Genomic DNA, 72,089 nt, shown 5'->3' on the forward strand with positions numbered 1-72,089 from the left:
GATCAGTTGGACTGGGGAAGGGGAGGCCAGTCAGCTTCTACAGAACAGCTTTCCCTAACTTTTCTGTGAAATAGAAATTGATCTCACTTACACAAGCACTGGGGGAGGTGGGAAAGGCTGATCCTAGCATGCAGCTCAGCCACTCCAGGCATTACTGGCCCTAGAGCAAACCTAGTGGGTCAAGGCAGGGTCAGGTCATGTCCCTCTCTGTGCACAAGAGAAGTCAGGGGAGAGTGATAAGTCCTTCTTCACAAGCAAGGCCCGTTCTCCTGATCTGAAGTTTCCCTCTGCTGCAGGGACTCCTGGTCCTGTCTGCAGAGGTCCCAGAGGTCTCCTTCCTCCAATGCTCCCACCTTCCTTTGTATGGGCAATGTGGGCAGGCAGGTGACTATGTGTCTGAGACTGAGGTTGTCCCCAAAGGTATTAACTAAGAGACCAGGATTCCAATCCTAGCCACTCAGGAGAAATCAACTGAAACTGGCAAAGTTTTACAAAGTCATGGACTCTGTGGAGCCAACCTGTCCTTGTTCAGTCCAAATGTTCCTGCAATGGGTGACTCTGGTCTAATATGACATGCTGACCAAGCCCGTTTCCTTCATGTGGCCCTCCAAGTACAGCCTGTGCCTCCCAAGGAAGGCCTGTGGGTTTTCAGCAGACTTTCCTCCTCATTCAATAGTTTGGGGTCTATGATGGTATCTGGGAGCACCCTCGTCACTCTGGGAGGGGTAGGAACAGCCTCCCCTTCCAGGAGGGTGTGCTATATATGTAAGTCCTGGGTGAGGGAGCACACTCAATTTGTCAACCTAGTAATGGATGGAGGACCCTCCAAAGCCTAACTCAAGACACAGTCACTCACACAGCTTCCCAGGAGATTAACCTTTGATGGTTAGGCAAGGGTTCTGCTGGGGTTTTATGTGAATGGATGACAGAGCATGGGGATTTAGTGTCCTATTTATTATGTTATGAACCTGAGGACTGGGTGGAGTTTGGCTTTGAAAATCATGTCTGGAAGCATTTCACTGGATTTCTCCTGAAGGACTTGTGGTTGAACAGTCTGATCTATGCCTAGGAGACTGCCTTCCTGCAGTCTCCAATTCCACAAATAACCTTCCTTCAGGCATTAAGCCTCCATTCCCTCAGAAAGTTAGCTGATAGAACTCGGCATCAACTTTGCTCAGGAGGGAAAAACTGCCTTCTCTTTCTAACATATGTTTTACAAATCTAACAGATGGGGAAAGAGCTGCCTTATTGTCTCACCCCATTTAGAGGGCCCAGTGGTCGCAGACCAGGGAGACACTTTATTTCAGGTGACAGACTCTGTGTCAGGCCTGAAATGAGATATATAAGAGGGGCAGGGAACAGAAGTTCCCATTAGCTTCATGTTTTTGTTTGTTTGTTTTTGTTCTTGTTTTTTTTGTTTGTTTGTTTGTTTGTTTTTACAAAAAGCAAGCTCTTTATTGATAAGGAAATTTCTTTTTAAATCAATTAGCCAAGATATAATAAATCATTCATTTCAGGTATAGAGTTCAGTTATTTGTCAATTGCTTATAACACTCAGGGCTCATCACATCAGGTGCTCTTCTTGATGCCCATCACCCATTTCCCATCCCTCCATCCACATCCTTTCCAATAACCTTCAATTTGTATCCTAAGTTAGGAGTCTCTCGTGATTTTTCTTTTTTTCTGATTTATTTCCTTTCAGTTTACCCCCCCCTTCTCTTATGACCCTTTGCATTGTTTCTTATATTCCAAATTTGACTGAAACCATATAACAATTGTTTTTCTCTGATTGAACTATCTTGCTCAGCATAATGCCTTCCAGGTCCATCCACAATTATGTAAATGTATAATTTCATTCTCATATGTATGTGTGTATATATATATATATATATATATGTATGTATATGTATATATATATCTTTTTCCATTCATCTGTAGATGGACATCTGGGCTCTTTCCACAGTTTGGTTATTGTGGACATTGCTGCCATAAACATTGCTGCCATAGACATCTCAGGTGTTCCTTCAGATACACAAATACACTATATTTGTATCTTTGGGGTAAATTCCCAGTAGTGTAATTGCTAGGTTGTAGGGTAGCTCTATTTTCAACTTCTTGAGGAACCCCAATACTGTTTTCCAGACTGGCTGTACCAGCTTGCATTCCCACCAGCAGTGTACGAGTGGTTCCTGTTTGCCCACAACCTGACCAACATTTGTTGTTTCCTGACTTATTAATTTTAGCTATTCTGACTGGTGTAAGGTAGTATCTCATTGTGGTTTTGATTTGTATTTCCCAGATGCCAAAGGATATGGAGTATTGTCTCATGTGTCTGTTGGTCAATTGTATGCCTTTGAAAAAATGTCTGTTCATGTCTTCTGCCCGTTTCTCAATAGGATTATTTGGGGTTTTTTGGGTGTTGAGTTTGATAAGTTCTCTATAGAACTTGGAAATAGCCCTTGACCTGATAGGTCATTTGCAAATTTCCCCTCCCATTGTGTAGGGTGATTTTTAGCTTTGCTGAACATTTCCGTTGCTGTGCAAAGGCTTTTTATTTTGAGGAAATCCAAATAGTTAATTTTGCTTTTGTTTCCCTTGCTTTTGCAGATGTGTTTAGCAAGAAGTTGCTGAGGCACAGGTTAAAGAGGTTGCCTTCTGTGTCCTCCTGGATTTTGATGGATTCGTCTCACATTTAGGTCTTTCATCCATTTTGAGAAACTGGGCCAGTGTCATTCTATTACATGAGGCTGCCCAATTTTCCCAACATCATTTGTTGAAGAGACTGTCTTTTTTTCCCCCATTGAATATTCTCTCCTGCTTTGTTGAATATTAGTTGGCCATGGAGTTGAGGGTCCATTTCTGGGTCCTCTATTCTGCTCCACTGGTGTACATGTCTGTTTTTATGCCTATACCACTCTGTCTTAAATATCACACCTTTGTAATAGAGCCTGAAGTCTGAAATTGTGATGTCCCCAGCTTTGGTTTTCTTTTTCAACATTCCTCTGGCTATTTGGGGTCTTTTCTCATTCCATACAAATTTTAGGATTATTTGTTCCAGTTCTGTGAGAAAAGTCGATGGTATTTTGATAAGGATTGTATTGAATGTGTACATTGCTCTAGGTAGCATAGACATTTTAACAATATTTATTCTTCCAACCCATGAGCACGGAATACTTTTCCATTTCCTTGTGTCTTCCTCAATTTGTTTCATAAGTGTTCTGTAGTTTTTATGAGTACAGATCCTTTGCCTCTTTAGTTAGGTTTATTCCTAGGTATCTTATAGTATTTCATGCAATTATAAATAGGGTCAACTCTTTAATTTCTCTTTCTTCTGTCTCATTGTTATTATATAGTAATGAAACTGATTTCTGTGCATTAATTTTATGTCCTGCCATGTTGCTGAACTCCTGTATGAATTCTAGCAATTTTGGAGTATAGTCTCAGGTTTTCCACATAAAGTATCATGTCATCTGTAAAGAGTGGGAGCTTGACTTCTTTGCTGATTCAGATGCCATTTATTTCTTTTTCTTGTCTGATTGCTGAGGCTAGGACTTCTAGTATAATGGTGACAGCAGTGATGAGAGTGGACATCCCTGCCCTGTTTCTGACCTTAAGGGAAATGCTCTCACTTCTTCCCCATTGAGAATGATATTTTCTGTGAGCTTTTTGTATATAGCTTTTATGATATTGAAGTATTTTCCCTCTATCCTTAAACTATAAGACTTTTTCTATGAAAGGGTGCTCTGTTTTGTCAAATGTTTTTTTTTTTTTTTTTTTTTTCTGCATCTATTGAGGGGATCTTATGGTTCTTGTCCCTTATTTATGTAGTGTATCACATGATTTACTTGCAGGTGTTGAACCACACTTGCAAATGAGGAATAAATCCCACTTGGTGTGGTGAATAATCCTTTTAATGTACTGTTAGATTCTATTATCTAGTATTTTGGTGAGAATTTTGGCATCCATGTTCATCAGGGATATTGCTCTGTAATTATCCTTTTTGGTTGGGCCTTTGTCTGGTTTTGGGATCAAGGTAAGGTTGGCCTCATAGGAAGAGTATATATGCATCCAAGAATACTTTATTCAGCGAGGCTGTCATTCAAAATAGAAGGTGTGCTAAAAAGCTTTTAGGACAAACAGAAACAAAAAGAATTTGTGATCACCAAACCAACCCTAAAGAAATAAGAAAAGGGTTAATTTAAGCAAAGAGAGAGCCCAAAAGTAACACAGACCAGAAAGGAACATGGATGATATAAAGTAAGAGTCACTGGGTACTTGGGTGTCTCAGTTGTTTAAGCATCTGCTTTCAGCTCAGCTTATGATCCCAGGGTCATGTTTTCAAGCCCCACACTGAGCTCCCTGCTCAGGGAGAAGCCTGCTCTGTCCCATTCCCCTTGCTTGTGTTCCCTCTCTCCATCTCCTTCTCTCTCTGTCAAATAAGTAAAATATATTTTTTAGATAAACTAATAGTCACTTTCCAGGTAACAGAATGGAACCAAATTCATATCTTTCAGTTAATCTGAATGTAAATGGGCTAACTTCCACAATCAGAAGACACAGAGTATCAGATTGGATAAACAGACCCATCCATACGCTCTCTTCAAGACACTCATTTTAGACTCCAAGACACTTCCAGATTTAAAGTGAGAGGATGACAGAAAATCGTGTCAAAAAAATGGGCAGAAGACGTGAACAGACACTTCTCCAAAGAGGGCATACAAAGGGGTAACAGACACATGAAAAAATGTTCATCATCATTACCTTCAGGGAGATTTAAATCAAAACCACATTATAGCCAATAGAATGGCCAAAATTAACAAATCAGTAAACAACATGTGTTGGAGAGGATGTGGACAAAGGGGAACCCTCTTACACTGTTGGTGGGAATGCAAGTTGGTGCACCCATTTTGGAAAACAGTGTGGAGATTCCTTAAGGAGTTAAAAAGAGAGCTACCCTATGGCCCTGCAATTGCACTACTGGGTATTCACCCCCAAAATACTGATATAGTGAAAAGAAGGGTCATCTCTCCCCAATGTTCATAGCAGCAATGGCCATAGTCACCAAACTGTGGAAAGAACCAAGATGTCCCTCAAAGGATGAATGGATAAAGAAGACGTGGTCCATATACATAATGGAGTATTATGCTTCCATCAGAAAGGATGAATACCCAACTTTTGTATCAATGTGGATGGGACTGGAAGAGATTATGCTGAGTGAAATAAGTCAAGCAGAGAGAATCAAGTATCATATGGTTTGACTTATTTGTGGAGCATAAGAAATAACAAAGAAGACATGGAGAGATGGAGAGGAGAAGCAATTTGGAGGAAAACTGGAGGGGGAGTCAAACCATGAGAGACTGTGGACTCTGAGAAACAAACTAAGGGTTTTGGAGGAGAGGGAGCTGAGGGGTTGGGTAAGCCTGGTGGTGGGTATTATGGAGGGCACATATTGTATGGAGCACTGGGTGTGGTGCATAAACAATGAATGCTTGAACACTGAAAAGATATAAAATAAAGTAAAATTAAAAAAAAAAGAAAAATAAAGTGAGGGTATGGAGAACAATTTATCATACTAATAGACATCAAAAGAAAGCTGGGGTGGCAATCTGTATGTCAGACAAATTATATTTTAATCCAAATCTGTAATAAGAGATGAGGAAGGATGCTATGTCATAATGAAAGGATCTATCCAGCATGAAGATCTAACAACTGTAAGTATTTATGCCCCTAACATGGGAGCAGCCAATTACATAAGCCAGTTAATAACAAAATTAAAGAAGAACATCAATGATAATGCAATAATAGTAGGGGACTTTAACACCCCACTCACTGCAATGGACAGATAATCTAGGCAGAAAATCAAAAAGGAAACAAGAGGTTTGAATGATGTACTGGACCACATGGACTTCGCAGATATATTCAGAACATTCCATCCTAAACCAACAGAATACACATTATTCAGGGTGCCTCGGAGACTCAGTTAAGTGTCTGCCTTTAGTTCAGGTACTGATCCCAGTTCCTGGGATCAAACCCCACATCAGGCTCTCTGCTCAATGGGGAGCCTGCTTTTCCCTCCCCCTCTGCCTGCCACTCCCTCTGCTTGTCTTCTTTCTCTGTCTCTCCAATAAATAAATAAAATCTTTAAAAATGCACATTCTTCTTGAGCATACATGGAACATTCTCCAGAATAGATCACATACTGGGTCACAAGTCAGGTCTGAATTGGTACCAAAATTTTGAGAACATTTCCTGCATATTTTTGGACCATGATGCTTTGAAACTGGAACTGAACCATAAAAGGAATTTTGAAAGAACCAGAAATACATGGAGACTGATGGTATCCTAAAAAGAACAAATTAATCAATAGGGAAATTAAAGGAGAATTAAAAAAAATTCATAGAAACAAATGAAAATGAAAACACAACCATTCAAAACCTTTGGGATGCAACAAAGGCTATCCTAAGAGGAAAGTATATAGCAATACAAGTCTTTCTCAAGACACAAGAGAGATCTCAAATATACAACTTAACCTTGCACCTAAAGGAGCTGAAGAAAGAACAGCAAATAAAGCTTACACTCAGCAGGTGAAGAAAACAAAGATTAGCACAGAAATCAATGAAATAGAAATTAAACTAACAGTAGAACAAATCAATGAAATTAGGAGCTACTTCTTTGAAAGAATTAATAAGACTGATAAACTCCTGGCCCTATCATAAAGAAAAAAGAAAGGACCTAAATGAATAAAATCATCAATGAAAGAGGAGAGATCACAGCCAACACTGGAGAAATAAAAACAAGTATAAGAACATTTTATGAGCAACTTCATGCCAATAATTTAGACAATCTGGCAGAAATGGCTGCATTCCTAGAGATGAATAAACTACCAAAATGGAAACAGGAAGACATAGAAAATCTGAACAGACCCATAACCAGCAAGGAAATTGAAACAGTAATTAAATATCAACCAATAAAAAAGAGTCTAGGCCTGGATTGCATTCCAGGAGAATTCTTCCAAACATTTAAGAATTAATACCTATTTGTTTTAGCTGTTTTAAAAATAAAATGGAAGTAAAACTTCCCAACATCATTTCTTGAAGACACTTTCTTGTTTTCACTGTTTATCACTTTTTTTCTTGCATATTCTTTCCTGCTTTTTGGAAGATTAGTTGGCCAGATAGTTGTGGGTTCATTTCTGTGTTTTCTATTCTGTTCCAATGATGTTTGTGTCTCTTTTTGTCCTAGTAGCATACTGTCTTGATCACTACAGTTTTGCAGTATAATTTGAAGCCCAGAATTGTGATGCCTCCAGCTTTGCTTTTCTTTTTCAAGGTTGCTTAGGCCATTTGGGATTTTTTTGTGATTCCATACAAACTTTAGGACTGCTTGTTCTAGCTCCTTGGAAAATGCTGGTGGTATTTTGATAGGGATTGCATTAAATGTGTAGATTGGTTTGAGTAGTATAGACATTTTAACAATTTCTTCTTCCAATCCATGAACATGGAATGTCTTTCCATCTCTTTGTGTCATCTCCAACTTCTTTCATCAGTGTTCTTTTGTTTTCAGAGTACATATTTTTACCTTTTTGGTTTGGTTTATTCCTAAGTATCCTATGGTTTTTGGTGCAATTGTAAATGGATTTGATTCCTTGATTTCCCTTTCTGCTGCGCTGTTACTAGTGTATAGAAATGAAACAGATTTCTGTATTTGATTTTGTATCCTGTGAATTTTTTGAATTTGTGTGTACTTCCAGAAAATTTTTGATGAAGTATTTTGGGTTTTCAATATATAGTTTGATGCCATCTGCAAGTGGTGAAAGTTTGACTTTTCCTTGACAATCTCAGTGCTGTTTATTTCTTTTTGTTGTCTAATTGCTGAAAGGCAGACTTCTAGTACTGTGTTAAATAATAGTGGTGAGAGTAGACATCCCTGTCTGGTTCCTGATCTTACAGTGAAAGCTCTCAGTTTTTCCCCATTGAGCATGATATTGGCTTCATGCTTTTTCTTCTATGGCCTTTATTATGTTGAGGTATATTCTCTTTACCCTTAGTTTTTGAGATTTTTTATCATGAATGTATGCTGCACTTTGTCAAATGCTTTTCTACATCTATTGAGGGGATCATATGGTTCTTATTCTTACTTGTACTAATGTGGTGTATATCAAAAATTGACTGATTTATGAATATTGAATCACCCTTGCAGCCAAGGAAATAAATCCCCCTTAATCATTTTGAATGATTTTTTTTTTTTTAAGGCACTGTTGGATTTGATTTCCTAGTAGTTTGTTGTGAATTTTTGCATTCATGTTCATCAGGCATGTTGGTTTGTAGTTCTCTTTTTCAGTGGAGTCTTTGTCTGGTTTTGAAATTAGGGTAGTGATGGCTTTGTAGAATGAGTTTGGGAGTTTTCTTTTTCTTTTTCTTTCTTTTTTTTTTTAATAGATTGAGAAGAATAGGTATTAACCGTTCTTTAAACATTTAGTAGAATTCTGACCCTGGGTTTTTGTTTGTTGGGAGATTTTGATTACTGATTCAATTTCTTTACTGGTTATTTTTCTGTTCAAATTTTCTGTTTCTTCTTGTTTCAGCTCTGATGGTTTATACATTTCTAGAATTTATACATTTCTTCCAGACTGGGATTTGGTGACATACAGTTTTTCATATTCTTTTATAATTGCTTGCATTTCTGTAGTGTTGTTTGCTATTTCCTCTCTCTCATTTATTATTTTATTTTCTCTTTTCTTTTTGATAAGTCTAGCTAGAGGGTTAACAATTTTATTAATTCTTTCAAAGAACTAGCTCCTGGTTTCATTGATCTGCTACCATTTCGTTTTTAGTGCCTATATCATTTATTTCTCTTCTTCTGCTGGCTTTCAGCTTTGTTTGCTGTTCTTTCTCTAGCTCTTTAGGCATAAGGTTAGGTTGCATATTTTAGATTTTTTCTTGCTTCTTGAAGTAGGCCTGTATTGCTATAAACTTCCCTCTTAGAACTACTTTTACTGTATCCAAAAAATTTTGGAGCATCGTGTTTTCATATTCATTTGTTTCCATGTGTGTTTTTTTTTATAGTTTTTTTTTAATTAATTTTTTATTTTTTATAAACATATATTTTTATCCCCAGGGGTACAGGTCTGTGAATCACCAGGTTTACACACTTCACAGCACTCACCAAAGCACATACCCTCCCCAATGTCCATAATCCCACCCCCTTCTCCCAAACCCCCTCCCCCCGGCAACCCTCAGTTTGTTTTGTGAGATTAAGAGTCACTTATGGTTTGTCTCCCTCCCAATCCCATCTTGTTTCATTGATTCTTCTCCTACCCACTTAAGCCCCCATGTTGCATCACCACTTCCTCATATCAGGGAGATCATATGATAGTTGTCTTTCTCTGCTTGACTTATTTCGCTAAGCATGATACGCTCTAGTTCCATCCATGTTGTCGCAAATGGCAAGATTTCATTTCTTTTGATGGCTGCATAGTATTCCATTGTGTATATATACCACATCTTCTTGATCCATTCATCTGTTGATGGACATCTAGGTTCTTTCCATACTTTGGCTATTGTGGACATTGCTGCTATAAACATTCGGGTGCATGTGCCCCTTTGGATCACTACATTTGTATCTTTAGGGTAAATACCCAGTAGTGAAATTGCTGGGTCATAGGGCAGTTCTATTTTCAACATTTTGAGGAACCTCCATGCTGTTTTCCAGAGTGGCTGCACCAGCTTGCATTCCCACCAACAGTGTAGGAGGGTTCCCCTTTCTCCGCATCCACGCCAGCATCTGTCATTTCCTGACTTGTTGATTTTAGCCATTCTGACTGGTGTGAGGTTATATCTCATTGTGCTTTTGATTTGTATTTCCCTGATGCCGAGTGATATGGGGCACTTTTTCATGTGTCTGTTGGCCATCTGGATGTCTTCTTTGCAGAAATGTCTGTTCATGTCCTCTGCCCATTACTTGATTGGATTATTTGTTCTTTGGGTGTTGAGTTTGCTAAGTTCTTTATAGATTCTGGACACTAGTCCTTTATCTGATATGTCGTTTGCAAATATCTTCTCCCATTCTGTCAGTTGTCTTTTGATTTTGTTAACTGTTTCCTTCAATATCATCAAAGCCATCTATGAAAAACCCACCGCAAATATTATTCTCAATGGAGAAAAACTGAAAGCTTTTCCACTAAGGTCAGGAACACGGCAGGGATGTCCATTATCACCACTGCTATTCAACATAGTACTAGAGGTCCTAGCCTCAGCAATCAGACAACAAAAGGAAATTAAAGGCATCCAAATCGGCAAAGAAGAAGTCAAATTATCACTCTTCGCAGATGATATGATACTATATGTGGAAAACCCAAAAGACTCCACTCCAAAACTGCTAGAACTTATACAGGAATTCAGTAAAGTGTCAGGATATAAAATCAATGCACAGAAATCAGTTGCATTTCTCTACACCAACAACAAGACAGAAGAAAGAGAAATTAAGGAGTCAATCCCATTTACAATTGCACCCAAAACCATAAGATACCTAGGAATAAACCTAACCAAAGAGACACAGAATCTATACTCAGACAACTATAAAGTACTCATGAAAGAAATTGAGGAAGACACAAAGAAATGGAAAAATGTTCCATGCTCCTGGATTGGAAGAATAAATATTGTGAAAATGTCTATGCTACCTAAAGCAATCTACACATTTAATGCAATTCCTATCAAAGTGCCATCCATCTTTTTCAAAGAAATGGAACAAATAATGCTAAAATTTATATGGAACCAGAAAAGACCTCGAATAGCCAAAGGGATATTGAAAAAGAAAGCCAACGTTGGTGGCATCACAATTCCGGACTTCAAGCTCTATTACAAAGCTGTCATCATCAAGACAGCATGGTACTGGCACAAAAACAGACACATAGATCAATGGAACAGAATAGAGAGCCCAGAAATAGACCCTCAACTCTATGGTCAACTAATCTTCGACAAAGCAGGAAAGAATGTCCAATGGAAAAAAGACAGCCTCTTCAATAAATGGTGCTGGGAAAATTGGACAGCCACATGCAGAAAAATGAAATTGGACCATTTCCTTACACCACACACAAAAATAGACTCAAAATGGATGAAGGACCTCAATGTGCGAAAGGAATCCATCAAAATCCTTGAGGAGAACACAGGCAGCAACCTCTTCGACCTCTGCTGCAGCAACATCTTCCTAGGAACAACGCAAAAGGCAAGGGAAGCAAGGGAAAAAATGAACTATTGGGATTTCATCAAGATCAAAAGCTTTTGCACGGCAAAGGAAACAGTTAACAAAATCAAAAGACAACTGTTTTTTTTTTTTTTTTAAATTTCTTCTTTAATATCGTGGCTGACCCATTCACTCTTTAGTAGCAAGAGGAATGTGTATTCTGTTGCTTTGGGATGAAAAGTTCTGAATATGTGTGTTAAGTCCATCTGGTCCAGTGTGTCATTCAAAGCCTTAGTTTTCTCGTTGATTTTCTGTTTAGATGATCTGTCCATTGCTTTATGTAGGGTGCTAAAGTCCTTTACTATTATTGTATTATTATCCATGAGTTCCTTTATGTTTGTTATCACTTGTTTTACATATTTGGGTGCTCCCAATTTGGGAGTCATAGATGTATAACATTGTTAATCTTCTTGTTGACTAGTTCTCTTTATTTGATATAGTGCCCTTCTTCATCTCTTGTTATAGTCTTTGGTTTAAAAATCTAGTTTGTCTGTTATAACTAATGTTATTATGACTTCTTTTGATATCCATTAACATGATAGATGTTTCTCCCCATCCCCTCACTTTCAATCTGCAAGTGTCTATGTCTTAAATGAGTCTCTTGTAGGCAGCATTCTCTTATATATAAATGGGTCTTATTTATTTAATCCATTCTGACACCCTATTTCTTTTGATCAGAATGCTTAGTCCATTTACCTTCAGAGTAATTATTGATACATTTGTATTTTGTGCCATTGTTTTTTTTTTTTTTTTTTTTTGGTGTTTCTGGAGATTTTCTCTGTTCCTTTCTAATCTTTGTGACTTTTGGTCTTTCTTTCCATTCAGAGTTCCCTTTAATATTTTTTGAGGTCTGGTTAATGGTCATGAACTTTAGCTTTTGTTTGTCTATGAAATTCTGTCTCTCCTAGTCTGAATGACAACCTTGCTGGATAGAGTATTATTGGCTACATATTTTTCCTATTCAGCACATTGAATATATCATACCACTTTCTTCTGGCTTGCCAAGTTTCGATGGAGGTATCTGCAACTAGCCTTATGTCTTATAGTCTTCCCTTATAATTTAAAAGTTAACAGACTTACTATTGCTTTTTTTTCACTTGCTGATTTTAGAGACTTTTTCTCTTGCTGATTTTAGGACTTTTTTCTTTATTATTATATTTTGCAAATTTAAATCAAAATGTCTTGGTGTTAGCCTGCTTTTGCTGATTTTGATGGGTGTTCTCTGAGCATCCTGGATTTGAATGGCAGTTTCCTTCTCCAGATTAGGGAAGTTTTCAGGTAGCATTTTCTCAAATAAAACTTCTGTCCCTTTTCTCTCTCTTCTTCCTTTGGGACTGCTATGATATGAATGTTACTATATTTGATAGAGTCTCCAAGTTCCCTAAGTCTACTCTCATAATCCATAGTTTTTCTTTCTCTCTTTTATTCAGCTTCATTATTTTCCATAATCCTATATTCTATATCACTTATTCATTCCTCTGGTTCTTTCATCCTTGTGGCCACTATATCCAGTGGGTTTCAGATTTCAGTTACTATATTTTTCATTTCTGCTTAATTGTTTTTTAGCTCTTCTTTCTCTATGGTAATGGTCTCTCTAATGTTGTCCATACTTTTCTCAGGCCCATTGAGTATCCTTCTGATTGTTGTTTTAAATTTTCCACCAGGCTTATTACTTATGTATGTTTCAATTAAATCTCTGGTTGTGACCTTTTCTTGTTCTTTCTTTTAGTTTTAAATCTTCCATCCTGAAATTTGTCTAAGTGTCTGTCTTCTCTGTGTAAGAAAAGCCTATTATGTAACCTGTTCCTAAGAGTGATGCCTTTATGAAGAAGAGGCCATATAGTGTTCAGGGTTTGATGCCTCATGGAATATCTCTGATGTGTATTGCATACACTCAGCTATTGTGTTTTGGTTGCTCTATCCCTAAGGTCAGTCATCTGCACAGGTTCTCCTCACCAGCAGTGGACAGTGTTTGGACCTTGACAAGAGTGTGGCAAATTTTATCTAGGTGTGCTCTGGTCTGCTTGTTAAATGAGACCAATGCTAGTCCTACAAGAACTAAAGCTTTAATTATTGTCAGAAAGTGTGGTGTATGCTCGGCTTTCTGCTGGTCTTCCAGTGAACCTTTCCACTGTTCTGGTCCCTAGACACACTTGCTGGAGCACCAGCAGAGTACAGGGTGTGGAGCTTGGTGTAGGCAGGTTAGACATCTAGTGTTGGTCCTGTGCAATATCACAATAATAACTGAAGTTGCTTTATGCTGAGGTGTGGGGGAGGGAAATGGTGCCAGCCAGCTCCTTTACCCCTCTGTGCTTGCTGCTTTCATGGAAGCCCTCCCAGAAGAGGGAACTATTTCCTCTCATGCCTTCTAGGCATTTTTCAGATCACTGTTTTCATGCTGTCTCTGGGTTGCTTGCCTCCCTGGAGCAGCAGAGTGCACTTTAGGATCTATCCCAGACAAGTCTGTTGACTTTTAAAACTCTAAACTTTAGAGAGGTGGTGTGGCAAGGACCTGTTCTGGTCTTCTGGAGGAGGGTCTCATTGCACTGGAACAGGTGCTGGTTTGACCAAAAAGGGCAATTATGCCAGAGTGCATGGGCATAGGATTTGGAGCAAGCAGGCTAAACTGCCAGTGTCTGGGTTAGAGGCCCCCAGCAGGTTTCTCTGTGTCTATGCTGAGCTGTGGAGGAGGAAAACAGTGACTGCTTAGACTCTTTTGTTCCTGGAGAGGCATCTCTGGGAATGCCCCTCTCACAGATGTGTTCCAAGATAAGGAAAATGTCTCTCCCTGTGTGCTTTAGGCACTCCTCAGAATATGGCATCAAGCATCCCAGGGTTGTATGCCTGCTTTCCCTCCAGGAGCAGGGTGGTACTGTCAGGTCTCTATCACAGCCACACTTGCTGATCTCTAAAACTTCAGACTTTGAGCTTTACTGGTTGCAAAAATTCACAAAAATTAGGCCATATCATTTTGCCAGCCAATGACCTTAGGGAAGTAATCTCCTTGTACACTCTACCCTCTCTTGCCTTTTTTCACAACCAGGGCTCCTTCTCCTTTATGACACCTGTGATCCATTTCTTTTTCATTGTTGTAATCTTACATTTATAATGTGGATCTTCTAAGAAGCAAACACAAATATCTTTAAGAGGTACAACAGATTTATTAAAATTCATTGGAAAAGTGTCTGTGAAAGATATAGCATACAGAATGTAGGAATAGGAAGGGAAAGACTTCTGATTGCAACAAGATCTGATCTGTGAAAGAAGGGTATGAACGAATGGAGGTTGACTAAGAGCCCAGACAGTGGATATGTTTTAGAAAATCCTGGCTAACTTAACAGGAATCTTCAATGCTAAGATGTCTTTCAAACAGTTCCATGTGGTCTGAAATGTTGAACCCCTGTATCATCATGATGCTCAGTCATTGGATGGGGTACAGAAATTCTGTCACATGCCATGGCACAAATGCTGAAGCAGATCCTGAAAGCCCCTGCAGCTAGAAACTGTCAGCTAATTTCCCTTCTACCGGGTTTCCTCTTGAATAGAGTTCAGAAGGCACACAATAGAATAGCTGCCCTGTAAAATTTTTTAATGTTAAGAAACACAATTTTTATAGAAAAAGCAAAATTACATTTCCTTAACAAAGAGATTTGGGGCACCTGGGTGGCTCAGTGGGTTAAGCTGCTGCCTTCGGCTCAGGTCATGATCTCAGGGTCTGGGATCGAGTCCCACATTGGACTCTTTGCTCAGCGGGGAGCCTGCTTCCCTCTCCCTCTCTCTGCCTGCCTCTCTGCCTACTTGTGATCTCTGCCTGTCAAATAAATAAAGAAAACCTTTAAAAAACAAAACAAAAAGACTCAAAAATATTTTTCAAAGAATGTCACATTAAATATTGTGCCATGGATAAATGAGAACATGGGTTAACACTGATAGAATACATAAATATTCCATTAGTCCTAGTATTACTAAAAATAGCAATTGACATTTATTATTCCTTGAATCCTATTTATCATCCTCAGTTTTCTTTAAAAGGAAAATGTTTGAGACTATATTTTAATGCATATATTATGAACAACATATTTTGTGATTGTTCACTTTATTTAACTAAAATTGACAACGAACTAATTATCAGGTCCTAAACATTTTGTTACAGTATACACTAAGATAATTTTACCTTTGTACTCATGAAAATAACTCCGTAATACCAAATAAAGAATAATGTAGTTTCAATAACACCAAAAATGCTATATATTACATAGCAGTGTTAGCAAATGAAAATTATTTTGGGTTAAACACATAGGGTTAAGAGGACAAAAAAGTTAAGATTTTCTAATTTCCTGTTAAGTTAGCCAGGATTTTCTAAGATTTTCTAATTTTCTAAGATTTTTTTTTTTTAATTTATTTACTTGAGACAGAGTGAGAGAGAGAAAGTAGGGGGAGGAGCAGAGGAAGAGGGACAAGCTGACTCTGTGCTGAGCATGGAGCCTGACACAGGGCTTTATCTCACCACCCTGAGATCATCACCTGAGCCAAAAGCAAGAGGGGATGCTTGAACAGACTGAACCACCCAGGTGGCCCACGAATGAGGTTTTTGAATAAGAAGTAACCCTTAACATTTACCAAAAGTTTTATATTTGAAAATTAAAGACTTACTATTCATAGTAAAACTATTATATATATACATGTATGTATATATATAAACACATATGTATACATACGTATGTATTCACATGTGTGGATACATATGAATATTCAGTTACAAATTATGCATTCATAATCCATCCTTGGAAGGCAAGCTGACTTCAAGATGGTTGGCTCACGTAACTAAACAACTGCTAAAGTAAACTGCTAAAGTATTACTAAAGATTAAAACAACTGCTAAGGTATTTTATTAAGTTTGTGTTTTCAACAAGGGGAGAAACTATATGTAAATTAGATTTTAAAAATCATACATCTATTCTCATATTGGCCTAGTTTTGAAGATGGTTTACTTTCTTTTGTAATTGTTCTTTAATTTTTGATGTCTCTTTATATTTTGATTAAAGTTTCTCAGATCCCTAGCTGCTAATTAATGGACTCTTGAACAGAAATGCAAAATGAGTTTTCTTTTATCCCTGGTTTCTGTCAAGTAGTAACTAATCTTTAAATAAAAAATGAAGTGCACTGGTGTGATGATAGTGGATGTGTTTGGAAAGCTTCTTAACTGATATTTAAGCTTTGTTTTTCTATATTATTCTTTTTCTTAACTGTTACATTCTGAATAATGTATTTTTAAGATTTAAAAAGAAAAAAACTAACAGTTTTTTGGGGGCACCTGGTTGGCTCAGTGGGTTAAAGCCTCTGCCTTCAGCTCAGGTCATGGTCCCGGGGTCCTTGGATAGAGCTCTGCATCAGGCTCTCTGCTCTGTGGGAAGCCAACTTTTCCCTCTCTCTCTGCCTGCCTCTGCCTACTTGTGATCTCTGTCATATAAATAAATAAAATCTTAAAAAATAAAAAAAAAGAATGTAACCTACATGATAGAGGGATATTTGGCAGTAATATTCACTATGCTGTTTTTAGCACCAGAAGGATCTATGGCAAAACAATTAATAAAAATGTGTTTAATTCATACTTTATTCAAGTTTTTCACAATCTTAGAGTGTTTAAGAAATGTTTCAAATAATAAATAGCAGTCTAAAATCATTATTTTTATGTTTAAACATTTAAAATATTATAAATTAAAATTAAATGTGAGAGTAGTATCCAATATCATGGACTTCTGATATCTCTGCTTTTGTACTCGTTCTTGCATATAGTATGTATATGAATTTGCATGTATGTGTGTAATGACATTGATTGATACTAAGCCAATTTTTATAAAATATAGAAACTTTGTTCCAATGCAGTTTAATTTCTATATTGTATTTGGACTTATGATTTTCAAATATATTAAATCCATATATAGAGTCAACAATTTGGTGTTATAATATTTATTTTGTATGATCTAATAACTTTGTAAGAAACTAAGAGAAAAAATACTTATACATTATTTTATGTTTACCAAATTTTTTATTATTTTTATTTCTTTTTGAGAGTTTGAATTAATTCTGGTTTAATTTTCTTTCAGTTTGAAGAACTTCCTAAAGAATGTCTTACAAGACATGTATATTAGTTACAAACAATATCAATTTTCATGTTTCTGGGAATGCTTTCCTATTAATTTTTTGAAGAATGGTTTTGCTGGAAATAGAATTCTGGTTTGTAGGTTTGTTTTTTGTTTTTTTTTTCATTCAGTGCTTTGAATATATGCTTATTTCACTGTAATCTGGTTTTCATTTTTTCATATGAGAAGTCAGTATTAATTGAATAGCTCTCCTTTGTGCACAAAGAATGATTTTTTTTTCTAACTGCCTTGAATATTATCTTACCATTTTTCTTTTCAGAAGTCTGACCATAATATGTCTAGGTATATGTCTTGCTTATCTTCTTTGAATTTCATTGAACTTGCTGGATATGTAGATAACTGTTTTTCATCAAATTTAGGAAGCCTCTGACCATTATATCTTTATTTTTTTTAATTTATTTTATTATGTTATGTTAGTCACCATACAGTACATCATTAGGTTTTAATGTACTGTTCCTTGATTCATTGTTTATGTAAAACTCCCAGTGCTCCATGCAATCCATACCCTCCTTAATACCCATCACCAAGCCCACCCATTTCCTCGCGCCCCTCCCTTCTAAAATCTCAGTTTGTTTCCCAGAGTCCATAGTCTCTCATGGTTCATCTCCCCCTCTGATTTACCCCGATTCACTTTTCCTTTCCTTCTCCTAATGTCCTCCATGTTATTCCTTATGCTCCACAAGTAAGTGAAACCATATGATGATTGATTTTCTCTGCTTGGCTTATTTCACTCAGCATAATCTCCTCTAGTCCCATTCATTTTTTTTTTTTTAAGATTTTATTTATTTATTTATTTATTTTTTTATTTATTTGTCAGAGAGAGAGAGGAGCGAGAGTGAGCACAGGCAGACAGAGTGGCAGGTAGAGGCAGAGGGAGAAGCAGGCTCCCTGCCAAGCAAGGAGCCCTATGTGGGACTAGATCCCAGGATGCTGGGATCATGACCTGGGCTGAAGGCAGCTGCTTAACCAACTGAGCCACCCAGGCGTCCCTAGTCCCATTCATTTTGATGCAAAAGTTGGGTATTCATTCTTTCTGATGGCTGATTAGTATTCCATTGTGTATATGGATCACACCTTTAGATTTTTTTTCTGTTCTTTTTATATCCTACTACTGGAACGAACTATATACATAATGGTAAGCTTGATGTTATCCACAGGTCTTTGTGCTTTTGTACATTTTCTTCTGAATATTTTTTCATCTTTAAATTGATTAAGTTTTTAATTTATCTTCAAAGTTGCTTTTTCTTTCAAAGTTGCTTTTTCTTTCACTTGCACAATCTGTTGTTGAATAACTATAATGAAGTTAATTTTAGTTATTAGTTTTATCAACTTTAGAATATAATTTGGTTATTTCACATATTTTTTATTGTTTTGCTAATTTTTTTATTGATGGATCATTATCATTATGGTTTCTTTAGTTGTTAAACATTCTTTTTTTTACACTAGTACTTTGAAGACATTTCAATAGCTGCTTAAAAGTTGCTGCCTACTAAATCCAACAGCTGAACACACTCAGAGGTAGTTTTTATTGATTCTTTCCTTTACAACTACAATACTTTCCTCTTTGTTCTTAATTTTAAAAATTTAGACATTTTAGATAATTGTAACAATTCTGGATTCTGAATTTTCCTCCTGAGAGTGTTACTCATTTAATTTTTTTCTTTTGATTTTGTTGTTTAGTAAGTTTGTAGACTAACAAGTAGAATCCAACTACATTTTGGTGTGTGACTGCTAATATTTCTCCTTAGTTTTTTGTTTGTTTTTGTTTTTGTCTTAATTCTGATTCCTAGTGGTTGTTTCTATGTCTTCATAACTTCATGGTCAGCCAATGATTACTTAGAGGCTGTGTTTGAATATCTTGTGCCAGTAAAGCTTCTTTTCTGTATGTGTGAGTTATAGAGGGCTTTAAAATTAAGACAGATTTCATGTTTACCCCGGATTTTTCTTTTTGCTTGGCCCTTTTATCTCTCCTATGCACATGCTCACTGCCTCCATGTCAGCCAAAATAATATGTGGACAGCTTGATAGCTTGGGCTTTCTGTCTTGCTCTGTGGGTGCACACAGACATCAAATATGTTAGTGATGTGTAAAGGGATTATCCAGCCCCTCTGTGACTGACTCATTTATAGGATCTCTCTTTTAAATTTTTGGCTATTTCTGTGGTCCATTGCCCCTTCCAAGTAGGACACAAGATCTAACTAACCGGTCTTTGGGGCTTCTCATTTTTCTTGCACTGAAATTGTAAATTTTATTGGCATTACCATTGGGCATGGATATTTTGCTTTCTGGTCAAAATCAAACAAATATCCATCGTGAGTAGTGTGGTTGATTTCCACAGTCTAACTCCCATTCTCCTATCATGTAACTACCATGTTGACCAAACTGGGAAAAATAGGAACAGCTCTAATAATACTACCGATTCTTGCTGTTTGTACTCAAAGTTCAGTCATTTTGCATGTATACAGCTCCTCAGTTTGTTGTAAAACTTTCATTAATATCCACATGCATGCATCATATAGTGTTTTTGATATTTTCCAAGTTTTACAATTTTTTTCCAGGAGAGGACCTTCTTATTCCACCGTACCAAAGTCCCTATCTGCTTTGACACTATTAAAAATTGATCTTATGTTGGAGTTACTAAACCAAAGAAGTGAAATAACCTGTACTCTAAATAACCACGTAGTATTTTATCAGACTGTTAATTAATCAAAGAAACATTTTGCCAACCCAAAACTTGGTAAGAGAGGTTATGTATCTTTTGTTGCGGACGTGACTTATCTAGGCATGTTTAAGAAGGTTTTTATTATCTTATGTATATCTCCCACTCTCAATTTTTATGACTTCATCGCCCTCTAATGTCAACCTTTGTATATGGTTTCCTTCTGCTTATAATATTTTAGGTCAAGATCTTCTTTATAATTCCTTTAGCATCTAATCTTTCCTCAAATGTGACTATTTCAATGAAGACTATTTTTGGTCATTCTATAGTAATGCCACCTAGATAATAACTCATTTCTTATTCATGAATGAGTATTAATATCCATGTTTCTTTTAGAGAAAGCTCAGCATCTTATTGTACCCATTACTCTGGATCATAATTTCTTTTTAATTTTGGGATTATAGGGATTTATCATTGACTTGTAAGCACAGCCACATTCATTTAAGTATGTTTTGTAATAGTTTACATTGTGTGTCATATTTCTAGAACACAAATTTTATAGTATAGTTTTTCACGTTTCCTAAGGCATACATTTTTTAAGGTTTTCCTGAGAACTGGCTATATAATTTCACATTTTAAGGAAAGAAGTAAAGAAATCAGTCAATGGAGAATATTTATTGTATCATTTACACTCATGTGACAAAATACTTTGGATTGTATTGAGATTAAAACTAGTGGCTGCAATGAGCACTGGGCGTTATATGCAACTAATGAATCATTGAACACTGCATCAAAAACTAATGATGTACTACTATATGTTGGCTAACTGAACATAATAATGAAACAAACAAATAAAAGCAACTAGAGGCTGCCAAAAAACAAAACAAATCTAGTGACTGCTGATTAACTACCAACGGACGATTTATATCACCATAGTCCCTTGGTTATCATTTATAAGCTGAAAACTTTAAACTAAGAATTACTACAGGTTATTTAAGAAGACAAGATAATGGTGAATTACCCTGAATAAAAAGTCAGTCTAAAAATTGGTCATAATGAAAAAGAGCAATGGAAAGAAAACATTCTTGAGTAATAAATGCAGTAGGCACATGTGGAATACTTTGAATAATTCTGGTTGCAATGTTCAAAGTATGATAAAAGTAATGCAATACATGATAGCTACATATTTTTAAAAAATAATTAATGTCTATTTTAGAGAGAGAGAAAAAGAGTGTGTGAACAGGGGGAGGAGCAGAGGGAGAGGAACAAGGAGACTCCATGCTGAGCTGGAGCCCTATACGGGGCTCAATCTCATGATCCTAAGATCATAACCTGAGACACAATCAAGAGTCAGATGCTTAACAGATTGAGCTACACTGGTGCCCTCATAAATACATCTTTCAAAAACCTGTTTAGAAGTAATCCTAAGAAAATCAAGAAAAAATAATCAAGAATCCATAAACATGAAATAAAAATGCTAAAAGGAGAAAGATTAAGTCTATGAAATAACGAGGGTTATAAATAAGTGAAACCATTGTGAAATTACCAGATTGCAAAATCTAGCTTAAGGGATATAACTTGATACTTGATAGGTTATAATTGGTTGAAGAAGATAGTATGTTAAAGAGTAAGAACAATTTCTTCATCTTCTTCTTCTTCTTCTTCTTCTTTTTTTTTTTTTTTTTTTTTTTTTAGATTTTATTTATTTGTCAGAGAGAGAGAGAGAGAGAGCACAAGCAGGGGGAGTGGCAGGCAGAGGGAGAAGAAGGCTCCCACTGAGCAAGGAGCCTGAAAAAGAATTTGATCCCATAACCCCACGATCATGACCTGAGCCACAACCAATTGAGCCACCCAGGCATGCCAGGAGTAAGGACAATTTCATAGACTTTTTGATAGGGCTTAACGCTAAGAGACATTAAATGCCTATATTTAGTTACTATATCAAAACAGGAAATGAAGAAATTATCTTAATTTTAGGAGCTAGAAATTCAGGAATGCAGTAATTTTGGGATCTCTCTTGCCATTTAGTAGCATTATTAATAACATAGTTCTAAGCTGAATGGTTTATAATATGGTTTATTATGACCTCATTAAAATTTAAAAATATACATATATTATACTGTATTATTTGAGTGTCTATTTGTTGTAGGTGTATCCCCATATGAAGAAATATCTATGTCATAAGCAATCATATAGAAGAGAAGTTTATCTATGAAAGAGATGAAATCTTAATTCTTCAGAAACAAAGTGATAGCCAAGAGCTAAGGAATCCCTTTATAAATTTATAATTCCCTGATTTATGGCTATATGAGATTGGCTTATTTTAGGACACCAACTTTGAAAGAGGGAAAGTTAAGGAATATTTCAAAGTTAAATAGTTTCAAAGATAAAGGAAAGAAAAATGAAAGCTAGAGACTTAGTAATTTTTGGTTTTATTACTTGACTCTATTTTTGTCTGATACTGAATAACAGATTTAAACCAGAGACCTGTTTAAGAGATTATATGGCTTTGCTTCCAACTGTGAGATTTTGATATTAGCATGCATGAAGAGGATAACGTTATTAGTGCAATGTTGGGCAAAGGGCTCCCACCTGAGAATGTATTTAGAGAAAATGTTTAAACCAATATTCCGCCTTAATTGCCAGCTGAGTAATTATTGGAAGTATATTATTTTTCTGTTTTCTTTGTTTGGTATATTTGATGCATTTCACTTTTATTTTAGATCAAAGATGGAGGAGATTAAAGTAAGAATTATCATTTTACTTACTTTCCAAAAAGTTATGTGAGAAATATTAATCCTAGTATTAGTGGCATAATGCTACCAATTTGAAAGTTATATATGTACTGAAATAATCTCATGAAAAATTAGAGAAAAGAAATAATAAATTGAATTTTCAGATAGAAATTTATCCTACTCTTTTGGGGATATAAATATTACACTGGTTTTCCTTGGTATTTTAATGACTGCATTATGAATTGCTGATATATACTTTATCCTTGAAAACTGCATGTTTGGAAAAAAAAAAGAAAATTGCATGTTTTCTGATGATAGTGTTTCACACTGCTTTATGTTAAACATAAAACAATAAGAAAATGGACTAATACAAAGTATCATTAGATTACTAGTCTCTGACTGTTAGCTAATGGAACCCTAAGACATATTCCTTTAATTACAGTGTTAAAAAGAACAACACCCTATGAACTCTAATATAATCAACACATTTTTGTGGGAAATGCAGACTGCTCATCTGGTTTTGTACTCTATGCTAGAAAAACAGTAAGATAGTTTTAATAAAAATGTATATGTACTAATATATTTACTACAGTGATTGGCAAATGCAAAACTGCATACACAGGTATCAGTAAATTTTCCTCTGCATAATTGGGTAAGCATGATGTATATTAGAAAAGAAAAAAAATTTACATAAATATTCTTGATATATTTTCAGTCTGGATTAGCCAAAGCATTGAACAACATCAGCCTTAAAATTTGAATTTTAAAAGAATTAAGTTCTTATGTTCTAATTAAGACAATATCTCAGAATGGTCAAAGAGACCATGGTACCATCAATGCTCTACTACTCTATCCTCTCATCTTTCACCAGTCCCAGAAAGAGTTTGATCAGTTTACTCTGATTGCCACTGAGTACCTTACAGAGGGTTACATAGAGGCTCCATGATGATGCTGTCTTCATGTGTTTCTCAAATTCTGGATTCCAATAGTTTTTTTTTTTAATTTTTTAAAGATTTTATTTATTTGACACGGATTCCAATAGTTTTTGTTTTGTTTTGTTTTGTTTTTTAGGAAGAGGGAAACTAAGTAAATTTAACTTATTCTATATTCACCCAGAGACTAGCCTGGGAGTAAATAGAAAGCAAACTATTCATGTAGTAATCTTCAAATAGAATATGTGTATTACTTTTGGACTGCATTCAGTGGAAGGAAGTTTAAATTGAAATGGTTATTGATTCTTTTTCTTTTTTTCTGTTAAACCTTACCTTTTGTATTTGATTTGCACTAGCTGCTTAAGTAGGAAGAACCTGACAGTTAAATTATAAGTTTATTGTTTATTGTTTTTAATTATAAGTTTATTGTTTCCTGACAGTGAATTATAAGTAAAAATATGAGACAAATTAGCAAAAACTTCTGAAAAATCTTAGATTAACCATGAATGCATTTAATGTTGGCCTAGACAATAAAAGTAAACAAAAACAGAATGCTAATAGTCATGAAAAATAGTATAAAATATGTAATTATAAAACCTTGAGTATGCTTATCAATATGTTTCCCAATTTTTAATTTCAGATCTCTCTTGTTCCTTTCTTAATAAATAAATGTCATAGTAAAAACATAATTTTCATTAAGAAAAGAAAGCTCTAATAAAAATCATAGTGTAAGAAAAGAAAAATGATCTTTGAAATCAGATTACTCTGGGTTTTATTTCCAGTTTAATTTCTTTAGAGCAATGAACTTGGTAAAGTCATTTAATGTCCATTTTCCTCTTTTATCTTTGAAATAATAATACTTGGTTTCCAGAATTGTAAATATTGGATAAAATATACGTTACATTTTTTTTTTCATTTGCTTTACCTGTACATCCTTATTCAATGACAGTATTTTCAGTACCAGTTAGGAAGAATGTTAATAAGAGTATAAATCCTAACACACTTTCAAACCACCAATGACTGAAGTAATCTCTCTGAACTATATGCTCCTATACACTTGTCAGTAATTTATTTTATATATTTCTCTTGAAAAAATATCTTTCGTACTGCTTTGAAATTCTATTAATTACAACTGTTAATTTTACCTCCCTCATTTCTTTAAGTTTTAAATCCCATAAAAATAACTTTTACATCCGTCTTTCTCTAAAAAAAAAAATGTAAGTCTCTTGTACATGGCAAATATCTAATAATTACTTGTTGATTTCATATAAATCAGTGGTAAGATATTTATGTTTTCATGGTACACTTTCTTAGGCATTCTATGATAATTTGGTCAGAAAAAAACTTATTAACTTCATATCTCTGATAGCTAGTTTTTTGTGATATTTCTGAAACTGAAAATAATGAACTCTAAAATAAGTAATGGAAAGGAATATCAACCACCTCACAGTTATGGGAGAAAATGAAATTAGAATATGGATCTAAATAAAATGTAGCTCATTTTATAGAGTTTTCTACACTGAATTGATGATAATTTTACATTATATAATATCTTCTATTAATACACAATATAAGGTTTAGCTGTTTAGGTTTACATGTTAATGTATTTTCTCCCTTACTTCTACAACTTATTTGCAGGACTTTATGTTTCACATATCCAGAGAGAATGGCCTTTTTTTCATTTTGAATCTCTGAAATAGAGCAAATATATGTCTTTTTTTTTTTTTTAAAGATTTTATTTATTTATTTTACAGAGAGAAATCACAAGTAGATGGAGAGGCAGGCAGAGAGAGAGACAGAGGGAAGCAGGCTCCCTGCTGAGCAGAGAGCCCGATGCGGGGCTCGATCCCAGGACCCTGAGATCATGACCTGAGCCGAAGGCAGCGGCTTAACCCACTGAGCCACCCAGGCGCCCCAGATTTATTTATTTGACAGAGAGAGAGAGAGGCAGCAAGAGAAGGAACACAAGCAGGGGAGTAGGAGAGGGAGAAGCAGGTCTCCAGCAGAGCACAGAGACCTACTCTGGGCTTGATCCCTGGACTCTGGGATCATGAACTGAGCCAACAGCACAAAGGTACAGAGGTATGCATTTTTTGCAGTGTTGTGCGAGTTTCAGACTTACACTATAACAATCCAAAAATTCTGTACATTTCTTGTTGCTCATCACGATTCATGTACTCTTAAGCCCCTTTATCTATTTCACCCAACCCCCTACTCAACTCTAGTCTGCCAACTCTAAGAGCCTGTTTTATTGTCTTTTTTCTTTGTTTGTTTTGTTTTTGAAATTCCACATATGAGGGAAGCCTCATGGTATTTTTATTTCCCTATTTCACTTAGCATTATACTCTCTAGGTGCACCCATGCTATTTATTATTGTGTATTTTACATATCTTCCTGAGCTGATTTCTTTCTTTCTTTCTTTCTTTCTTTCTTTCTTTCTTTCATATTTTTTATTTATTTGTCAGAGATTGAGAGAGAGCACAAGCAGAGGATGCAACAGGCAGAGAAAAAAGCAGGCTCCCTACTGAGCAAGGAGCCTGATATAGGGCTAGATACCAGGACTCTGGGATCATGATCTAAGCTCGAGGCCGACATTTCAACTGAGCCACCCACGCACCCATCCTAAACTGAGTTCATTTGCCTTTCCCCTCTCTCAGTTTTATTCTCTCTCTCTCTCTTTTTTTCTTACTAATGTCTACAGCATAAATTGTCTCTATGTAAGTTTTATCTAACTTTTATCTCTTGTTTTTCTATAAACAACACAAAATTTTTCAAGTGTTTCCCATACCCTTTGATTTAAGGGCCTTAAAACCCTTCCCCAGGACACTATTAATAACCTAATATAAATTTCCCCAATCTTCAAACCAGTATCTCCTATTACTTCTTTTTTCTACTAATGCTTTTACAATTCTAATCATCTCTGCTCCAATGACATCTAGTTTATTCTGCAATTCATTTTTTTCATTCCTTTGCTCATGCAGCAAAAACCAAAACAAGATATGTGAAAATTGTTAACAAATTTCCAGATACACCGATGATATATAGTAGTAATTACTTTCTATTTTCTTGGGTGTGAGTTTTTACATAATATATGGTAAACCTTTATCATCCCTCAAACAGCCGGCCAGAGTGTGCAGTAATACTAAAACAGCAAGTCTCTTTTGACAGGTCAACTGCAGCAGAATCTGCTTTCCTCTTGGTGCCCAAGCTTGTAGCAGGCTCCATCTGTCTTGTCCCATAATGTTCCATCCTCTATAAATTTTATGCTTTGACCTAATATTTTTAGTATTACCAATGAGTGGTGTGACAATATGATTTATTGTCAAAGTAGGGATACTATTGACTATGAAAAGGTCAGGAATTGGAAGATTGTTTCCACCAGTTAAAGTACTTCAAAAAATTTTTAAAATATTTCAAAATCAAATATTGTGTTCTATTTGAGCCATGCCATTATTTAATGTGTTTAGGATTTTTGTTATTAATAGGATTGATTTCTAAATCTTTGTATTTTATTTTTAAATTATCTTTTAATCTTATTTTATGAGTTATTTTAAGTAATTCCAATTTCCTGAGGGCTTGAAAACAGGTTTTTGGTGGTGGTGGTATTTCATTCATTATTTTTATAATTAGCAACTCCCAACTATTTTGGAAGTGTAATCACACTTTATATGATTCATTTGCAAAAAGCCACAATGATAGGACATTTATGCATTTAGTAGTTTATCAAAGGCTAAAGTATTTTCAGTTGATAGGCAGGAAGGGAGAAATTGCATACTGCCTTACTGAATTTTTGTTTTGTTTTGTTTTCAATATCAGATTTGTACATATTTTACTATATGTAAATATATATTTTACTATAACTTATTTGTGAATGTTTAAAAACACTTGTAAAATTCGACAACTATGGGTTTTAGTTTTTTTCATTAAAACCAATTCCAAGTACATTCCTGCTCCATAGATGCTTAATTTATTAAGAATACTGTTTTAACTGTGATAGTATATTGCACTCAAATCTGTATTCATAGTAGTCTATGGAAACAAGTAATTTTATATTCAATGTTGGCCTATGAAACTGAATTTTACCAACATTCACCATGTCAAATGTTTCATCTTTTAAGATAATATCCATAAAAGTTTAATTTAATTTGTGAATTAAATGAAAAAAATTCTTACTTTAGAATAAGTAAATGTCTATTTAAAGTAACTTATAATACCCAATAGCATTAACTACTTTGACTTTCTTCTTCTGTTAAATTCTACACATCAATACCTATTAGTCCACTTTTCCTATATACACCAGAAAGATTAGAATTAAAAATGTGCAAAATTAACTTAGAGGAAGAGTCATTTGATCTGAATGGAAAGCCATGCATGACAGTCATACATAAACACAACTTAAACTTTAGCAGTTGATGTACACTTTCTACATATTAGTCATATCTCAATTAAGTGTTTTGTTTTGTTTTATTTTTTTAAACATACAAGGGCACATAGCTGGCTCAGTTGGTAGAGCACATGACTCTTGATTTTGGGGTTGTGAGTTTGAGCCCCTCATTGGGTGCAGAGATTACTTAAAAATAAAATCTCAGAAAAATAAAATAAGTAAATAAAACATAAAACTAAGCAGCTGAAAGAGAAATCAAGGCATCAATCTCATTTACAACTGCACCCAAACCCATAAGATACCTAGGAATAAACCTAACTAAAAAGTAAAAGATCTGTATAATGAAAACTCTAGAACACTGATGAAAAAGTAGATGATGGCACAATAAAATGGAAAAACATCCCATGTTCATGGATTGGAAGAACAAATATTGTTAAAATGTCTGTATTACCCAAAGCTATCTACACATTTGATGCAATCCCTACCAAAATACCACCAGCACTTTTCAAGGAGCTAGAATAAGCAATGTTAAAATTTGTATGAAACCACAAAAGACCACCAAATATGCAAAGCAATCTTGAAAAAGAAAAGCAAAGCTGTGGGGCGCCTGGGTGGCTCAGTGGGTTAAAGCCTCTGCCTTCGGCTCAGGTCATGATCTCAAGGTTCTGGGATTGAGCCCCGCATTGGGCTCTCTGCTCAGCGGGGAGCCTGCCTCCTCCTCTCTCTCTGCCTGCCTCTCTGCCTACTTGTGATCTCTGTCTGTCAAATAAATAAATAAAATCTTTAGGAAAAAAAAAAAAAAAGCAAAGCTGGAGGCATCACAATTCTGGACCTCAAGTTATTTTGCAAAGCTGTAGTGATCAAGACAGTTTGGACAGCAAACTGTCTTGATCACTACAGCTTTGCAAAATAACTTGATTTGCACATAAATCAATAAACTTTGCACATAAATTTGCACATAAATCAATAAATAACCTGATTTGCACATAAATCAATAAAATGGAATAAAAATCCCAGAAATTAACCCACAACTATATGGCCAACATGTCTTCCACAAAGCAGAAAAGAATATGCAATGGAAAAAAGTCTCTTCAAAAAATTATTTTAGGAAAACTGGAGAGCAACATGCAAAATGATGAAGCTGGACCAATTTCTTACATATACACAAAAATAAATTCAAAATGAATGAAAGACATAAATGTGAGATAGGAAACTATTAAAATCCTAGAGGAGAACAGAGAGAATAACCTCTTTGGCATGAGCCATAGCAATTTTTTTTTTTTTAGATTTGTCTCCTGAGACAAGGGAAACAAAAGCTAAACTGAACTACTGAGAATTCATCAAGATAAAAAGCTGCACAGGAAGGGAACAATCAACAAAATCAAAAGGCAACCTACAAAATGGGAGAAGATATTTGCAAATGGCATATATGATAAAGTATTCAATATATATAAATAACTTTTATATATATATATATATATATATATATATGAAGAACTTTATATCTCACCACCAAAAAACAAATAATCTTATTAAAAAATGGGCAAAATACATGAAAGGACATTTTTCCAAAGAACACATACAGATGGTCAACAGACACAAGAAAAGATTTTGAATATCACTTATCAAGAAAATACAAAACTACAGTGAGATATTACCTCACACCAATCAGAATGGCTAAAATTAGCAACACAAGAAACATCATGTGTTCATGAAGATGTGAAGAAAGAGGAGCCCTCTTACACTGTTGGTGAGAATGCAAACAGGTGCACCCATTCTGGAAAACAGTATGAAATTTCCACAGAAAGTTAAACATAGAATCATCCCATGATCCAGTAATTGCACTACTAGGCATTTACCCAAAGAATACAAAAATACTAATTTGAAGGTTTACAGACACCACTGTGTTTATAACAGCATTATCAACAATAGCCAAATTATGAAAAGAGTCCAAATGCCCATCAAAACTGATGAATAGATAAAGAAGAAGAAGCATTATTTATATATATACATATATATATATGTATATATATATGTATATACATGAATATTATTGAGTCAAGAAAAAGAAAGAAATCTTGCTACCCTTTGCAAGAATATGCTACGATATGGATGGAGATAGAGGGTATGATGCTAAACAAAATAAGTCAGTCAGAGAGAGACAAATATGGAACAATCACAGCGGGAAAAAGGAAAACAAACTCTATAGAGAAAAAACTGATGGTTATCAGAGTGGAGGTTGGTGGGAGGATGTGGAAAATGGGTGATGGGGGATCAAGGAGGGCACTCGTGATGAGCACAGGATGTTGTTACGTAAGTGTTGAATCACTAAATTGTACACCTGAATATAATATTACACTCTATGTTAACTAAATGAGATTTAAATAAAAACTAAAACAAACAAAGAAACAAAACAAAACAAAACTACTAGGTTTTGAAATCTTGCTGATGTTTCTTCAACAGATAGGCATTTTCCTATTTTTATGTGGTCAGCAGTGTTGTTACAGTTCCTTTAGTGGGTGGTAAATGTTGACAAATACTTGCTTAGCTGACATGTTTATTACCAACTTGCTGGTAATAGAAATTCAGTCCTAAACTTTTCATTAAATCTGAATTATCATATTTTGAACCAATTAGTTCTAAAATTATCGTTACAAAACTTTAAAAGTATTACCAAATGAGTATTACAAAAACATTTGGTCATGTTACCAAATGACAAGAAGTTTTTGTGTATTTATAATAATTTATAAGTAACAACTTCTTCAGGAGAAATAATTAAATAACTTTCTGTAAATTATAGGACTCACTGACCTCAATTTCAACACAAATTTTCTAGATATCTAAAATATATCCTACCTTATCATCTCTAGAAATTTCTTCAATTTAGATACTATAGGCTTCAGTGGCTTAACTCATAAGTTCCTATATTTTCCTTTTCTATCCTACGTTTTTCCCTAAAATCCCTGATTTCAGACTAATTAAAATTGCTTTTTCCTTATTTGTTCTTTAAAAAATGTTCACCTTTATTCTCCTTCTTCTTTATCTCATTTACTCATTTCTATCACTTAAACTATATACTATAGACTTAATGTTATGTTCTCTTAAAAGTCATATATTAGATACTAACCCCCAAATGTGATGGTATTTGAAGGTGGAACCACTGGGATGTGATTAAATCATGAGGATAGAGGCTTCATGAGTGGGATTAGTATCCTTATAAAAAGACCCGAGAGACCTTTTCACCCTTTGTACTATCTGAGAACACAGCAAGCAGAGAGTTGTCTGTAAACCAGGAAGTGGGACCTCATCAGACATTTCATCTACTAGTTATAGCAACCTAGACAGAGTAAGACACAATATTTTCTTTTATTATTATTTCTTTGTGGAAAAACATGAACTTGAGTTCAACACTACTATATAACTTTATTTTTGACACAAAATGCTGAAAAACTTTATAAAACATACAAAAATGTACTTTGTAGTGCAATGCCTTGCACACAATATTGCCTTGAAATTTTCATGTGTTCCTAATAAATGTCCTTTCCCCACCACAACTATTTCTACCTTTCACCCTTAACCTTATAATATAACACAAACACAGCTCTTAGAACATAAATCCATGTGTATTTTCTCTTGGCAATTAGCATACTGAGAAACTACACATCATTTCTTTCTATGCCTTATAATGCTACCTATGACTATAGACATGTTTCCTTGCTTAGAATTCAGTAGAAGCCAATTTCCTCTCTGATTGAAGGCCTGTTAGGATATCTATTCTTTTGATTCTATTTTCTCAAGGAATTTCTTCATTTTCTATCTTCTCTGATCTCAATTGGACCAGATACAGTGATAGTGATGATTATAATAATATCTATAATAAACATCTATCTTTGACTAACTTTAGTTCTCAATATCCAGCTACAACACATATCATCCTTCCTTTTAGAACTGACTTTCTAAGATAAATGTATTTACTTGCTTATCTCCCAATTACCTATTTCAGTGGTTTCCTGAAACTAGCTTGAATTGATAACAATGGCATATCATTAGCTAAATATTATTACTTGGCGTTTGTAGACACCAACACTGCTAACCTTTCCCAATTCCTTCAAACTGTTTCCTAGGGTAGTTTCATTCTCTGATGATTCATTATTAATTGCTTTTGCAAAATATTTTTCATTTGCATTTCCAGTGGTGAAAATTCTGAGAATTTGAAAATACCCTAGATCATAAAATATGATAAGGGAATAAGAATGTTTATTGGATTTGTTATAAAGGTGATATTAATGCCTTGACACTTGCATTTTAATTAGCGGTAAGTTGAAATCATACTGAAATCATTTGTGAGTTAAATGCAAGATAAGAATATGTGGATGTACTTCAAGAAATTGATTATTAATTAGAAGAGATAAATAGGGCTGTAGATAATGAGCATTTAGGGTGAAAAGGAGTTTGTTTATTTTTATTTTTATATGTTTTGTGCTTACTGTTTTATGATTGGGTCAATGTGGAATGTTTTCATTTCTAAAAGAAAAAATGAGCTTGTGATCTCAATTCAGAAGGAAATCTTGGACTTCTCAGTTTCCTTTTACTAACCACTGCCTTTTGGTTTCTGATACCAACCAATGGCTCAAATGTTGTTTCTTTCTAATAATACTAAAACTAATACTAATACTTACTAATATTTCTAATACTAATGCTTCTTTCTAATACTAATAGGTTAGTATCTCAGTATCTAAAACACAAAACTAACCAAATTATAAAATCCTCATTGGCTTTGGGAAAAAATTCAAAATTTTTACCATGCAGTAAAATGTCCTTCATTAATAAGTCCCTTACTAACATTTCAGATCTACATTCGTAGATTCTACCACCTTGTCTTCAGGCATGCTTTCTGGGATCATTCTATAGATGATTATACGTATAGGCCTTAGAAACACTGGCACAGCTCTTTATTCTTGCAAAATTCTTTCCTCCCCTCTTCACCAGGTTGGTTCATTCTTTAGAATGTTTTATAAACATATGTTATTATATTTTAATTTAACAGCAAGCACTATTAAAACAAGATGAAATTATAAGATACCATGAAAATATGGCAAAATGCCTTAGCTCTTTGGGAAGATTCAAGAATCATCTAGGAATAGAGTCTTTAATTGAAAATTGATTGATAAGCAAAACCAAAGTGGGAAGGGTTTAGAAAAAAAAAATGCTGGAAAAGAAGAAATTATTTACTTCAAAGATGAAACTAGACTTTGAACATTGGAGAAATGTCTGAATGCTCAGAAAGAAATTTGACAGTGAGAAATAGTAGCATGAACTTAGACTAGAGATATAAACCAGGACACAATTATGTTGGAGTTTATGAGCCATGATAAAAAATAAAATAAAATATGGTTGTTCTTTAAGATCAGAAGAAATTTTTCTATATGTTTTTAAGAAAATGTGTGACAAGAACAGATATACATTTTTAAAACATAATTTGAGATGTTGCTGAGAACAGTTGGACTGCAAATATGCAAGAGTGTATATAGGGAAACTGATTAGGAAGTTATTACAGACTTCAGATAAGAAATGATGATGAGTTAACTAGGATGTTGGAGTAGTGGTGGAGAGAAGAGACTGGCTGAATGTTAAGAGAACTTTATATTTTTATTTTATAGTGGAGACAGGAGAAAGGAAATATGATGTTATTTTCTTTAGAATGTTTACTAGTTCCTTCCAGTCTAGGTTAACACCCATTTATATACATTCTGGGCTTACCTCAGTTTTAGAAGAGACCAAATTTTATTGCCAGTATTCATTTAGCTTTCCTCTTCTGAGCTTACAAGATATTGAGAGCAAAAATATATTCTTCTGTTATCTGTGTATTTTTCCATGTCAAATGAAGTGACTATTTTATTTTTGTTGGATAAATGTTGACAATTTTAGGGGGAGAGAAAACCATTTAGCTCTGAGTGACCTTTGACATTCTCGGTGGTCCTAAAACAACATTTCTTTTGCTCTTTCTGTTTTCCAGAACAAAGCTCTGTGTGAGTGTATATGAAGTGAGAACTTGTGATTTTATTTACCCATATGAGTATCTGAAGTCATATTGACTGAGGAAATTACACCCTTTTAAATCTCATGTTTGGAGAAGGTTTAACTCAAATAATAGTAATGATAATGGTTAATAGAACTAATCTTTAGTAACAAGATTGTGGTATATTAGAAACAACACTATATTTATAATCAGTAAACCTTGTTCTGATACTGACTAGTTCTGAGGTATTGAAAAAAAAATGAAGAGATTCTTTGCCATTTGCATAGAAAATTGTCCCTTTCCTTGTACTTCTCCATACATATGCAAGTGTTCTGCCTCCCTTATTACCTCTCTTATGCTATTCCTATGGCTACATTCCACAGAGAGTTGTTGGCACCTCCCAGACATAAATAAAAAAGAATCAATTTCCATAAATGATACAGCCTGAGGAGTAAATTTGAAGACTTGGAAAGCAGCCAGTTCTCTAGGTTTGCAGCAATGTTTCCTGAATTTCAAATCTGCTGTGCTGGGGGCATGTGAAGAAGTGAAACAGCAGGCTCCTTCGTCATCTGTGGACTGCAGGGCTGTGGTGAGCCCACCATAGGCAAGATAGCTAGAGGATGTGCTTTAAAGGGCCCTGATGTACTTCTCACCATATGGTAAAGCTGTGGAATGCTGGGAAACAGGAGCAGCAGCAGAGCTACCTGTTGTGCCCCAGTTAGAAACCCTGTGACTTCTGCGTTATCTGAAAGGCCCAGAATAAACAGTATTTGGCTAAGGAAAAAAAAAAAGTTCGTATTTATTGCAATGAGTTACTTTATTAGGTACTGGTCATTTTAACTTAATTTCGCATTTGTTTTATTTATTTTAACTCTTTCTGTGTTGAATTTGATGGCTAAAGAATGGTCTTTTATGAGACGCCTGGGTAGCTCAGTTGGTTAAGCAGCTGCCTTCGGCTCAGGTCATGATCCCAGCCTCCTGGGATCGAGTCCCACATCGGGCTCCTTGCTCCGCAGGGAGCCTGCTTCTCCCTCTGCCTCTGCCTGCCATTCTGTCTGCCTGTGCTTGCTCCCTCCCCCCATCTCTCTCTGATAAATAAATAAAATCTTAAAAAAAAAAAAAGAATGGTCTTTTATGTATTTAATATACAGAACAAGAAAGGACATATGGTGGATTGACGTTGTATGTCAATCTACCATATACAATTAAGTAGCAGATTTTTTTTTCTTTCTTTTTTTTTTTTTTAACAATTCATTTACTTATTTGAAAGAGAGAGAGAGAGCACACAAACAGCAGGTGCAGCAGAGGCAGAGGGAGAAGCATATTCCTTATTGAGCAAGGTGCCAAATGCGGAGGTCGATCCCAGGACCCCAAGATCATGACCTAAGACAAAGGCAGACATTTAATTGACTGAGCCACCCAGGTGTCCTAAGCAGTAATTTCTGGTAGGAAATAAACACTATGGTAAATACAATAGAAGGACCATCTTGTATAAGTGCTATATGTTTAACAAATTAGAATTTGTCTTAGCTTAGTCTACTGCAACAAAATACCATGGGCTGGGTGGCTTACAAACAACACAAATGAATTCTTCATAGACCTCAAGGCTGACAGATTCAGTGTCTGATGAAGGCCTTTTTCTTTGGTTCATGCATGGCCATCTTTTCACTGTGTTCTCACATGACAGAAGGGACAAGGAATCACTCCGAGTCCTCTTACAACGGTAGTCATCTGATTCATTAGGGTCCTTAGAGTACCCCTCAGTTTCCAGTGTTTCACTTCCCAGCTTGGAGTTCTCTATACAAGATTATTGCAAAAATGAAAGCAACATTGCTGAGTAAGGAGACAATGTAGAAGTTGGAAGATAATGATTCAAAAGTCACTTTTTATTTGACCCAGACAATGAAGTTTGTGTTCCTACAATCCAATTTGCAGAGTCAGGTAAATATGATTTGTATGCTATAAATATCAGCACTAAATATACTCAGACTATTTTAAATTCAGAAAGTACATATTCTACATAGTCCCTGTTTAACACTAAATTAATCATAGTATTTCTATATCTAACTAGTTATAATATATACTACTGAGTATATTTTTACCTATGACTTATTTTTATTAAAAACAAAATATTATGTGCCTTTGCAATAACCTGCAAAGTGTTTGAATCCGTTGATAACTCTATCCATTCATTAAATAAGTTAAGCCATACATTTTTATTGAGCACAAATTATGTTCATGATGATAATATGTTCTGTAGAACTAATAAAGAAAACAGCCTCTATTTTGGATGATTTTCAGTCCAAATAAAACAAAACAAAAGCAATAAAATTAATAAAGAACTCAGGGGCATCAAGGAAGAAATAGAGTTGCATTTTCGTGTAAGTTTGTATCTGTAGACTGCATAAGACAAATATCTCATAAAGTGAAAATTACTTTTGGATATCAGTTAGCCATCATATTGCAAATTGGATATTAGTTCTTAACTAAATAAACACAGTGAATTTTTCCAATTGAATACTAAATAAAGCAGTTGGTTTGCTTATATTCAAGGGCCAAGAAGTAAGAATAATATATATTATCGTCAGTGAATATTCAATTCAGTTTTGAGAGTAGCAGTTGGGTACTGCAACTGGACAAAGGAATAATGGGCTCACTTTTACCATCTCACATTAATTAGTAGACATCTACTAATTGGATACAATGGCGAGTTGCGCACACTCTTTAAATTGCTCTTTTGTATTTGCTGACTCATTTTCTTTACCTCTCTGCTTTTCTCTTTCTTTTAATTGTTTCATTAAAAAGTTCCATTGAGGGGGGCGCCTGGGTGATTCAGAGGGTTAAAGCCTCTGCCTTCGGCTGGAGTCATGATCTCAGGTCCTGGGATTAAGCCCCGTATAGGGCTCTTTGCTCAGCGGGGAGCCTGCTCCCTCCCCCCCCCCACCATCTCTGCCTGCTTCTCCGTCTACTTGTGATCTCTCTGTCAAATAAATAAGTAAAATCTTAAAAAAAAAAAAAAGTTCCATTGAGGGATTCCTGGGTTTCTCAGGTAGTTAAGCATCTCATTTTTTTTTTTTTTTTTTTTTTTTTAGCATCTCACTCTTGATTTCTGCTCAGGTCTCTTGGTTCACAGGATCAAGCCGTATGCTCCATGTGGAGTCTGCTACAGTCTCTTTCTTTGTCCCTCTCCTTCTGCCCCTACCCCTGCTCGCTCAAAATATATCATCTATATCTATATAATGTTTCATTGATTTCCAAAGGATAAAAAAATATATGCATGATGCTTTTTCAGTGTTATTTACAAAATAGATCAAAGATTTTCATATAAAAGAACTATATGCACCATAAAGACAACACATATAAATATTGGTTATAAGTGGCTGAGGTACAATTGATGTTTAAAAAGTAGACATTTGACCAACAATTTGGATTTCTAAAAAATCCAAAGCTGCAAGGATTGCCATCAAATTTTACCAAATTTATCTTACCCTTGGTATGTATAAATCATTAACAATTACATAGATGATTTCTGAGATAGGAACAGCATGAGGCTTTAGTAACAATAAATATTAAAGAGATTTTAAAAAGGGATAAATGGGGGGCACTTGGGTGACTCAGTGTGTTAAGCTTCTGCCTTCAGCTTAGGTCATGATCTCAGGGTCCTGGGATTAAATCCCACATTGGGATCTCTGCTCAGTGGTGAGTCTGCTTCTCCCTCTCTCTCTGCCTGCCTCTCTGACTACTTGTGATTTCTCTCACTCTGTCAAATAAATAAATAAAATCTTTAAAAATAAACAAAATAAAAAGGGATAAATATATTATCAAAATACACTGTAAAAATACTCCTTTTTTTTTTTTTTTTAAACTTGACAGTTATTCACCTCATATATTTTCTGACCTTGTGCCATGGTCTCAGGATTAAGAATGATCTGTGAAAGTCAACTCTTTGATTCCCTTCTGTTAGGTGGACTCCTAATTTGCACTAGGATATTCTAATATAAAAAGACAATGTATAAGGAGACAAAGAGATAGAGCAGTGACAAAAGAAGAAGGGGCATTCTAGGAGAGGAGTGATGAATGGGCTAGGGGCAATCAATAAGAATCATGTTCATTGTCCTTTCAATACATCAACAGACTTCACTCTACTTGCTTACCACAGTTTTATTCATCCTGTAATCTGGAATTTGTAGAAGGAGAGGAAGTCAGAGAAGGACAGGAGGAGGGGAGGAGGTGGAGGAGGAGCTGGAGAGGGAGACAGAGAAGGAGAAAGAGGCCAGAAAAAAGAAGGAGGAGAAGAACTGATCACCTACATAAACATATTGCAAAGGAGATTAGGGGCCCAGTACTGCTTGGGTTCATTATCCTGCTCTCAGCACTCCACAATAGACCCTATAGTTCTTCAGAAATATCAAGTATTGATGAGAGAGAGAGAGAGAGAGAGTAGTGGTTATTATTATAGATTAAACAGGATATAAATATTTGGCTCCAAAACACAGCATGTTGGAATTCAAGAAAGAAGCAAAATTGACCACTTCCCACACTCCTGAGAAAATGGTAATTTCAATAACTGCCGTAGGTCCTGCCTCAAGCAGAAAGATCCATCCCCAGGCCCCTAAAAAGACAATTCACTATTTTATAAACCACACATGTGTATGTATAGCAGGACATTTACTACATGAGTAAAGGGTCTCACAGTCTTCTGTGCTATTCAGGGTTTAGATAACAAATATTAATGGCCAGGTGAAGACAATGCCAACAAGAAAATGAAGTATGGTACACTTACCCAACACTTTCTCACCTTCAGCAATACAAGCCTATTTTCTTCCAAAGCCTAATCACATAAAATATATACTTAGATATAAGTCATTCAAAAAGATTAATCTCTCGGGCGCCTGGGTGGCTCAGTGGGTTAAGCCGCTGCCTTCGGCTTGGGTCATGATCTCAGGGTCCTGGGATCAAGTCCCGCATCGGGCTCTCTGCTCAGCAGAGAGCCTGCTTCCCTCTCTCTCTCTCTCTGCCTGTCTCTCCATCTACTTGTGATTTCTCTCTGTCAAATAAATAAATAAAATCTTTAAAAAAAAAAGATTAATCTCATATAATCCTATTTCTAGAGATTTAAGGGCAATTGTAGTGTTCTTTAAAAAGCTGTGGTCTGTACAATTAAATAAAACAAGATTCATAAAACAAGATTAGATATTAAATTTTATGGCTATTTGAAGAATATTCTCTTCATGATACTAAAAACAAAAAAAATCAACCAACCAAACAAAAACTACAAAAGCCCAGGATCAAGGACCAGAGAACTGGATTTCATGTTTTGGATGGAACAGGTAAAAGAAGTTGAATTTTAGTGGAGTTATTCTACTTTTAAAAGCATTTGTTTCCTCTTCATCAATGGGATAGGCACAGAGCTGTTCTTGAAATTATGAAGATCAGAAGTGAATGTTGAGAAACTCTTAGGTTTTAGTGAAATAAAAATATAACTCATAGTGTTTTTAAAATGTAATGCAAAATCCAGGTAAATATATCATAATTGAAATTCCAGATGATAATTATTATATAATAATTATATAATATATAATATATAATAATTATAACAATACTTTTTCATTTCCAAAGTGCAATAGAGTAGCTTTGAGTTTGCAATGATTGTAATCTGAGAGGCTTGGAAACATCACAGATTACTGATAAAAAAAAATGGACAGTAATTCCTTTTCTTGACTTAGAATCTTACACACAAAATTCAGTAAATTAGGCTTGATATTGCAGTGCTGAAGCCTAGCTGTTAGAGAATTGAATATCTGTAACTATTCAATTTCTTGTTATATGATGGTTGTTCAAAAATTAGTTTTTAATACTGTAATAAAAGAATAAAACAAATAAATCCGTGTCCTGATTATTTTTATGCAAAACCAATTTTGTTAAGTTTCAATTAAGATATTCTCAAAGTGGGGGCGCCTGGGTGGCTCAGTGGGTAAAGCCACTGCCTTCGGCTCAGGTCATGATCTCAGGGTCCTGGGATCGAGTCCCACATCGGGCTCTCTGCTCAGCAGGGAGCCTGCTTCCTCCTCTCTCTCTCTCTGCCTGCCTCTCTGCCTACTTGTGATCTCTCTCTGTCAAATAAATAACTAAATAATCTTTAAAAAAAAAAAAAAAAAAAAAAAGATATTCTCAAAGTGCTGTTTAAAGAAAAAAAAATAGGCAAACATGCCTAAACACAAATGAACTGATTATTCCTGGGCATATCTCTCCATCAAAAAAACCTCACTGCAGCAAGTCATCTGTTCTTCAATCTATCTAGTAGCATGAAAAGTGTCTCCATGATTAACACCTTCTCAAACAAATTGTTGACAAATTCGGAAGGTCCAGAAATTCTAATAATTTAACACATACTAGTGGCAGCATTAATAATGTAAAAAATAGGATATATTTTTAACATTCTTGCTGGTGAGAGATACAATTGACTCATAATTAAAACAATATTCAAAGCAGTAACGAGTTTGTAAGTACCTGCTGGTAAAAGACATATTTGCCTTATAATTAAAACAATCTTCCAAGAAACCATTCTATTTTATAGAAATCTTAAGAAGCTCTCTGAAAATGCCTGGGACTGAACATATTTTTAAAATCCTTTTACAATGCACTTAAGCTTTATCAATAGTATGGCTACAAATGACCCAAAGTAGTGTCTTTGAGCATATAATTTATACTCAGTGTGGTGAATTGATGATCTTAGATTGCAAATTCTTCATATTCTTCCTGGAATGAATTTAACTGCAATTTACTTGGAAAATCTCATCTCTCTCTTTCTTACACACACAAACACACACACAATATTATTTCCCTTGGCAGAAAATAAGTAAAGCTAGAAAAAGTCTAGCATCTTTATAATAACAGGATTAAAAACAATTTCCATAAAACATGGATATGCATAAATATCTCACTTATTATATTTTGACTTAACAAATCCAGTTTATTTTATTTCTAACTCCAAATTAGTGTACGTGTGTGTGTGTGTATTGCATATGCACACATATACATATAACTTATATGAAATGTCATTCTGTAAATTTCTCCACTGAAGTATTAATTTTACTTTTTTAATATTCTTTTATATTATTTATTTATTTAATTTTTTAAGTATAGTTGACACATAATCTTATATTAGTTTCAGGTGCATAACATAGTGATTCAAAATCTCTATGTGTCATAGAGTGTAGCTATCACATGTTACCATATATGCTGTTACAGTATCATTGAGTATATTCCCTACTGTATATCTTTTATTACCATGAGTTGTTCACTCCATAACTGGAAACCTGTATCTCCAACCTCACTTCACTCATTTTACCAATCCTCCTCGCCCCCCACCCCATGGGCAACAATCAATTTGTTCTCTGTATTTCATTCTACTTTTTGTTTATTCATTTTGTTTGTTTCATTCTACTTTTTGTTTATTCATTTGATTTGGATTTTTTTTTTTTTTAGATTCCACATACAAGTAAAATCTAAATATTTAAAAATTACTAGGGCACCTGGGTGGCTCAGTCATTAAGTATCTGCCTTCAGCTCAGGTCTTGATTCCAGGGTCCCCGAATCATGATCCCAGGGTCTTGGTATGGAGCCTGCATGGGTATCCTTGCTCAGCAGGAAGCCTGCTTCTCCCTCTCCCTCTCTCCTGGCTTGTATTCCCTCACTCCGTCTCTCTGTCAAATAATTAAATAACATCTTATTTTTTTTTTAATATATACATGCAAGTATTTATAGCTGCAGAAAGAGGGACTTCTTTTTCTTTCTTTCTCCCCCCCCCCCGCAAGGGCACATAATAGGAATTTTATTATCAAATGTTCAAGTCTAATGTAGTCTCTATAAATTAAAGTGCAATAATAAAAAAGTTCCATTTTGAGTGTTCAGTTTAAATGTAAAAAGAAGAGTAAAATGATAAAACTTTTTCCTAAGGAGCTATGAGTGAGTTTAGTTCTTTTTAAAAAATGTTAATATTAAGTAGATCTTATTTTATTTTTACATACAGAATAGAAGACTACAACAAAACTTATGCAATGTCTCTTTTGAGAAAAGTAGTAATATGAAGCTTATGACAGTTCTGTGATTCCTTTTGGGTGACCCTGAATTGATAATGATGTCTTATGTTTAAGAAGGATCATCAATCTTGGAACATCTTGGTGACAATCTCAGTGTCAATTTCTTTATCACGTTGGAAATAAATCTGAAGTACTTGTACTTAATGCTGAATCTAAGTTCCTGATGGATTACACAAATATCCCCCAGTACAGAATAAAGTTATCTGTTCTTTAAAGAAATAGACACAGTTTATCTCAATCTAAACAAAAAAGTGATTGAAAATAGGAAAAAAATCATGAAACCTAAGTGATGATACATTTCATTTTTCACCATTAGGAGCTAGAACATTTATTATTTTATAGCCTAATCATTTCTCAAAAACTGTTATAATTTCTGTAACTATAAAAACATTATTTCTACCAATGTATCAAATTTCAAATTGTGTATTTCTAAATATTAATAATAATATTAAAGAAAAAAGCTATAGATTATATTAGTTATCTAAGGCTTCATCTTATCTACTTTAGCTTCTAGACATTTCCCACATTTCTAACCCACGGTCGTGAATTTCCAAGATATGGCACTGTACCTTGTGGTTTTACTATACCCATAGCCTATTGAGTAACACCTCCTTTTAATATACATACTATAATTATTCAGTTTTGAACATTGCATATTTTTCTTGCAAGGACTCTGTTTAATACAATAATTGTATTTACCCCTTAGATTTTTATGAGGCATAAACTTATCAATATATAGAAAGTACTGAGAATAGTTCTCATAGCAATAATAAAAACCTTAATAAATATTCATTATTTTTACCAAATATTTCTATTATAAGTATATTTTACATTATACCACTTTAGGCCTATGCTTCCCCAAAACAACAAGACATTTTTATGTTACCTTTGCAATACAACTCTTTTATCTTTATATTCATAAAGGCCTATAGACATATTGAGAGATAGATGGAAATATACTTACATACAATACAGTTCCTCCAATTTTCCTGATTAGTGACACTTTTTAAATGGCTCTTGTATTTCACTTAATATGAAATATGCGGTCTCTCCACTTGACCTAACTGTATAAGTTGCAACAGATAATCATGGTAAAGTTAAGAAAATTAGTGAGATATATTCAATTTTGTAGACATCATGATATAATTGATACATTTATAGCATGGATGATATAAATATTAGCAATATGTTGACTATTACTTCCTATTTTTTCTCTAATCTGCTTACTTCTGGTTTCCTTCTTATTTAGTTACTTATCTTTTAGTTGAAGACTTGAGTCATGAACAAAATCTTTGGACAAAGCTTGCTTTAGACCAGGAAACCTAGGCCATTTTTGAATAACAGAGTATTTTCACAAAGTAATTTTTTGTCATAGCAAAAAATAAAATGAGCCTCTTCAAAAATACTTTATATTACTGCCTTAGTTTTAGTTCCCTCAAGACACATTCACTAAGAGAGGATTAGGTTGTAGGAGCTTGGTGGTATGTTCAAATGGTTCAGATCTCTTTAGGTTGTATTATGACATACACCATTGGAGTTAATGTGACTTGAAGCAAAATTGGAAATGGATATTCTTGTCTACTCCCATATAAATGTAAATGATTTCTGATCCTCTTAAGTAATTGTAATTGAAAAGAGATACTCCTTAATGAACTGCTGAATAACCTGTGAAGTATCTGGCACCATAGCTGCAATTATAGCTACTGAATGGCTGAGTTTATGGTCGTACACAATTCTTCTCCAGAACTCATCTGCATTGTTCTGGAGGTTGACTGGTTTAAAAAAAAAAAAAAAAAAGCTCACTCACATCTGCATTTACGAAAATTTTAATGGTGACACTGATCATTACCATCATCCATAGGATGAAATAAGCTTTTTGTTGTTGTTGTTTTGGGTTTTGTTTTAGTTTGTTTGTCTGTTTCTTTGTTTGTTTGTTTGATTTTGTTTTGTATTGGCTAGAGGGAGCCATAATATTTGAGAGGTTTCTTCTAGGTCTTTCCCACTGTGATAATTTATTCCACAGTTCCAGAGGTCAATGCTAAAGTTATTCACTTTCTCAGTATCTCAATTCCATTATATATTTTGGGACAACTGCATAGCCTGAAAGACCAGAGATTCCATGTTGACCCAGACTTTAGTCAGAAATCCATTTAATAATATAGCTGCTGTTAGTCCCCATTCCAATAGAAGGCATTTTGATACTGTGAGTTTTAGGGTATCAGTGTCAACTCTGACCCTGTGTACATTGTCCTTGAAATGCCTGGGTATTTCTCTCTTCTCAGTGTTCAATTTTACTGGAGCATATGAATGAAGTCTTTTTCTGTCTATAATTGTTGTTACAGGTCCCTTCCTTCTAGGGATGCAACCACCTCTTCAGTCATTGGGTTTCAGATCCAAAAAATAGATCAGGTTCAGCAAAAATAAAAGACTGTAGCTTCCTATTGGGGCAATTGCCTTAGCATCTTCTTACTTAAATCTCAATTTTATTCAGTTTCATGTGTTAAGTAGCACCCTTATTGATTGTCTATCTGTTTTGTCTTTAGGCATGGCATACTCTATTAATATCAGCACAACCCCTCATGAATTATGTCTCCTCATTTTTTCTCCAGTTTAACTGGTCATTGTAGTTCATTATAGCCTTCCATTTTCTGAATATTAAGTGTTGTCACCTGGCCTCTGTTAATGCAATGGACATTAATGAGCTGCATTTTGTGATGTGTTTCTTACCTTCATACTTGACATGCAGAGAGAAATCATCATGGAAATTCCTAGTGATGTTGGTGTCCTTCCTATAAGTGTATTCCAGATGGCCCTAGTGAAAGGTATGTCCACCTGGCCTATCCTATAAAACATAATCATCTGGTTGCTGTTTTGGCATTATGCTGTATACCATTCCAGCATGATCACTTCATCTTTATTTGTTTGTTTTATGAGAGAGAGAAAAGAGAGAGAGAGAGAGAGTATGTGTGTGTGTATTTGAAAGTATGGGAAAAGGGAGAGAGGGCATCTTAAGCAGACTCCATACTCATCATGGAGTCTCTTGTGGGGCATGATCACACAATCCTGAGATCATGACCTGAGCTGAAATCAAGAGTTGGAAGCTTAACCAACTGAGCCACCCAGATACCCCATGACCATTTTTTAAAAAATCCTTTCATTTCTACTTCTCTTGTCTGCCAGGACATCTTGGACCACTCTACTTTACCCAAACACTAAGTGACACCTGACGGTGAGTTTGCAACAGTATCTGGAGTCTCTGCTTTGATAAAATACCCCTAAGTCTAATATTTCTTATTTATTGAGTTTTACATTCTTGTCTATTTGATTACACACTAAAAACTCAATCCAAGGATAACTGCCTAGTCCTCTGCCAATACATGTTAATTAATCCTTAACTTTCACTTTGTTTATAATCTCTTTCCTTCTTTATCAGATCTTAGCGAGGTTATGCTGGAATTACCTCTAGTTTTGGTAGGTGCAGCTTCTGAGGGATGCAGCGGTTCCTAATGATAAAGAGGCCTCTTCATCACAGGGTCCTGTTAAGACATACTTCTGCAAGTTCTGAGAGCCCAAAAGAATCTGCCAATCTAATACCACATGTGTTCCATACATATGTCCCTACCCCATGAGGGCCCTGACTTTAACATAAGAGATCTGCTACAAACAAGCATTAAAATGTTTCTAGGTATCTATGATTCTATCAGATGTTCAATCTGATACTCAGCAGTTTCTGCTCTTGATGAAGAGATTCTTTGGCTCTCATAGTCAGCCTTGAACTGCTTATTAACCATCATCAGTTTTTCATTAACCCTCTTCAATGAGTTAATTCAAGCTAGCAGTAACTAGTTAATTTTGCTATTTTGTTAGACTTTGTCATCCTCACCACTGAACAATTATTTAAAATACTTGAGGGACGCCTGGGTGGTTTGAGCCTCTGCCTTCGGCTTTGTTTATGATCTCATGGTCCTGGGATTGAGCCCTGCACCAGGTTCTCTGCTCAGCAGGGAACTCTCTCTTTCTGCCTGCCTCTCTGCCTACTTGTGATCTGTCAAATAAAAAAATAAAATTAAAAAAACAAGACCAAAAAAAAAAAAAAACCTGAATTAGTGTACCTGATTGAAGAGTGAAGACTTCCACAATTCCCCAAAGTAGCTGCAGGAGAAATCTTTAGCATTATGTTTTAAATATAATAATGTAAGCCTTCTTACCTTATGTTCTATTGGCTCCCCTCCTACCATTCAGGTTTGCATCTTTTTCTTCTAGATAATGAATGACCAAATTCAAAATCTTCATTTTTTCATATTTCTCTCTCTCTCTCTCTCTCTCTCTTCAAATATCCTAGTACCATTTGCATCAGAACCACCAAGTGGTAAAAACCACAATAAAATTATATACACAAGTCTTTCACTGTAGAAGAGAGCAAGAAACGGAGAGTAGAATGTTTATACTTCAGAATGGTATACCATACCATTAATACAGTGTTTATACCTAGAATGGATTTATACCTATGGAAGGAAAGAAAGAGGGAAAGAGGGTTTGGGAGGAAGATCCATGCATGTGGCATGGTTCCAACAAAGGTTTGACCAGTTGAAAAATAAATCCCTGAGACACAATCTCTTGTTGGAAAACTCCTATATCTCACTATAATGAGTCCACTTAAGTATCCATGTTGTGCTCAGTCATTGAATCAGAAAAGCCTGGCAGGAGGCAGCATAACCTCGATGGAAATGCAGTGCTGATCCCAAAGGTGCAACAGCTGGAGGCTTTGGTAAAGTATCATCCCTACCGAAGATCTGAGTGGCACATTTCCACAGCTGTCACATATGTGCTTTCATATTTTATATTTAATTTTATGGATGCCCCATGTGTCCCTGGTTGAGGGTATTAAGCGACTTGTGTCTTGAGCTTGAAGCAAGAGGAGAGTGACAGTGAGGGCTACAGGTCAAGAGGGAATAAAAATGTGCAGGGACACAAGGGGAAGGGCTTAGAGGTAAGAGTTTGTCTCAAACACATTTCTCTTCATCACAATATTTCCTAGAATCAACCTTGCATACATCTAAAATTCATCACTTGTTTAAAGTGTTACTCAAAGGAACAATTTGTCACCCTAAAATATTTTAGGTGAGGATTGGGATAGAAAGACAAAACATAGAATGGAAAAGTCATGGAATTCAATTTCAGTGTGAAAAAGAATCTATGCATTTTCCCCTTAAGATTCAGGGAACCCTCAGTCTTTTTTACTTTATCCTTTGTTTGTCTTACTTCACTCACTTATTTTAACTCTCTAGCACTTTTTTTTCCCTTTTCATTTTTCTTCCCGGAAAATCACTTTCTTATTTTCTACATCCCTTTGGAATATTAGTAGGAACAGTGTGATATATTAATCCTGGCAAATGGAAGCACAAGATTCAGATACTTCAAAATTTGTCCTGCTGTTGATAAAATACTAAGCTGTGACTGATTAATGACCTTTGGGATTGTGTCTGTGTTCACACATTCACTATATAAGTGGTTGTGGAGATCAGTCTTTTGAGATTAATTTTTATATTTCATGTGAAAAAGAAAAGAGATCCTGGAACCAGAGGTTGAATAATGTAAATATTAATCTGGTTCTCACTTTGAAATATGAACATTGTTTAGCCAGAATTCTAACACTGGAGCAAAACAAATCTGGGGTCTTGTCACTCTATGTAATTAATAGGAACACATCATCAAGCTCAAAATTCTTACATATATAAAGTTATATTTCAGTTGAGGCTGAAATTGTACCTCTTTCTACAGTGAACAGTTTTAGTGTGTGGATTTTATTTATTCATTTTTAAATATGTGGATTATAGAATAAGCTTTTTTTTTTTTCCAGAAAGAAGTAGTGAACTTCATTGGTAGGAGGAAAAAAAAAAAAAAAAAGAATAGCACAAATCTTAGTTATATAGCATGCTGGAAGCAGTACCTCAGATTACAGAATCACAGAAGTTTAGAGCCAGCAGATGTATTAAAACCTACATTTTCCTACAAGTGTATTTGTTCTGAGGCTTCACATACCAGTGGACACACTGGTCTCTAGCTGGTAGATGCGGTCCAAAGGCAAAGGTGAGAATAAGGCTGAATGCAATGGTTATCTGAAACCTACCAGACAAAGAACAGTATTGAAGACACTGAGAACACCCTCTGCTTTGGTAGGGAAAAAACTCTAAATGAAAACAGGCAGAGTAATGGATTAGAATTGGTAAGAAGTTTCTGAATCTTTAGGGCCCAAAGAAAAGCTGAGCAGAAATTTTACTATAGTTGCATTCTGTAGTCCTGCAAATGGGAAGCTTGAAACAGCTTAGAAAGAGACTAGAGATAGAGGCATTCACCTCAGAAAATTTATCTCTGAGCTGAAAACCTCTTTTCCTTGTTTGCTGTGGCAGGTACGCATTAGCTGTGTTTTTTGTCTTACACCGGTCCCTTATTAGAAATAAGTTATTGTGATGTTTACTGTAGTCTCTTTTCTAGCACCTCCTTAAACCAGGATAGTGCATGCTAAGCAATACATGTGGTGTAGTTGCCAGAATTTCAGGAATGACGTGGGGTTTTGCTCAATTGCAACTATTAGTGTTTATTTTAGACTTAATTTTAGTCTACTTAAAGACTCAAAATAGATTTCTTCTTGAATTTTGTCTACTCCCCAAGCCAATAATTCTTTCAGAAGTAACAAAGACACATCACTGATTCCTTCTACCTTGTCTAGTATGATTTTATAGAAATTAACATGACCAAGATACAACTCCTAGCTATAACTTCTTCTCTCCTCAAATCTCCACCCCCCACCCCCCAGTATTTTGTGTTTTGTAAATGACACTATCACATTTAGGTGATCAAAACTTTATTTCCTATCCATACATATATTGTCATCAGAAAGTCCTGTGGCTCTCCTATCAAAATAAATTTTAAAACCCTCACTCTATCACTATCATACTATTTCTGCCATCATCTTTCACTTATATTACAGAAGCAGCATCCTAACTTATCATTGCATTTCTGGTTTTTCCTCTCTCAATCCAATAGCAGTCAGCTATTAAAGTGCTGATCAGAGCACACCCTCCCTTAATTAAATACTTCTAATAGTTTCCTATTACTCTTAGTATTACAGCTCTTTATTACAGCCAGCATGAGCCTATCTGATATACTCCTGTGTAAGCCTCTGACCTTATCTTCTTTTCTTCCTCACTAGGTTTCTGTCTCTCTGATCTTTCAACTCCTATTGTTTAATTACTAGCTTTTTAATTATTTGGGAACCATTAGTCATTCCCTTTTGGAATGGTGGAATATTTTCATCCCAGGTCTTCCAATAGCTAATTCCTCCTCAGATATAGCAGTTTTCTCATAAGTCATTCAGAAAGACCCTCCTTGCTCATGTCATCTACAATAAGCCCTATTTAATTCAGTTATCACCTGTCCTCTTTCTTATGCTTTCCTCTTTTTTCGATACTTAAAATTCTGAAATACTTCCAAGTCCATTTGCTCCTGAATTTATCAATCAAATTAATCTATTGTGGCCATTTTGTTTTACCATTTTTATTTTAATTGTATTTATCAGCCAGAGTCCTGGGAGACAGATGGCACTTTTAAAATGGGCAATTTGAAAAGAGCTCAGGTTTAGGGAAACCAATAAAGAACAGCACACCATGTCAAGACTAGTCATAGATGGCAAACCCACCATGTATGTTTCTTAAGGCACATTATTCTGATTTAAGGAGGCCCTAGAGAGCTCTACAATGAGCATCACTACAGCTTGCTTATCACTCCTGAGTTTGAAAGCACAAAGAGTAGAGTAGAAATGCTTATCCTAATAGATATAGTAAGTGTTCAGAAAGGGCCTTTTTTAAAAAGGCATATTCCATTACCAAGCTACCTGAAATTTTCAGCAAAGTGCAACATTTGCTGTATATCAAACACTTACCTGTTGCCAAATCTGTTCTCATCTTCAACCTCTCATCAGCATTTGTTAGAGGACAACAGAGTAAGCATGGGTATTTGGTAGAAAAGTATTGTAACAGTCCAACCAAGAGTTGATCGTCTCTTCAATAAATGGTGTTGAGAGAACTGGACAGCCATATGCAAGAGAATGAAACTGGACCACCATCTCACACTGTATACAAAAGTCATATGTGCTCAACACTTGAATGTAAAGCATGAAACCATAAAACTCCTAGACAAAAACCTTGTGGTAAGTTCTTTGACACAGTCTTAGCAATAATCTTTTTTTTTTTAATTTTATGCCAAATGGCAACAAAAGCAGAAATAAGCAAGAGGGACTACATGAAACTAAAAGATTCTGTACAGCAAAGGAAACTATCAACAAAATGAAAAGGTAGACTATCAAATGGGAGAACCTATTTTCACATCATATATCTGATAAGGGGTTAATGTCAGAAACATATAAAGAACTCATATAAGTCAATAACAAAAACACACAATCTTATTAAAATATGCAGAGGATCTGAACAGACATTTCTCCAAAGAAGACATGCAGGTGGCTACAGGTACTTAAAAAGATCTTCAATATCACTAATCATTAGAAAAATACAAATCAAAACTACAGTGGGATATCACCTTACAACTGTTAGAATGGCTATTATCAAAACGATACAAGAGATGTCTTTGTCCATTTTTTGACATGACTATATGATTTTTGGGGGTTAAGTTTGAGGAATTCTTTATAGATCTTGGATATCAGCCCTTTGTCTGTAGTGTCATTTGTGAATATATACTCCCATTCTGTGGGTTGCCTTTTTGTTTCGTTGACTGTTTCCTTTGCTCTGCAGAAGATTTTGATCTTGATGAAGTCCCAAAAATTCATTTTCGTTTTTGTTTCCTTTGCCTTTGGAGACGTGTCTTAAAAGAAGTTGTTGTGACCAGTGCCAAAGAGGTTACTACCTGTGTTCTCCTCTAGGATTTTGATGGATTCCTGTTTCACGTTAAGGTCTTTCATCCATTTTGAGTTTCTGTATGTTGTAAGAGAATGGTTGTGAATGACCCTTCTCCAAAGAAGACATGCAAATGGCTAGCAGACACATGAAAAAATTTTCATCATTAGCCATCAGGGAAATTCAAATCAAAACCACCAGTTAGAATGGCAAAGATTAACAAGACGGGAAGCAGCAAATGTTGGAGAGAATGTAGAGAAAGGGGAACCCTCTTACACTATTGGTGGGAATGCAAGTTGGTGCAACCACTTTAGACAACAGTGTGGAGATTCCTCAAAAAATTAAAAAATAGAGCTACCCTATGAACTTGCAATTGCACTACTGGATATTTACACCAAAGATACAGATGTAGTGAAAAGAAGGGCCATATGTACCCCAATGTTCATTTCAGTAATTTCCATAATCGCCAAACTGTGGAAAGAGCCAAGATGCCCTTCAACAGATGAATGGGTAAAGAAGATGTGGTCCGTATATACAATGGGATATTAATCAGCCATTAGGATGAATACCCAACTTTGTATCAACATGGATGGAACTGGAAGAGATTATGCTAAGCGAAATAAGACAAGCAGAGAGAGTCAATTATCATATGGTTTCACTTACTTATGGAACATAAGAAATACCATGGAGGACATTAGGAGAAGGAAAGGAAAAGTGAATTGGTAGAAATCAGATGGGTAGATGAACCATGAGAGACTGTGAACTCTGAGAACCAAACTGTTTTAGAGGGAAGGGGGTAGGGAGACAGGTGAGCCTGGTGGTGGGTATTAAGAGGCACATATTGCATGGAGCACTGCATGTGGTATATAAACAATAAATCTTGGAACATTGACAAAATAAAATTAAATTTTAAAAAATGAAGACACAAGACAACAAATTCTGGAGAGGGTGTAGAGAAAAGAGAGCCCTATGCTATGTTGGTAGGAATGTAAATTAATGAAAATTGTATGGAGGCATCTCAATAAATTAAAAATAGAACTCCCATGTCATCTAATAATCTAATTCTGTGTAATTATCTGAAAGAAATGAAAACATTAACTTTTAAAAATATATGCAGTCTCATGTTCACTGGAACTCTATTTATAATAACCAAGACATGGAAAAAACCTAGTATCCATCAGTAGATTAATAAACAAAGAACACACACATACACACAGACATATATAGATATATATGTAATATATAAAGATATATAATACAAATATATACATTACATATATACACACACACACACACATATATCTATATCTATCATCCTCTTCTATTTATTTCCACATATATACACATATATGTGTGTGTGTGTGTGTGTGTGTGTGTATCTCACAGAATATTGTTCAGCCATAAAAGGGAAAGGAATCCTGCCACTTACAACAATGTGAGTAGACCTTGAGGGCATCATGTTAAGTGGAATAAGTCAGATGGAGAAAAACAGATACTGTAGGGTTTCACTTATATGGGGAAGCTTTAAAAAAAGGGGGAGGGTGCATAAACACAAAGAGTAGATTGATGGTTGCCAGAGACAGGGTATGGGGAGGTGGGTAAAATGGATGAAGGTAGGCAAAATGCACAAACCCATAGTTTTAAAGAAAATAAGTCACAGGAATATACAGTATGGTAAGTAGAGCTAATAATATGGTATTGTATATTTGAAAGTTGCAAGGAGAGTAAATATTAAAAGTTCCTATAGGGGCACCTGGGTGGCTCAGTGGGTTAAAGCCTCTGCCTTTGACTCAGGTCATGATCCCAGGGTCTTGGGATGGAGCCCCACATCAGGATCTCTGCTCAGCAGGGGTCCTGCTTCCCTTCCCCTCTCTCTGCCTGCCTCTCTGCCTACCTGTGATCTCTGCCTGTCAAATAAATAAATAAAATCTTTTTAAAAAATATCCTATCATAAGGAAAAAAATATAACTATGTATGGTTATGGATGTTAACTATACTTATTGTGGTGATCATTTTGCAACATATACAAATACTGAATCATGTACAATTGAAATCAATATAACTTTTTTTTAAAGATTTTATTTATTTATTTGACAGAGATCTCAAGTAGGCAGAGAGGCAGGCAGAGAGAGAGAGGTTTGGGGGAATCAGGCTCCCCACTGAGCAGAGAGCTCAATTTGGGACTTTTCCCAGGACCCTGGGATCATGAACTGAACGAAAGGCAGAGGTCTTAACTCACTGAGCCACCTAGGCGCCCCAATATAACATTTTATATAAATTATATCTCAATTTTAAAAATACAACCAATTTTTGTATGTTGGTTTTGTGTCTAGAAACTTTACTGAATTCACTAATTACTTTTAACAGTTTTTTATTAGAGTCTTTAGGTTTTCTCTCTTCTTTTTCTTAGGGTGTCCTATATATAAGATCATATTATATACAAACATACATAGTTTTCTTCTTCGTTTCTGAATTAGATGCCTCATATTTCTTTTCCTTACCTAATTGGTTTGGCTAATATTTTCATTATTATGATGGATAGAAAGGATAAAAATGGGCATCATTTTTCACCATTGAGTATGATTCTCACTGTGGGTTTGATTTATATGGTTTTTATTTTGTTGAGGTATATTCCTTCTATACATAGTGTTTGGAGAGCTTTTATCATGGAAGAATCCTGAATTTTCTCAAATATTTTCAATTCTGTATACTTTGTTCTATTGTGGTATACCATATTATTGAATTGTATATGTTAAACTGTCATCAAAAAAGACTGAGGCTCAGGGAACCTCAGTGTCTCAGCTGGTTAAGTATGTGCCTTTGGCTCAGCCCCTGATCCCAGGGTCCTGGGATTGAGCACCAAGTTGAGGCTCTCTGCTCAATGGGGAGCCTGCTTCTCCCTCTCTCTGCCTGCTGCTCCTCCTGCTTGTGCACATGCTCTCTCTCTCTTTCTCTGGAAAATGAATAAATAAAATCTTAAAAAAATAAAAAAGACTGAATCTCAATAGTATTCTAATTGCATATAACAATGTACTTTTAGAGACACATAATTTTATAGTGGAAGTTGAAATCAAGGGAACATCTTTAGACCGATTTTTTTTAAGTACCTCCAATTTTTAAAAAATATCTTAAGTGAATTCCTCCCATTTTTGTCTTTTTAGAGTAGTGTTGTATCTATCTACTTTACCCCAAATTATCAATATTCAAATTTAACTCAGACATTTTTATTTCTAAACTATTTGTGATGACTTTTACTACTCCCTCCACGTTACATACTAAAAATTTAAAATCTGTTTTAGCATTGTCAATCTCTCCTCTATTGTCTAAAAATACTTGTTTATTTCATTTAAGAATGTTATTTTTTGTTGTGTTTAAGAATTGTATATTTGGCATAATTTGAACCTCTGGCTAGTATAGAATTTTAATGAAATACTTAGGCTTTGAAATTAAGTAAACCTAAAATGGAAGCTAAACTTGATCTCTTTTTGTAAATAGTAGTTTACTTTTCTCATCCTTAGCTTCTTCATTTGGAATAAATAATGATATCTTAAATGGTATTTTAAAATTAAGAAGTTACTTTTTTTGAATTATTAGCTTAAGTAAAAGACTATAATAGGGACTCAATTAATAGTGCTCTAAGTATTAGAGTAATGAAAACTACTTAATCATATATTTTATTGCTTAGATATAATTAATTAAATGATTTAAATAAACAAACAGAGAATCTTAGGATATTATGATAATTGATGTCAGCAATTTGAGATGGTTCAGAATCAATAGGAATTATACATGACATTAAACAATGGTTTGAAGACTTTAACTTATCTAAACTATTCTATTAGAATTAAATTTTTAATTGTCTCCTTTAATTAAATGATCATAGTTACTTCACATACTTAGATAATTCTTGCAAGTGAGTTATTCTTTCCTATTAATTTTAATCCATCCTTCCTTGACCATGCTTCTTATCATTGGAGGCAAAGGGATAAAACTATTCTCACTCTGTTTGTTTTGCAACTATTAATTTAGAAAGATTTGAACTCTTCCACTCTCTTTTAAGTCATTTCCAATGAGCTAAGCGATCACTATTTTATCTTAATCCCCACAATAGTTCTAGCTAATATTTCAAAATTCAATATTTAATTGTTCGATAATGACTTCATGTAAGATAGTTTTATCTTGCCTTATGTGGACGTACATTTCTTCAGTTCTCACAAGGTCATATACTCCTACCAGAATGTCTAATGCATTGATATATATCATTACCATATATGTGATCTGAATAGGAATATGTTAAATATACTATAATTTTATGCTCTTGTTTTCTAGTTATCATGGAATTAAGAAGAAAAAAATTCTCATTGTGAAGATCAAATAAGTATATTATCAAATTATTAACTTTCTGAAATCAGTGTGTGGAATGCAACACCATAAAACAATTTTTTCATTTGGGAGATGAAAAAGTGAGATGGTACTTCCCATTTAAGGAATGTCTTACACTGAGTTCCAGAGAACAAAGTCTAAAACAAAACTTATGAACTAACACTTTATTAGAAGTGCAATTCCTAGAAACCACCAATCAAAGCATAAAGGAAGTGGGGCAAAGGTAAGAGAGTTAAAGAGCCCATCAAAAGTTTATAAGTTGGTGCAGCCATTTGGACAAACAGTGCAGAGATTCCTTAAGAAATTAAAAATAGAGCTTCCCTATGACCCTGCAATTGCACTACTGGGTATTTACCCCAAAGATACAGATGTAGGGAAAAGAAGCGCCATCTGTACCCCCATGTTCATAGCAGCATTGGCCACAATCACCAAACCTTAGAAAGAACCAAAGATGTCCTTCAATGGACAATAGGATAAGGAAGATGTGGTCCATATATACCATGGAGTATTATGCCTTCATCAGAAAGGATGAATACCCAACTTTTGTATCAACATGGACAGGACTAGAAGAGATTATGCTGAGTGAATTAAGTCAGCAGAGAGAGTCAATTACATATGGTTTCCCTTATTTGTGGAGCATAAGGAATAACACGGAGGATATGGGGAGATGGAGAGGAGAAGGGAGTTGGGGGAAATTGGAGGGGGAGATGAACCATGAGAGACTGTGGACTCTGAAAAACAATCTAAGGGTTTTGGAGGGGCAGGGGGTGGGAGGTTGGGTGAGCCTGATGGTAGGTATTATGGAGGGCACATATTGCATGGAGCACTGGGTGCGATGCATAAACAATGAATTCTGGAACACTGAAAAGAAATTATTTTTTAAAGTTTATAATAAATACAGTTGGGAACCGTATCATGTAGGGTGTTTCTAGAGATACCAGTAGAACACTTTTCTATCTAAGGACAGTTCTTGGTGACACAACATACAAAAATGTATTGTATTCTGTTGGGTCTTGCCCAACCTGTGTCTTTTATTGGTCAAAGACTACCTAAAGAGGAAATAACTCTACCACTCATCCACTCTCTAGACTGTGTTAACTTATTCCCTGGCACTTCTGGGAAGCCTAAATCCAGCAGGTACAATGAGGTTATTGTGCATGCCTGGGTGGCTCAGTTGGTTAAGCATATGCTTTCAGCTCAGGTCATGATCCCAGGGTCATGGGATCAAGTCCTACATCTGGCTCCTTGTTTATTGGGGAGCCTACTTCTATTTCTCCCTTACATAACTGGCTCCACTGATTCACTGAGTTTTCTTATCTTTTTCTCTCTTTTTTTTTCTTTTCTTTTTTTAGGATTTTATTTATTTGCCAGAGAGAGAGAGCACAGCAGGGGGAGTGAGAAGAAGGCCGATGGAGAAGTACACTCCCTGTTAAGCAAGGAGCCCAATGTGAGACTCAGTCCCAGGACCCTGGGCTCATGACCTGAGCCAGAGCAGACACTTAACTGACTAAGCCACCCACCCTTAAGGATGACTTATCTTAACTAGTTCCTGGTTTTTGGAACTAATCATTTGATTAAATGTAAAGATATTAATGATACTGGTTCTAACCTGGCACTGATTTTGGGAGAACTCAAATGTCACTGTGCTCCCATGCATAACATCTTTCTTCGTCATCGCAGCCACTTTGCTCATGAGCCCATTTGGCAATAACAAGGGTGGTTAGAGAAAGATGAGTGACTACTACCACTATTGTGGTCCACAATGAAGGTAGGGGCTTCAGAGGCTAGGTGATCAATGAAGTTTTTGCTTAGAACCCTCTCACAGTAGGCCTAATAACCTCCTGAACTCATTTCCAGAAGCAATTCCACATTTCAGAGTGGATTGCAAAGATTAATGCCACAACAGATGATGTAAAGAATGCAGGGATGTGACCCCTACCATATTTCCATTGAACTCAGCTATTTGGCCTTTATAGAAAATGGCTGATTTTAGAATATAACCATAGATTTTCACCAACTGGTAATTCTAACTACAGTTGTTGTAAAAGATGTGGTCTTATTGTTGAGTGAATTAACACATGACCCCATATGTTGTATGCAGCTATTCATCTGGCAAATACTTTTTTCTCCATTCCTGTCAATAAAATCCACCAGAAGTAATAAGTCCAAGAATACACCTTCACTGTTCAACCTTAGGAGTATTATCAACTCTTCAGCCCCATGTCACAATTCAGTTTGCAGGGATCTTGATTGCCTTTCTCTTCCACAGTGAAATCACACTGGTTTATTATACTTCTGACATTATTATAATTGGATCAAATGAGCAATCAGTAGTAACTTCTCTAGACTTACTGGTAAAACATTTATATGCCAGAGTGTGGGAAATAAATCTGACTAAAATTTAGGGGTTGACCTCAGTGATATTTCAAAGGGTCGAGTACTGGGGATAATTTTCATTTTGAGATATCCCTTCGAAGGTGGAGGATAAGTTGTAGCATTTGGCCCTTCTATAAACAAAAAATAGGTGTAACACCTAGTGATCATCTCTTTGGATTTTGGAGACATCATGGTCTTCATTTGAGTGTGTTACTCAGGTCTATTTACCAGATGACTGAGAAAGCTGTTAAATTTGAGTGGGACTATGAACAAGAGAAGGCTCTGCAATAGATCCAGACTGCTATATAAGTTCCTCTGTTGCTTAAGCCATATGATCCAGCAAATGCAATGATGCTTGAAGTTACAGTGACAGACAGAAATTCTCTTCGCATGTTGGCAGGCCCTGTTTGTAAATCACAACACAAGCAAAGTCTTGCTGCCCTCCACAGATAACTACTTTTCTTTCAAGAAATAGCTTTTGGTCTGCTACTTTGCCTTAGTAAGGAATGAATGAACCAATGCTTAATTACACAGCACCAAGTTGCCATGCAAACTGACCTTTCAGTCATGAACTGAGTGTTATCTAACCCATAAAACCATAAATTTGTGCATGCACAGAAATGCTCCATTAGCAGATGGGCCCAAATTGGTTTGGGCCCAAATTGACCCATATGGCACAAAGATGTTAAATAAAGACAAATAAAGATAAATAAATAAATAAAGTACCTATGGCCCCTGCTTCTGCCATACTGCTTTCTATCTCCAAGCTTGTACCTATGGCCTCATGAAAAGTTCTCTGTGATCAACTGGTGATGGAAGAAAATATTCAGGCCTGGTTTACACAGATTCAGGCACAACCTGAAAGTGGACAAGTACACTAGAACCCCTCTCTCAAACATCCTTGAAGAAAACTGGTGAAAGAAAATCTTCCCAGTGACAGAAGTTTTAGCAGTGCATCTGCTTATTCACTTTTCTTAGAAGGTGAAATAGCTAGACATGTGATTATATGCTGATTGATGGGCTCTGGCTAATGGTTTGGCTGGATGGTCAAGGACTTGGAAGGAACATGATTGGAAAATTGGCAACAATGAAGTTTGGGTGAAAGTTTTGGTGAAACCTCTCTGAATAGACAAAAAATGAAGGAATTTCTGTCCCATGAGAATGTTAATGAAAGTGCAACCTCAACAGTGGATGATTTTAATTATCAAATAGATAGGATGTCCTGTTTTATTGGTAGTTACTCATCTTTCTCTAACCACCCCTGTTATTGCCAAATGGGCTCATGAGCAAAGTGGCTGTGATGACAAAGAAAGACGTTATGCATGGGCACAGCAGCATGGAATCTTGGCTACTGCCAATGCTGAGTGCCAAATCTGCCAGTATCAGCGACCAACACTGAGCTCCCAAGATGGCACCATTCCCTGGAAGTTCAGCCAGCTTCCTGGTGTCAGATGGATTACATTGTATTTTTTCCATCATGGAAAGGGTAGCATTTGTTCTTATTGGAATAGACTCTTACACTGGCTATAGGTTTTCTTTCCCTGAATGGAGTGCTTCTGCCAAACTATCCATGAACTTACACAATGCCTTATCGACCATCATGGTATTTCACACAACATTGCTTCCGATCAAGGAACCCACAGTGAAAGAAGTACAACAATGGGTCCATGCTTTTAGGATTTTCCATGGTCTTATCATGTCTCCCACTATCCTGACGCAGCTCTTTTGATAGAACAGTGAAATGACCTTTTGGAGACTTAATTACAGAACCAGCTGGGTGGAAATACTTTGCATGGCTGGTGCAAGGTTTTCTAGAAAGCTGCATGTGTTATAAATAAGTGTCCAATTTTAAAAAATGTCATATATGGTTGTTTCTCAGTAGCTAGGATTCATAGGCACAGGAATTGAGGAGTAGAAATTAGAGTGACACCACTCACAAGCAAAATGTTTATTTCCTATTCTCATGAACTTATGTTATTCTGGCCTAGATTTCTTCGTTCCAGAGGAATGAATGCTTACAGCAAGAGATATAATAGTTTTATTGAATTGTAAGTTAAGATTGCTACTTGATCACTTAAAAGTCCTCATGCCACTGAATCAACAGGCAAAGAAGGGCATTACAATGTTGGCTGGGGTGATTGATCCTGACTACCAAGGAGAAATTAATTACTCCCCAGTGGAAGTAAGGAAGGATATTTGTATAATACAGAAGATCCCTCAAAGTGTTTCTGAGTATTACCATACCCTGTGATTAAAGTCAGTAGAAAACTGAAACAACCTTATGGAGGCACAACTACCGATGGCCCAGGCCCTTCAGGAATAAAGTTTGGTAAAGAACAATGACCAGCTGAAGTGCTTGTTGAAGACAGAGGTAATACAGAATGGATAGTGGAAAAAATAGTTATAAATATAAGCTATGATCTTGTGACAAGTTACAGAAATAAGAACTATGATGTCAAGATTATTTATCATTTTACTCTAAATATGTGTGCACATTTGCACATGTGTGTATAGCAAATATTTATTTTCTTCTGTTTCCCTGATCATGTAATGTAAGATGCACTTACTTTCTATTTTTTTTTTTAAGATTTTGTTTATTTATTTAGCAGAGAGAGACACAGCAAGAGAGGGAACACAGCAGAGGGAGTGGAGAGGGAGAAGCAGGCCTTCCATGGAGCAGGGAGCCTGATGTGGGGCTCGATTCCAGGACCCTGGGATCACGACCTGAGCTGAAGGCAAACGCTTAATGACTGAGCCACCCAGGTGCCCCTGCACTTACTTGCTATATAGTATTTCAGTTAATTTTACATCATAGTTTTTTTTAATAAAGACATAATACTATATTGTGGAAAAATTATAAAAGATAAGTCAAATTAAAAAAAAAGAGAGAAAGAAATAATATTTTATTTATTTGACAGAGAGAGAAACAGTGAGAGAGGGAATACAAGCAGGGGGAGTGGAAGAGGGAGAAGCAGGCTTCCCTCTGAGCAGGAAACCTGATGCAGGGCTTGATCCCATGACCCCAGGATCATGACCTGAGCTGAAGGCAGACACTTAAGAACTGAGCCACCCAAGTGTCCCAATTTTACATCATAGTTTTAAGTCACAGAGCATCCAGTAGTGTAACCAACCATCTTTTATGGAATTTATCTCTTTTACCGAGGAAGGGTTAGTACAATTTTGGTTTTATGCAAGATAGTTGTATCATATTAACTAGAATTAGGACTTTGTTTTACAATAATAAAGATTTCTTTAAGTATTAAACATATGATTCTGATTTGAGAAAAAAAAAACTCCTTCCTTATTTTAATGTAAAGACATATATTACATCCAGCTACAAATAAGTCAGAGAAAGACAATTATCATAAGATTTCACTCATGTGTGGAATTTAAGAAACAAAATTGGAGCATAGGGGAAGAGACGGAAAAATAAAACAAGACAAAATCATGAGACTCTTAATCATAGGAAACAAACTGAGGGTTTGGTTTCTGCAGGGGAGGGACCTGGGAGAATAGGGTAAGTGGGTGATGGGCATTAAGGAGGGGACATGATGTAATGAGCACTGGGTGTTACATACAACTGATGAATCACTGAACTTTTCCTCTGAAACTAATAATACACTATATACTAATTAAATTTAAATAAAAAGCAACAAAAATTAAGGAAATTTTATCACATAATACTATATTGTGGAAAAATTATAAAAGATAAGTCAAATTTAAGAAAAAAGAGAGAAACTAAACTACACTAAAATCATGACTCATATGAGTGTTCTGACTTTGATCTAGGAGATTGCTTTCTTCTGAGATTTCAGTCTTATTTGCAGTGCTCACTGCATTTAACACTTAGGTTTTCAGTTCCATTTGTAGAAGATGAATGTGATCTTAAATGTTCTCTAATAGGATCGCTGGCTCTTGCATTTTCTTAGATTATTTCATGCATTATTGTTACTTAATAATAGTCACCTAATTTCATGTCCTTTTGGTTATGATTTCCTTTTAAATCGCAAATGTTAACAATACTATTCCACATTATACGTCCCTTTCCTTGCATCCCATCTCCACTCACTACAAGTAAAAATCTTAAACGTCCCACTGCTACAACTTTCCAAGAGCTATCTGTAATTAATATATCATCAATAATGGGATCTTTTTTGCCACAGGCCACTCAAAAAAGACTTTTGAATCCCATTGTGAGAGTCTGCTTCTTAGAATCATCATGATCCCTACTATCTAGAAGCCTAGCTTAATACAGGAGTTCTTGGAGGAAGTGATTGGTTGAGGAAATTCTCATACAATGGGAATGGAAGAAACAAAGCAAAACAAGGGAAAAAACTCTATAGAAGTAATCATCTTAGCTGGAGACTCACATCACTTGATAACATGAAAAGTTCTGTGCACAAACTGCACTACAGAGTTAGCATCAACTTAAAGAATGGGAACTAAATTGTCTACCACACTTTCAGTTCAGCAAGTCATTAGCCTGAAAATCCCAGGAAGAGGGTAGTCATAATCTGGGTGAAATGGCTCTTGTTTGGCTGCATCAATTTTCAAAAAAAAGGTGGTGGTTATAAGCCTTTAGCACTAGCATTCTTAGCAGCTGGGTAATGTGGGTATCTGACAGTCCTTGATGAGAGTCCATGTGGAGCACCAATAACATCACTAATGAGCAAGGGTTTGGAGAAGTGAATTTTTTTTTTTTCCAGCAATGATGGGGAAAATGGTTTCACCACTGGAAGGACATTTGGAAATAATACCACAAAAGACATTAAAGCATCATGTGCTTTGCTATAGATCCAACAAACATAATTCACAATGGAGAACTAAATTCTCTTCAACAAAGCAAATCTACTCTGGTGAATGTTCCTATGAAGATATGTGTACAAGTCTGACTATGACTTTATGCCAATGTTTATAAAACTATGATTATAAGGGCAACTTTTAAAAAAATAGATTTTTAGGAATTGGGGATTAGTTAAATAATTTCATATTAATAATTCAGTTATTTATATATTTGTATGTTATTTACATGAAAGAAAAAATAAGCTGTCACATTTTTTTATAATTATGTGTTGCTCTGCATCCCATAGAATCTCACTGTAAGAAAAAAGAAACACATTTGAGGGCTTTTAACATATTCTAACTATAAGACTCAAAATTATCCAAGACCCATGGGTCTCATGAAATTTGCACCTGAAATTTAAAAGCAGCTATGCCAGGAGGATATTTTGGGCATGGCTGATTCAAGCCAGATCATACTGGTGTGATGTTATTTACAATGCCCATTATATTTGACAAGATCCATACAGGACAGGATGTTAAATATTTAGAATATTTATCATGGTTGCAGGTTTTTATTTTTTCCTTAATTTTGGCTTATTTCAATTTTATAATTTTCCACAATAAATTGTTTATGCAATAAGAAATATAGTTTTACAATAGCTATATATATATATATAGATAGATAGATAGATATAGATATCTATATATATATACATGGAGCAAAGTATATTGAACAAATAAACAAAATAGATATAGATATAGATATATCTGTCTGTATCTATCTATATATATATATCATCTGTTATCTATTTATCTATCTATTATCTATATATATTTACATGGAAACAAGTAAGAACTTTCTGTTCAAATCAGACACAAATGCTTATTTAAGGAAGTCTATTATTATAAAAATATGTAGTAAGTGCCTTTAATATGCTTAAATTTATGCAACAATTATAATTGGTATAGTTTTCTTGATCTCAAGAATCTTTTCAGCATATTCTAATAAAATAACTTCCAATGTTTGAAGGAAAGGAAGAAAATTAATGCTGACATGAGAGTTTATTCTTCAGAAATACATAACTAAACATACTTTATTTAATTTGGTATAAAAATGAAGACATGTAAAACGGATACAAGAACATAAGACCAATATGCATTCGAAGAATAGCCACTATTTACCCAGAAAAGCAACATTCTTGCCACCCATTGGGTGAAGGTGAGTTGGTGCTCTAATAAAAAAATTAAATTTAATTTAAAAAAAGAAAAAGTTGTTTACCTTCTGGCTTTAGAAGTAACAAATTTCATCACTCTAGCTTCTAAGGTGACAGGATTTTATTGCTACCTTTACTTAGACACAGGTCAAAATTTCAGTACCTATAGGTCAAAATTTGATGGGAAATGACTCTTCAAAAAAGTTTTATTCTCCAAATGATTGGAATACTTCTCTTTCTCAGTAAAAACGGATAAGAGAAAAAGTTTTCACTATGCATCCCTTCTCTCTTATTAGTCTTCAAAGTTTACATCTGCTTGATAATATAACATGGGATTTAAGTACAAAAATAGATACACAATCAAAATTTCACAAGTGTAGAAGCAAAGAGAATACCATGAAAATATTTTGGTATTTGACATTGTCGATTGCATGGTCAAAGCCTCCATTCTTCTTTTTAATAATATGCAATTTTTCTTTTTAGGATGATATATACAGATGTTTGTGTCCAAATATTTTCTTGTTAGAAAATGGGAGAGATTCCTGCTCTTACCTCTTCAGTTCTGCCAGTGGTCAATCACAAGACTTAAATTCAACAACAACAAAAATGCTTTTAAGAAACTGAATTTTGAGTGAGGCTTGCAAGAAGAAAAACGATGGAATGGCCAGGTTAATGTCATATTTGAAATACTAAATAATGCTGGAAGTTGATTGCTATCACATCTACCTTTCATTCTCTAACTTGACCAATGCAAATAAATAGCAGGTAGATGATTAAATACAGTAAGAATAGTTTGCTGTTATTCCAAATGTGGTATCTTTTGTATCAACTAATTCAGTTTATGACAACTAGAAAGCAGATAGTGAACAGGAGAATGATTTTCCCCCTACACTTAGCTAAATTAAAAACATCTAAATAATTTTGTTTTCATTGGGCCCAGATAGCTTACACCTTTAATGTGTTACCTTAGACATATGTGAACTCTCTTAACTCACCACCATGATTTAGCCCAAATTCAAGAGATACTATGTTGATCCACTGAATTGATGACATAGTGCTTAATACTGAATATAGAAAGTATGAAGTAGTAGATACACAACTTGACATGGTAAGACATATGCATGCCATTGAATTGGAAATTAATCCCACAAAATGTTCAGAAGCTATCATTGAAATTTCTAAGAATTATGTGATTGGGGTTACTTTTGCTGTTGATCCAGTTAAGAACAAGCTCAGTGACATAGTTGTACAGTTAAGATTCTGGGAGCTTAATTAGTTTAAAGTAACACTGGAAGAAAATCTGACTCTTTTATCTAGGAAGAAGTAATTTCTTTGCAGATCCTATATAACAGTATTTATTTTTTAAAAAAATCATAAAGGGTCCAACCAACAACTGTTAGAACTATTCAATTAATTTAGTAAAATTACAGGATACAAAAATCAACATATAGAAAACAGCTATATTTCTTTTTTTTTAAAGATTTTATTATTTATTTGACAGACAGAGATCACAAGTAGGCAGATAGTCAAGCAGAGAGAGAGGAGGAAGCAGGCTCCCTGCTGAGCAGAGAGCCCCATGCAGGGCTTGATCCCAGGTTGATCCCAGGACCCTGGGATCATGACCTACGCTGAAGGCAGAGGCTTTAACCCACTGAGCCCCCCAGGTGCCCTGAAAATTGCTGTATTTCTATACACTAAAGACAAAGTCTCTGAAAAAGAAATAAAACAGTCCCATTCACAATAGAAGCAAAAACAATACAATACAATACAAAGAAATAAATTTAACTAAAGACATGAAAATCTTGTACACTAGAAATGATAAGATTTCAATGAAGAAGGCAACAAGTCACAAATAAGTGGAAAGACACCATGTGTTCACGAGTTGGAGGATCTAATATTGTTAAAATATATTAATATTGTTATCCCATAGTACCGAAAGTTATCTCTAGACTATCAAAATTCCAAAGGCATTTTTTATAGAACTAGAAAGAACAATCCTAAAATTTTCATAGAACCACAGAAGACTTGGAATAAACAAAGCAATCATAAGGAAGAATAAAGCTGGAGGCATTACATACCCTGATTTCAAACAAACATACAAAGCTGTAGCAAAAGAAACATGTACGGGGAGAGAAATGGAACACAATAGGGAGCCCAGAAGTAACCCAGTACTTACATGGTTCACTAATATTTGACAAGGCAACCAAGAATACTCATTGGGGAAAGTATATTCTTTCCAATAAATGACATTGGAGAAACTGGATAATTCCATTTAGAAAAATAAAATCAGACCCCTATCTTGTATCACTCACAAAAATTACCTTGAAATATATTGGGGACTTAATAGTAAGGCTGGAAATCATAAAACTCCTAGATGAAAAAATAGTGTAAAAGCTCCTTAACATTGGTCCTGGGAATGGTTTTTTGGATATGACACAAAATTAGAAACAACAAAAGCAAAAATTTTTAAGTGGAACTACCTGAAATTAAAAGCCTACTTCACAGCAAAAGAAATGACTAACAAAATGAGAAGGTAACAATGGAATGGGAGAAAATACTTGTGAAGTATTTAGTGGATAAATATATAATGAACTCATACAACTCAATAACAACAACAACAAAAACAAATTCAAACAACCTTATTCTTAAAAATGGCCAGAGCAACTGAATTGGCACTTTTCCAGAAGATGTCCAAATAATCAGCAGGTACATGAAAAGACAAAGATGTTCAATATCACTAATCAACAGGAAAATGCAAATCCAAACCACAGTGAAATGTCACCTCACATCTATTAGAATGGTTGTCATTAAGAAGGCAAGGAATAAGAAGTATTGACAAGAATGTGGAGAAAATGGAATCTTAGAGCACTGTTGCTGGGAATATAAATGGTGCAACCACTATGTAAAATAATATGATGTCATCTCAAAAAATAAAAATAGGATTACTATATGATTCAATGATCCCAATTCTGGGTATATTTCCAAAGGAGTTAGAAATAAGATACCAAGGAAATATTTACAAACCTATATTAACTGCAGCATTATTCACAATAGCCAAGATATGAAAACAACCTAAGGGTCCATCAATGGATGAATAAATAAAGAAGATGTTAAAAAAAAAAAAAAAAAGCTAACACTAAACTCTTTAAAAAATAAGACAATGATTGCCAGGAGCTTGGAGGTGAGGTAATTGAAGAGATATTGGTAAAAGGGTGCAAACTTCAGTTACAAGATGAATAAGTTCTGGACATTGTACATACAACATGGTCATTACACTTAACAGTACTATATTATATACTTAAATGTTGCTGAGAGTAAATTTTAAATTTTATTACCACTTACTGATAACTATGTGAGGTTTTGAAGATGTTCACTAATGGTAGAGTTGTAAACATTTTTCAAACTATAAATGTTTCAAATCAACATGATGCACAACATAAATTTACACCATGTTATATGTCAATTATAATCCCAATAATGTTGGGAAAAAATGAAATGCATGTATTTTTTGACCCATTACTGGCATTACTTCCAAATTGTAAAGTATACTTTGGAAAAGCATTTATATATCGTAACAAGGAAGTTCATACAAGAACATTATATGAAAAAATAGTTATATTAATAATAACAACAAAAGGTAAAAACAAAACAAAATGTAGAGATCATAAATGCTGTCAGAAATAAAATGAACAAATAACTTTTGTGATATCCATGTTATAGCTTATTACACAGCAGTTAAGGAACATAAGTATGCTTTCAATGGACTAAAATAGAAAAACTTTAGAAGATATAGGATGCAGCGAAAAAAATCGAATAATAAGGAAACTGGAGTAACAGGCCAATGAAATTATGCATTTGTATATTTGCGTATGTATCTATATCTGTATTAGTATCTATCTATTATCTAGCTAATTAGCTAGCAATCATCTATCTATCTATATCTACCTACACATATTTATCTGGATGGATATAAACCAAAGTTGTTAATTCTGGGAAGAAAATAAGTGTGGATGGTTGTCAAAAGGAAATTGAGCTTCATATACAATATATATATTTGAAGTTATATATATAATATATATAATATATATGAAGTTATATATAATATATGTATATCTTCATATATAATATTTGAAGTTTTCTTTTTAAAGAAGATATCATTATTTTATTATTTCTATACCCAAAATTATTTTTTGAAAGAGAAAATTTAAGTGAATTGCCCAATGCGAAAATTTTACCTAGTGCCCAATGTAGTTTAAAACCTAGGGACCCTGAAACTTAAGAAACTTAAGATGATAACCAATTTTCTTATGCTATGTTCTTGCAATTTACCAGTTTCATTAAGCATTTAAATGAAAAAAAAATTAATTACATCTAAGTTAAAATGAGACAAAAACACAATATTTCATCTATGCTTTATTTTACATTAATTAAATTATTTTGCCAGCATTAAAACTGGTTTGTGGAAGAAGGTTAATGAGGCATTCCCACAAATTTGTAATGAGCACTGGACAGGTTATTTCAATCTTCCTCTAGGTTAGAGGTGTATATATACCTCTATGTAAAAATAAGAGATTGCCATGTCTAGTCCAATTAAGTCTGAAATAGTTGATCTAGGGATTTCCAAGGTGGCTAAAAGTTTATTAAACCATTCAGATTATTCTGACATGGTTTACCAAGGTCCTACCCTCCAAATAGGATCGGAACTCATCATTTGGGCCACTTGAATGAAAGGGAAAACATGACTTTCCAGTGAAAATAAATTAGTGTTAAAGAAGTAAAGGACTGGAGGAGACAGGCAGTGAAATTTCTCAAGAATGGTCAAGTCTTACTGATTCAAAAATTATTTTTCAAGAATTAATACATATGTAGCAGCATGTACCATTTTTATGTAACCAACTTGATATTAAAACATTCTCACAATATCAGGTTTAAAAAGAGAGAGAGAGAGAGAGAGAGAGAGAGAGAAGCCTTTGCAAAGGCACTCTTTTCTTTTCTTTTCCATCCAAGGATGCACTTGTGATGAGCCCTGGGTGTTATATGGAAATGTTCAATCACTATGTTGTACACCTGAAACTAATAATAAACTGTATGTTAAGTAGCTAGAATTTAAATAAAAAAACTTTAAGAAAATGAAATAAAACGAAACCATAAGGGCTACACTTCCTTTTCCTTTTCTTTTCTTTTCTATTTGATTGTTTCTGCTTTTTGGTGACACAGTGTTTTTGTTTGTTTGTTTTTTGTTTTTTAAGATTTTATTCATTTGACAGAAAGAGATGCAGTGAGAGAGGGAACACAAGCAGTGAGAGAGGGAGAGGGAGAAGCAGGCTCCCCACTGAGCAAAAAGCCCAATGCGGGGCTTGATCCTGGGACCCCAAGAACATGACTCATGACTTAGCCAAAGGCAGATGCTTAGCAACTGAGCCACCTAGGCACCCCAAGGTGACACAGTTTTTTAAAGAATCTGGAGACAAGTAGTTGTCTCTCCAACAAGTGTTGGCGAGGAGGCAGAGAAAAGGGAACCCTCTTGCAATGTTAGTGGGCATGCAAAATGGGCAGCCACTGTGGAAAACAGTATGGAGTTTACTCAGAAAGTTAAAAACAGACCTACCCTATGATTCAGCAATTGTACTACTAGGTATTTACCCAAAGGATACAAAAATACTAATTCAAAGGGATACATATATCCCCTTGTTTATAGCAGCATTATCAATAATAGTCAAATTATGGAGAGAACTCAAATGTCTATCGACTGATAAATGGATGAAGAAGTCATATGTCATATATATATTCCAATATATAATATATTACATGATGATATATAAATATGTAATATATGTATAAACTCTATATAAACATGTGATATGTATTTACATGTGTATATATATATGCACACACATAATATTTTATGTGTTTGTGTGTATTATTCAGCCATAAAAAAGAATGAAATCTTAGTCATTTGCAACCATGGTGAAACTAGAGAATATATTGTCCTAAGTGAAATAAGTCAGAGAAAGGCAAATACCATATAATTTCACTCTTATGTGGACTTTAAGAAACAAAACAGATAAGCAAAGGGGGAAAAAGAGACAGAAGAAGAGGCAAGCAAAGAAACAGACTTTTAGCTATATAGGACAAACTGATGGTTACCAGAGAGGAGGTGGGTAGAGCATGGCTAAAATACATGATAGGGTGCACTTGTGATGAGCACTGAGTGTTATATGGAAATGTTGAATCACTATGTTGTACACCTGAAACTAATAATAAACTGTATGTTAACTAGCTAGAATTTAAATTAAAAACTTTAAGAAAATGAAATTAAATGAAACCATAAGAGTTACACTCTAGTAGGACTATAGCATGACCTGCCCATTCCACTCCTCTAAAATATAAATATGTGAACCAAGGAATCTTGAAAAGAGACATTTTCTCTGTCATTCATTGAGTATATTCAGTGATCATTTCTTCTAAAAGATAGTTTCTGAAAACTGTTTACTTCTACTTTCCCCTGTGCTTTAATGATTCAAAAAGTATTTTATTTCAGATCACCTTTTTTCATCTTTCTAGTGAAGATTGATTTCAATTTTTAGTCCTTTAAAAGTAGACTTAGATTGAAAGAGACCAAAAAAAGATGTAATCATATTTTCCTAATTTATTTGAAGACACAGAGTAGAAGAAAGAAATTCCTTGCTTTTTGCATGGGAAGTGTAAATTTTTCATGAGCCATATTAGCTCCATACATCTGCTCAGGTTTTGTGCAATGGAATTATAGCCATTCTTTGTAAATCCATTTAAAATCAATCATTTGGATGAATATGTTTTATTATAGTACTGATTACCATATTCTTCCTAAAGATTTATCGATTTCCATACTCCTAAAAAAAAAAGTCCACTCAATTTTCCAAAGCACTTGGCTATAGCAATGGCAATGCTGATGTAATTACATGCAGTAAAGCTATATTGGCCACAACCTATTGCCCGGTTTTGTAAGCTCTGCATGTGTTTTTCTGGAAGGCAGATGCAAAAGGACCATTTTTTTTTATCACTGTCTGATTATGTTGCCATTAAAAGCACTTAAATTTATGACAGTAATCTAGGCCAAAATAACAATGGATTTATATAGAATATGGAATTTGTGAGACATTTGAGCAAAAGATCAAACTAATGCTTTGAGTAATTAGAAATGTAAATAATAGAATATTCAAAGCACTTTCAGTACTAATATATATGTGTTGATAAGCATTAAGGAAGTATGGCAATTATAAAACTTTTTGTATTGGTTGTTTTCTAAGTTTTCTTAAAGGTTATTAGTTCCTTGAGTTTCTGCATCTTAATGTCATGCCTAATCTTTTATTCAAAATATACTACTGTATTTCCAACTTTAGATAGACTTTTCTTTTTAAATTACTTTTCAGTATATATAAAACTTATACATATATTGGACATGTATGCAGAGCATAGAATACATATACTGAATATATATGTGAATGGACATAAATATGTGTATGTATATACAAATGTATGTGTATATTGAGTGACATGCTAGGTTCAATTGAACTCCAGTTGGTATTTTAAAACTAGCAATGATAGTATTTACATTGCAGAAATTGGAAAACATTAAAAATCAGGGTTGTTAGGGTTTTTTAAATTTTTCTTCTTTTTTCTCAAAAACTGGTAAACATTCCCATGTCACTAGATACACTAAGTTGTGTTTGAGTTTATTTGAAATTAATATGTATATTTCTGGTCATAAAAAATAAGTGTTGCATGAAATGATTAGTGAATTTAGTACTTTTGTGATTTCAAACATCTGCCAAGTAGTGGCCCCAGGTACTGGGTGCAAATCCTGCGTTCAATGTGTTATAGGTAATGCCATGTCTCCTATGCTGAGCTGCCTCCTATGAAATAGTAACTTACACATCACCAATCCACCTGTCAGTGGAAATTTTTTTAATTAAAAATTAATATTGTATGATCTTTTGGAATTTTGTCATTTCCTAATCAAGAGGTAGAGCATATGTTCCTTCTTCCTTCATAGGAGTGAGTACATTATAGACAGATTTCAAATACCCCACAAAAATCATTCAAGGCATTACTTCTCTTGATTCTGATTAGGATATTTAGCTCCGCACAGATTATTCATGGTATAAAATGTTACCTTGTTTTCAAGTTTTTATTTTTATTTATTTATT

The sequence above is a fragment of the Mustela putorius genome, unplaced genomic scaffold (genome assembly GCF_011764305.1).
Source record: "Mustela putorius furo isolate JIRA1106 unplaced genomic scaffold, ASM1176430v1.1 tig00000083_pilon_pilon_pilon, whole genome shotgun sequence".
NCBI lineage: Eukaryota > Metazoa > Chordata > Mammalia > Carnivora > Mustelidae > Mustela > Mustela putorius.